The sequence below is a fragment of the Nicotiana tabacum genome, chromosome 4 (genome assembly GCF_000715075.1).
Source record: "Nicotiana tabacum cultivar K326 chromosome 4, ASM71507v2, whole genome shotgun sequence".
NCBI classification, from domain to species: Eukaryota; Viridiplantae; Streptophyta; class Magnoliopsida; order Solanales; family Solanaceae; genus Nicotiana; species Nicotiana tabacum.
In genome coordinates, this window is record NC_134083.1 from 129,878,478 (window position 1) to 129,950,566 (window position 72,089).

The window sequence follows — 72,089 nt, forward strand, 5'->3', positions numbered from 1 at the left end:
AAAGATGTCTTTAAATGATTTTACAGGAACTGGATTTAAAAGAGTTGATTTGATTCAAACTCTGGTTTTAAAAGCATGTTGAATTTTACTGAATTTTTGGGATATGAACTTTACTTAGCATTATTGCTCGTCACTACTTCTCATTCTTTATTTACTGTTGTTATTTACTGAGTTGGCGTACTCACGTTACTCCTTGCACCTTGTGTGCAGATCCAGGCGTATCTGGATACGGTAGCGGCTGTTGACTATTCCGATTGCGGATTTTCTCGGGGATAGCAAGGTAGCTTTCTGGAGATCGCAGCCTTGCTCTTCTCCCTCTTAGCTTCCTTTAGTTGTATTTAGATATTTTTCAGACTATGTTAGTCTCGATATTGTCAGATAAATTGTAGTAGATGCTCATGACTAGTGACACCCCGATGTCGGGCTTTTCTTTTCCACACTTTTGCTTTGATTTGAACTCTTTTACGAAGATTTTTACGCTAAATAGCCTTGAAATTATCTTTGAAATGAAAATATCGGTTTGTTTTAGAAATGAGTCGACTTGTCTAGTTCCACGATATGCGCCATCACAACAGGGGTAGTTTAGATCGTGACAAGTTGGTATCAAAGCCTAGGTTACATAGGTCTCACGAGTCATGAGAAGGTTTAGTAGAGTCTTGCGGATTGGTACAGAGACGTCTGTAGAACCTTTTGGAAATCTCACATTCTTGAATTCTTGTCATGCGAATCTGTTGATTCTAGTAACTAAACTTCTGTTGTTTCATTCTCTCACATATGGTGAGGACTCGTACTACCGGTCAGGATGGACAACCACCAGTACCACCATCCCAGCCGGTTACAGCTGCTCAAGACTATGTAGTTCCAGTTATTCCTGAGGATGAGCAACGTAGATTGGAGAGGTTTGGATGACTCCAGCCTCCATCTTTCAGTGGTGCAGAGGGTGAGGATGCACAGGGTTTCTTAGATAAGTGTCAGAGGATACTCCAGACAGCAGGTATTTTGGACACCAGTAGGGTCTCATTCACTACTTTCCAGTTCTCTGGGCTGCACTGAGATGGTGGGAGACTTACGAGAGGCGTAGGCCTGTTGGCGCAGCACCCCTTACTTGGCAGCACTTCTCTGTGGTCTTTTTTGGTGAAGTTCGTGCCTCACTCCCGCAGAGAGGAGCTACGCAGACAGTTTGAGCAGCTTCGTCAGGGTGATATGTCTGTGACACAGTATGAGATGTGGTTCTCCGAGTTGGCCTGTCATGCGATCTGGTTGGTTCCCACAGACCGAGAGAGGATCAGGAGGTTTATAGATGGCCTCGATTTTCAGCTTCGGTATCTTATGACCAGAGAGAGAGTGTCTGGTGCTACTTTTGATGAGGTTGTCGACATTGCTCGACAGATTGAGATAGTTCGCGGTTAGGAGAGGGTTGAGAGGGAGGCCAAGAGGCCTCGTGGTCAGGGTGGATTCAGTAGTGCTCCTCATGGAGGTCAGTTCCAGCACGGCAGAGGCCGTCCATTTAGGCATGCTCAGTCAGCTTGCCCAGTTCAATGTGGTGCATCATCGGGCCATGGTTCACACAGTTCTCATCAGGGCAACTCATCACTTAGTGCCCTCCCAGCCTAGAGTTCATCCCGTGCTCCTTCAGTTCAGGGCTCCTCCATACCATGTTCTTCTACCAGTTATCCCGGTGCTAGAGGCTTCCTTCAATTCCCGCCACCAGCACCAGGGAGTTGTTTTGAGTGTGGGGAGTTTGGGAATAGGTGGAGGCAGTTTCCTCGTCATCATGGAGGTCTATCTCAGCAGAGGAGTCAGCCTTCGACTTCAGCACCAGTTACTTCACCACCCGCCCAGTCAGCTCGGGGTGGAGGTCAGTCAGGTAGGGGTCGCCCTAGAGGGGGAGGCAGCTCAGGGGGTGGCCAGGACCATTTCTATGCCCTCCCTGCCAGAGCAGATGCTATTGCTTCAGATGCTGTGATTACAGGTATTGTCTCAGTTTTTCACAGAGATGTCTCTGTATTATTTGACCCTGGTTACACGTATTCATATGTTTCCTCGTATTTCGCTCATTTTCTGGATATGCCCCGTGAGTCTTTAGTTTCATCTGTTCATGTATCTACTCCTGTGGGTGATACTATTATTGTGGACCGCGTATATCGGTCATGTGTGGTGACTATTGGTGGTCTGGATACTCGAGTGGACCTTTTGCTACTCAGTATGGTTGACTTTGATGTGATATTGGGTATGGATTGGTTATCTCCACGTCATGTTATTCTAGATTGTCACTCAAAGATTGTGACGTTGGCGATGCCGGGATTTCCAAGGGTTGAGTGGAGCAGTTCTTTAGATTATGTACCTAGTAGGGTAATTTCATATTTGAAGGCTCAGCGTATGGTTGAGAACGGTTGCCTATCTTATTTGGCGTTTGTGAGGGATGTTAATGCATAGACTCCTGCCATTGATTCTGTTCCGGTGGTACGTGATTTTTCGGATGTGTTTCCTACAGACCTGTCGGGCATGCCGCCTTACAGGGATATTGACTTTGGTATTGATTTGGTGCCGGGCACTCAGCCCATTTCTATTCCACCATATCGTATGGCACCGACGGAGTTGAAGAAATTGAAAGAGCAGCTTGAGGAACTCCTTGATAAGAGGTTTATTCGGCCTAGCGTTTCACTTTGGGGTGCACCGGTTCTATTTTTAAAGAAGAAGGATGGTTCCATGAAGATGTGCATTGATTACAGGCAGTTGAACAAGGTCACAGTCAAGAACAAGTATCCTTTACCTCGTATTGATGATTTATTTGACCACTTTCAGGGAGCGAGGGTGTTCTCCAAGATTGATTTAAGGTCCGATTATCACCAACTAAAGATTCAGGATTCGGATATTCTTAAGACAGCTTTCAGGACCCGATATGGCCATTATGAGTTCTTGGTGATGTCCTTTGGGCTAACTAATGCCCCAGCAGCGTTCATGCATTTGATGAACAGTGTATTCCAGACCTATTTGGACTCATTCATTATTGTATTCATTGATGACATCCTGGTGTACTCTCGTAGCCAGGAGGAGTATGCTCAACATCTGAGGATTGTATTACAGAGATTGAGGGAGGAGAAGCTTTATGCAAAGTTCTCCAAGTGTGAGTTTTGGCTCGGTTCAGTAGCATTCTTGGGGCACGTGGTGTCCAGTGAGGGTATTCAGGTGGATTTGAAGAAGATAGAGGTGGTGCGGAGTTGGCCTAGACCGTCCTCAACTACGGAGATTAGAAGCTTCCTTGGTTTGGTGGGTTATTACCATCGCTTTGTGGAGGGATTTTTATTTATTGCATCGCCCTTGGCCAAAATAAACCAAAAGGGTGCTCCATTCAAGTGGTCGGATGAGTGTGAGGAGAGCTTTCAGAAGCTCAAGACTGCCTTGACCACAACTCCAGTGTTAGTTCTGCCATCAGCTTCATGTTCTTATATCGTGGTGTGATGCCTCGAGGATAGGCATTTGATGTGTTTTGATGCAGGAGGGTAGGGTGATTGCCTATGCCTCTCGCCAGTTGAAGACCCATGAGAATAACTATCATGTCCATGATCTTGAGTTAGCAGTTATTGTTCACGTCTTGAAGATTTGGCATCATTATTTGTATGGGGTTCATTGAGAGATCTATACTGATCACTGAAATCTGCAGCATCTGTTTAAACAGAAGGATCTTAATTTGCATCAGCGGAGATGGTTGGAGCTTCTTAAGGACTATGATATCACTATTATGTACCATCCGGGGAAGGCCAACGTGGTGGCCGATGCCTTGAGTCGTCGGCGAGAGAGTTAGGGGAGTTTAGCATATCTTCCAGCAGCAGAGAGACCCTTGGCATTGGATGTTCAGGCCTTAGCAGGTCAACTTGTGAGATTGGATATTTCGGAGCCGAGTCGGGAATTGGCTTGCGTGGTCTCCAGGTCTTCTCTTTATGACGTATCAGGGAGTGTCAGTATGATGACCCCCACTTGCTCGTCCTTGAGGACAGGTTCCAGTGAGGTGATACTAGGGATGTGACTATTGGTGATGACAGTGTGTTGAGGATGCAGGTACGGATATGTGTACATAATGTAGATGGGCTTCGGGAGTTGATTCTTGAGGAGGCCCACGACTCGCGGTATTCCATCCATCCGGGTGCCGCGAAGATGTACCAAGATTTGAGACAACACTATTGGTAAAGGCGGATGAAGGAGGATATAGTTGGGTTTGTAGCTCGGTGTCTCAACTGTCAGCAGGTTAAGTATGAACATCAGAGACCGGGTGGCTTACTTCAGAGGTTAGGGATCCCAAAGTGGAAGTGGGAGCGAATCACCATGGACTTCGTAGTTGGGCTCCCACGGACTTCGAGGAAGTTCGATGTTATTTGGGTAATTGTGGATCGGCTGACTAAGTCCGCGCACTTCATTCCTGCTGGTACTACTTACACTTCAAAGCGATTGGCCGAGATTTATATTCAAGAGAGTATTCGCATGTATGGTGTCCCAATTTCCATCATTTCAGATAGAGGTACTCAGTTTCATCGCAGTTTTGGAGGCCCGTGTAGCGAGAGTTGGGTATTCAGGTTGAATTGAGCATAGTTTTTCACCCTCAAACGGACGGGCAGTCCGAGCGCACTATTTAGATATTGGAGGACATGTTGCGCGTTTATGTCATTGACTTTGGGGGTTCACGGGATCAGTTTCTGCCGCTCGCGGTGTTTGCATATAACAACAGTTATCGGTCGAGCATTCATATGGCTCCGTACGAGGCTTTATATGGGAGGAGGTGTAGATCTCCAGTAGGATGGTTTGAGCCGGGTGAGGCTAGGCTCTTGGGTACAGACTTGGTCCAGGATGCATTAGATAAGGTGAAATTAATTCAGGAGCGGCTTCGCACAGTGCAGTCTAGGCAGAAGAGCTACACAGACAGGAAGGTCCGTGATGTGTCGTTTATGGTTGGGGAGAAGGTTTTGTTGAAGGTGTCACCCATGAAGGGTATTATGAGGTTTGGGAAGAGGTGCAAGTTGAGCCCCCGATTTATTAGGCCTTTTGAGGTGCTTCAGAGGATATGGGAGGTGGCTTATAAGCTTGCCTTGCCACCCATCTTGTCGAGTGTGCATCCAGTTTTTCATGTTTCCATGCTCTCGAAGTATGTTGGCGATCCGTCCCATGTTTTGGACTTCAGCACAGTTCAGTTGGAGGGTGATATGACTTATGATGTGAAGCCGGTGGCCATTTTGGATCGGCAGATTCAGAAGTTTAGGTCAAAGGATATAGCGTCAGTGAAAGTGCAGTGGAGAGGTCAGCCTGTGGAGGAGGCCACCTGGGAGACCGAGCAGGAGATACGGAGCATATATCCACACCTATTTGAGACTCCGGGTATGTTTCTAGACCCGTTCGAGGACGAACGGTTGTTTAAGAAGAGGAGGATGTAACGACCCGGCCGGTCGTTTCGAGAGTTATAGCCCTGTTTTCCTCATTTCTGCTTCCTTTTGTGCTTTTCAGCTATATTATGATATATCGGGTTAGTTGGTTCGGGTCCGGGGTGGTTTCGGAGTGGATTGAGACACTTAGTCTCTAAAGTAGAAGTTTAAGTTGGAAAAAATCAACCGGACATTGACTTATGTGTAAACGACCTCGAATTTGAATTTTGATGGTTTCGTTAGCTCTGTTAGGTGATTTTGGACTTAGGAGCGCATCCGGAATGTGATTTGGAGGTCCGTGGTAGAATTAGGCTCGAATTGGCAAAAGTTGGAAATTTGGCGATTTTGGTCGGCATTGGAAAATTTGATATCGGGGTCGGAATGGAATTCCAAAAGTTGGAATAGGTTCGTGGTGTTATTTTTAACTTGTGTGTAAAATTTGAGGTCATTCGGACGTGGTTTAGCGGGTTTCGGCATCGTTGGTGGAATTTAGAAGTTTAGAAGTTCTTAGGCTTTAATCCGATGGTAATTTGGTGTTTTGATGTCGTTTTGAGTGTTCTGACGGTTCGACTAAGTTCGTATGTTGATATATGACTTGTTAGTTTGATTGGTTGAGATCCATATGGCCTCGGGTGAGTTTCAGGTGGCTAACGGATTGAATTTTGGTGTTGAGAGTTGTTGATTCTGCTGGTGTTGAGGCTGCTGGTGTTTTCCGCACCTGCGGATAGGGAACCGCATGTGCGAGGTCGCTGGTGCGCATGTGAGGTCGCAAATGCGAGCAGTGTTGAATTGGACTGGAACTGCAGGTGCGAGAAGGTTATCGCATCTGCGAGCCCGCAGGTGCGAGACCTGGGGCATAGATGCGGAAGAGAGGAAAATTGACTGATTCGTTGATGCGGAGAGTTATATGCAGGTGCGCAAGCGCAGGTGCGAAAGGTTGGCCGCAGATGTGGAACCTGGTATCTTAAGTGAGTTCCTCACCTGCGATGAAAATTCCGCAGGTGCGGCATCGCAGAAGTAGAAAAAGGGACCTCAGGTGCAGTTTTGCTGGGCAGATTGCATAAATAGAGGACTTCGTGATTTTTGGTTCATTTCCACCATTTTCAAGTCGGGTTTTTTTTTAGCTTTTGGAGGGATTTTGAAGAGAGATTCAGGGGGTTTTCATTGAGGTAAGTTGCTTGAGATCTAATACTCCTATCTATGGTGATTTCCCGTTGTTTAATCATTTAATTAGTGGGAATTAGGGGGAAAAATAAGGGGTTAGGGCTTGGGATTTTGGAGAGTTTGATGGGAGGATTTGAGGGATTAAACGGTGTAGGATTTTGATAAATTTCATATGTATGGACTCGTGAGTGAATGGGCTTTCAAGTTTTGTAATTTTTGTCGGATTTCGAGACGTGGGCCCGGGGGCCGGGTATGAGCCAATTTCGGATTTTGGGTCTAAATTGGTAGTTTTTCTTGTGAAATTCATTCCTTTAGCATAAATTGATGGTATTGTACTGATTGTGAATAGATTCGGAGCATTTGGAGGCTGAATCAAGGGGCAAGAGCATCGCGGAGTAGGGATTTGATCGGTTTGAGGTAAGTAACGATTGTAAATCTGGTCGCCTGAGGGTATGAAACCCCAGAATTTTGTATCATTTTACTATTTGGAGGTGGCGCACATGCTAGGTAATGGGCGTGTGGGCATGCACCACTGGGGATTGTGACTTGGTCTGTCCCCTATCAACTGTAAAGTTGAATATTTTGTTGAAACTATATGATTCTTATGTGTTTTAGAAAGAATTTCTATAAATCAGGTTGCATGCCATGTTTAGGCCTTATGCCAGTGTTGTTTGGACCCTTAGAAGTCTTTTCTTGCTATCCTCTCATTGGTTTTGATTGAAAATCTATACTCAGTCATGTTTATACATATTTACAGCATAACTCAGTCTCTATTACTCTATTTTGATGCATCATATAAATGTTGTTTGTGCTGAATACTTTGTTTTCTGAGAGCCCTAGAGGCTGGAGAAGTTTATGATTGAGTGAGGCTGAGGGCCTGATTTGTGAGGATATTTATGGGATCGGGCTGCACGCCGCAGCATATTTGATATAGGCCGAGGGCCTCATTGATTTATGCCATGATTGGCTTGATATAGCGCTTGGGCTGAAGGAGCCTCTCCGGAGTCTGTACATTCCCCAATGAGCGTAGGTACCTACTAAGTACGAGGGCCAAGTGACTGGGAGGCATGAGTGATGGTGAGGTCTGCCCGAGGGGCTGTATACGAGTGATTGTGAGGTTTGCCCGAGGGGCTTTATATGAGTGATGTTGCCCGAGGGGCTGATTATGATTTTATTATTTTTGCTCACCTTTGCTTGAAAACTGTTGAAAGATGTCTTTAAATGATTTTACTAGAACTGGATTTAAAAGTGTTGATTTGATTCAAACTCTGGTTTTAAAATCATGTTGTATTTTACTGAATTTTTGTGATATGAACTTTACTTGCATTATTGCTCGTCACTACTTCTCATTCTTTATTTACTGTTGTTATTTACTGAGTTGGCTTACTCACGTTACTCCCTGCACCTTGTGTGCAGATTTAGGCATATTTGAACACGGTAGCGGCTGTTGACTATTCCGGTTGTAGAGTTTCTCGAGGATAGCAAGGTTGCTGCCTGGCGATCGCAGCCCTGCTCTTCTCCATCTTACCTTCCTTTAGTTGTATTTAGCTATTTTTCAGACTATATTAGTCTCAATATTATCAGGCAAATTGTAGTAGATTCTCATGACTAGTGACACCCCGATGTCGGGCTTTTCTTTTCCGCACTTTTGCTTTGATTTGAACTCCTTTACAAAGAATTTTATGTTAAATAGCCTTAAAATTATCTTTGAAATAAAAATATCGGTTTGTTTTGGAAATGAGTCGGCTTGCCTAGTTCCACGATAGGCGCCATCACGACAGGGTTAGTTTTGGTCGTGACACCCTCGTTGTAATTAGGTTCCAAAACAGCGATAAGTTCATCTACGGTGCCACCACCACTTCTCACACTCAAAGTCAAGAATCCTATGCTCTTCTCCACATAACCCACTTGAAACCCACTTCCCGAGCATAAAGACCCCATTTTCACATTGTTCTTCTTCTCATCGCCAGCTTCGTGTTGTTGAGAAATTTTATTGAACAATTGGTCTCCATTGTTTCCTTCCTCCTTATGTTGAATTTCCATCAATGGACAGTCATCATAGACAAGAGAATCTTCTTCTTCATCCTCCAGTATTGCTTCCTCTGCAATGTCATTCTGGAGAGATGATGTTCCTACCCTTTCTCGCTCAGACAAATTCATGTCTTTGTGAAGATACCGCGTACGCTCTTTTCCAAAATAATCGAGATGATATTTATCAAAGAGAACTCTTTGATGCTTCATTTCGTCGGCATCTCCTCTACTGCCATGATGTTTCTTGTGTTTTTTAGATACGACCACAACAGGCACCGAGGTATCCTCTCTTCTTCCTATTCTTCTTGAATCTTGTTGACATTGTTGGATAATCCTTACGTGTAGGAAAAGTTCCAGTAGCACTCACCAATACCACAGAATCATTATTCAACTAAACAAAATATTAACTCTGATAGTTACCATCAAAATGATAAGTATATGGAACCTGGTAATGACAAGTTTGCGAATAACCATGGTAACACTCAACACCACATGGATTGGAATTCATATATGGATTGTCATACTGATGAGAGTAAGTATATGCATATAGATTTTTATTGCAATTCTCAACTCCAGAGGATTTTTGATGAAAATGTATATTTGCACCGGAATACTGATGATTTGCGTACGGGTTACCGAAAACCCGCTTCTTACTCTCCAATCTTTGCACTCCACACTGATTTGGGGAACTGTTGGAGGTTCAGAAATAATTTTGATACCATTCTTTCATATGATGCAGTCTTCTGTTCGATCTGTCAATAAAAGCTTAAATCTGTTGCTCAAACTGATTCGAACTTCTATCAGGCTCCACCATTAACTCCGACGAACGGCCGAGAATCGTCGGCTCTGATATCAATTGTAGCAATTCCCCGGTGGGAAAAGCCATCAAAATTAAACTAAGAAAAAACTAATATAAAAGAAAGGAAAATACAGAGATAAAATTGTTTTTTTCATTCAACATATCTACAAAAGGGAACTACGCGATATTTAACTAGAAAATAACACAACGACCTAGACACATGTCGACTAACAGTAGTGACACCTTTAGGGACCGAAAAATAAATAACAGGGACTCAAATGATAATAACTAAACTTAGGACCCAAGAGCATAAAATACGGGAAGCTGCTTCTTGCCCCAAATGTTACAGAGTGGCAGATGAGCTAGGCAATGAAGAGAGGGAGAGGGAGAGGGAGAGAGAGAGTTAGGGATTTTAAAACAAAATCCCAATCAGTCACGTTTTTGGGGGAAAATATATTAACACGGAAAAACGACGTCATTTCATTTTGTTTAAAATTTTAAAAAATTTGATGTGAAACGGGTAAGATTGCATTTAACAAGAATTTAACCCACGACCTTCTATAAGATATGAACCCCCTTAACCACTTAGCTATGCTTTTGGACATTTTCCAACCGTGTTCAACATATATATATATATATATATATATATATATATATATATATATATATATATATATATATATATATATATATATATATATATATATATATATAAAATAAAAATTTACCCCTATATACACAGTGCAATTTTCCGACGAAGGGGAATGAACCCTCTTTCATCCCCTAAATCCGCCCCTGGTTCCAAGTGTGGGCAATTCATCCCGTCCAATAGAACCCTACAATTATCAACATATGTAAGAATGGTGCAGTTTTTGAGTTTGAGTAAATTTGATCTATCAATATCTTTGGATCAGTTTCTACGATGAGTGGAAACAGATATTTTGTATAGGCCAATTCAATACCTTTAAAAAGAGCATTCAGTTCTCCATTCGGTTTCATAAAAACATTGCAAAAGAAAATTATCAATGTTATAAATAAAGACTGTAAATTAAAGACAAGTATAGATAGAAACTGATATATTATTCAACTTTCAAACTTATGTTCATAATGAACTGAAAACTCTTCTATTTATAGAAGAAAGGAAGCAGTTGCGAGGCTTTTCAGGAAGCAGCTGCAAGGCTTTTCTTTAGTTGCTTGTAAGTTGTCTGCATGAGCTGCTTGGAACCTGCATGTTTAATAAGAAGCTGCTGCAAATCATTTCATTGAGTTGCTTGCAACCTGCCTGCATCAACTGCTTGTAAGCTGTCTGCATGAGCTGCTTGCAACCTACCTGTTTAATAAGAAGCTGCTGCAAATCATTTCATTGAGTTGCTTGCAACCTGCCTGCATCAGCTGCTTGTAGATAAACTTCAACAGAGTACTAAATGGATAATCTTCTTCAGGAAGATTATCTATAGCGGAGTAATGAATGGACATCCACAATATAATATTTTCATAACACTCCCCCTTGGATGTTCATTAAAAGATAATGTGCCTCATTAAAACCTTACTAGGAAAAACCCAGTGGGAAAAAATCTAGTGAAGAAAAAAGAGTACACATATTTAATAATACTCATTTCTAGCTGCCTCATTAAAAACCTTACAAAAAAAACCCCATGAAAAAAAACCTTAGTAAGAAAAAAAGAGTACATCGCGTATTTCACTCCCCCTGATGAAAACCTTCTTTTTAATATTTGAGTCTCCGCATTTCAATCTTGTATACCATCTTCTCAAAAGTTAAATTTGGCAAAGATTTAGTGAACAAATCTGTTGGATTGTCACTTGAACGGATTTGTTACACATCGATGTCACCATTTTTCTGAAGATCATGTGTGTAGAATAATTTTGGTGAAATGTGCTTCGCTCTATCTCCTTTTATAAATCCTCCATTTAATTGGGCTATGCATGCAGCATTGTCTTTGTATAAAATTGTGGATCTTTTATCACATTCCAAACTACATTTTTCTTGAATAAAATAAATCACTGATCTCAACCATACGCATTCCCTACTTGCTTCATGAATAACTATTATCTCAGCATGATTTGAATAAGTAGCAACAATTGATTGCTTTGTGGAGCGCCATGATATGACAATACCTCCACATGTAAATACGTACCCGGTTTGAGATCGAGCTTTATGGGGATCAGATAAATAACCTGCATCTGTATAACTAACAAGATCTGCACTACCTTTGTTAGCATAAAACAAACTCATGTCAAGAGTTCCCTTTAAATATTGCAAAATATGCTTAATCCCATTCCAATGTCTCCGTGTAGGAGAAGAGCTATATCTTGCTAGTAAATTAACAGAAAATGCTATGTCAGGCCTTGTAGCATTAGCAAGATACATAAGTGCACCAATTGTACTGAGGTAGGGTGTTTCAGGACCAAGGAGTTCCTCATCCTCTTTTGGAGGTCGGAACAGGTCCTTGTTCACTTCAAGTGATCAAACAACCATTGGTGTACTCAATGGGTGCGCTTTGTCCATGTAAAAGCATTTTAAGACCCTTTCTGTATAAGCAGATTGATGCATAAAGATCCCGTCTGCTAAATGTTCAATTTGTAGTCCAAGACAAAGCTTTGTCTTTCCATGATCTTTCATCTCAAATTCTTTTTTAAGATATTCAATTGCCTTTTGGAGCTCTTCTGGAGTTCCAACAAGATTTATATCATCAACATAAATAGCAAGTATAACAAATTCTGATGTCATTTTCTTTATAAAAATACATGGATAAATAACATCAATTTATGTAACCTTCTTTCAACAAATATTCACTAAGGCGATTATACCACATGCGCCCAGATTACTTTAAACCGTACAAAGATCTTTGTAATCTGATTGAATACATTTCCCGAGATTTTGAATTTGCTTCAGGCATTTTAAGTCCTTCATGGATTTTCATGTAAATCTCATTATCAAGTGACCCGTACAGATAAGTTGTAACCACATCCATCATATGTATTTCAAGCCTTTCACGTAAGGCTAAACTGGATAGATATCGGAATGTTATGGCATCCATGATGGGTAAATATGTCTTTTCATAATCGACTCCAGGTCGTTGTGAGATTCCTTGTGCGATAAGGCGAGCCTTGTATCTTTCAACTTCAGTTTTGTCATTCCTTTTTCGCACAAAAACCCATTTATGACCAACTGGTTTTATACCATCAGGTGTTTGGACTACTGGTCCAAAGACCTCTCTTTTAGCAAGTGCGTTCAATTCTGATTGAATTGCCCCTTGCCATTTTGGCCAATCAGATCTTTGTTGATATTCTTCGACAGATCGGGGTTCAAAATCCTCACTATCTTGCATAATGTTAAGTGCAACATTATATGCAAAAATATTATCCACCACTATTTCAGATCCATTTAAATTAATCCCATCACCAGTAGAACTTATTAAAAGTTCCTTGCTCACTTGAGTCTCGGGTTCAGTGATTTCTTCAGGAATCTCAGAACTAATCAGATCTTGGGTCTCTTAAGGAGATCCATTTATAGTATTGTTTTGATCATTTGTCGATTTTCTTTTTCGAGGATTTCGATCCTTAGAACCCAAAGGTCTACCACGCTTCAGGCGTGCTTTAGGTTCACTAGTTCTCATGCTAGTAGATGGTCCTGCTGGGACATCAATCCGTATAGGTACATTCTCTGCAGGGATATGTGACTGAGTTATCCTTTTCAAATCAGTAAACGCGTCTGGCATTTGATTTGCTATATTTTGTAAATGGATGATATTTTGGACCTCCTGATTACATATAGGGGTACGTGGATCAAAATGAGATAATGATAAAACTTTCCACACAATTTCTCTTTTGATTTACTTTATATCTCCCCTTAATTGTGAAAAATTTGTTTCATCAAACCGACAATCTGCAAATCGAGCAGTAAATAAATCCCATGTCAATGGTTCAAGATAACGAATAATAGAGGGTGATTAAAACTCAATATATATTCCTAACCTTCTATGTGGGCCCATCTTACTGCGTTGTGGTAGTGCTACTGGCACATATACAACACATCCAAAAATTCGTAAATGGGAAATATCTGGTTCATGACCAAAAACTAATTGTGACGGAGAATATTTATTATAATGTGTCGGTCTGAGACGGATAAGTGATGCTGCATGCAAGATAGCATGGCCCTAAATAGTAGTGGACAATTTTGTTTTCATAAGTAGTGGTCTTGCTATCAATTGCAGGCGTTTAATAAATGAATCTGCAAGGCCATTTTGAGTATGAACATAAGCTACAGGATGTTCAACTTTTATCCCAACTGATACACAGTAATTATCAAAAGCTTGACATGAGAATTCTCCAGCATTATCAAGGCGAATAGCCTTTATAGGATAATCTGAGAATTTCACCCTTAATCGAATTATTTGGGCTAATAGCTTTGCAAATGTCAGGTTATGAAATGATAGTAGGCACACATGAGACCATCTTGAAGATGCATCTATTAGGATCATAAAATAACTAAACAGCCCACTTGGTGGGTGAATAAGTCCACATATATCACCATGTATACGTTTTAAACAGGCAGGGGATTCAATGCCAACCTTCATTGGTGATGGCCTAGTGATCATTTTGCCTTGATATCAAGCATCACAATAAAATTTATTATTTGTAAGAATCTTCAGGTTCTTTAATGGATGCCCACTCGAATTTTCAGTAATTTGTCTCATCATTATTGATCCAGGATGGCCTAAACGGCCATGCCAAAGCACAAAAATATTTGAATCAGTAAACTTCTAGTTTACGATAGAGTGTGCTTCAACTGTACTAATCTTTGAATAGTATAACCCAGAAGATAAAGTTGGTAACTTTTCTACAATGCACTTCTGGCCAGAAACATTCTTTGTAATACAAAGATATTCCATATTCATTTCATTTGTCGTCTCAACATGATACCCATTTCGGCGGATATCTATAAAATTCAACAAGTTTCTTCGGGACTTGGAGGAGAATAATGCATTGTCTATTATAAGTTTTGTTCCCTTAGACAGAAATATAATGGCTCTTCCAGAACCTTCAATCAAACTTATATTACCAGAAATTATTGAAATATTTGCTTTTTCCTTATGCAAATAAGAAAAGTATTTATGATCCTTGAATATGACATGAGTTGTTCCACTATCAAATATACAAATATATTCATGATTGGTATTTGATCCAAACATAACTTGAGGATTATCCATATTATTCAAAATGACATAAATAAAATATGTTATAGTAAACATCATTATCAAAGCATAACTTTTATTTATGTACAACAATTACATAACCATACTATCTATTACGAACAACCAAAATTAAAATATTTACATTTCTACACATTCACCATCGATCATATGACTTGTTTCTCCTTCTGGGAGTGCAAAGTAATCAGCTACATCCAAATGCATGAAGTCTAAATTATCTTCAGAAATAAAATTTGCTTCAGCATTTTTCTCTGCCTTCTTCAGGGAGGCTTGATAAAGCTCAACCAGGTGCTTTGGCGTACGACGGTTGCGTGACCAGTGCCCTTTTCCTCCACATCTATAGCATGTATTTTCTGGCTTTGCTGCTTACACCGCTTCATACTTTTGTTCATTCCTTTTCCGCTGCTGGTGGTGAGGAGGGTTCTTTGGTGCATTATTATTACCATGATTAGAGTTTCTTTCCTGACCACGGCCATGACCATGACTGGGGCAACAACCTCTTCCACGCTTAGCTTGGTAGAAGTTCGTCTCATTCACTTTAGGGAATGGATAAGAACCAATTGGTCGGCTTTCATGGTTTTTCGTTAATAGCCCATTATGTTGCTCGACTACAAGAAGATGTAAGATAAGTTCAGAATACTTTTTGAATCCCATCTCTCGATATTGCTGCTGCGGGAGCATATTCGAGGCATGAAAAGTGGTAAAAGTTTTCTCCAACATAGCATGATCAATAATATTATCACCACATAATTTTAACTGGAAAATAATTCTGAACATAGCAGAGTTATACTCACTGATAGATTTAAAATCTTGTATCCTTAAATGAGTCCAATCATATCGTGCCTATGGAAGAACGACCAATTTCAGGTGGTCATATCTATCTTTCAAATTATTCCACAATATACTGGATCTTTAACAGTAAGATATTCCATTTTCAGGCCTTCATCAAGGTGATGGCGTAGGAATATCATTGCTTTGGCACGGTCTTGGTTTGATGCCTGATTTTTGTCCTTGATGGTGTCTGCCAGACCCATTGCATCAAGATGAATTTCGGCATCAAGCACCCAAGACATGTAGCTTTTGCCCGATATATCCAGGGCTACAAATTCAAGTTTAGAAAGATTTGACATTATTTAGAAAAAGAAAGTTCGTACCTCTGATACTTTCAAAGTATTTGCTCGAGATGACAGAGTCTCGTGCTGATAACGTATTATAAAATAAAGACTGTTAAGTAAAGACAAGTATAGAAAGAAACTGATATATTATTCAACTTTCAAACTTATGTTCATAATGAACTGAAAACTCCTCTATTTATAGAAGAAAGGAAGTAGGTGCGAGGCTTTTCAGGAAGCAACTGCAAGGCTTTTCAGGAAGCAGCTGCAAGGCATTTCAGGAAGCAGCTGCAAGGCTTTTCTTTAGCTGCTTGTAAGGTGTGTGCATGAGCTGCTTGCAACCTGCCTGCATCAGCTGCTTGTAAGTTGTCTGCATGAGTTGCTTGCAACCTGCATGTTTAATAAGAAGCTGCTGCAAATCATTTCATTGAGTTGCTTGCAACCTGCCTGCATCAGCTGCTTGTAAGTTATCTGCATGAGTTGCTTGCAACATGCTTGTTTAATAAGAAGCTGCTGCAAATCATTTCATTGAGTTGCTTGCAACCTGCCTGCATCAACTGCTTGTAGATAATTTCAACAGAGTACTAAATGGATAATCTTCTTCAGGAAAATTATTTATAGTGGAGTAATAAATGGACATCCACAATATAATATTTTCATAACAATCAAGAAATTGACAGACTTTAGTCCCTTTTTGGGTTAGAACAATGTATTTTTTAGTAGTAAAGTTATAAACGTCATTCGAGAACGAATAATCCTAAATAGGGGCAAATGTAGCTCTCCTAAAAATTTAGCTAAGCTTTACTACTTTAAAGTGCACTAGTAATGCTGAAAATATCAACTTGCGTGCCAACAACGACGATGAACAAGAAAAATATTTGTCACACAAGTTAATACATAACAACATGGTTCGAGATCATGAACGGTGTAAATATTTAATTATGTTGAATAAGGAAGATGGAATAAAAAAAAGAAAAGAGATGCTTAGTATTTAGTCTATCACCTTCATAGGTATTATGGCATATCTATTAAATTCAACGTATTTATTGGTCAATCATTATTGAAGGTAAATATAACAAAAGGCTAATCTTTGCCGGGGATCCTTAACAAAATTACTCCAATTTAAATGGACAAGGGACGCATTGTGTAGCCTCAAACCAATAGAGTGCAAACGGCGCACCATATAGCAGCTAATGGACCAAAATTTGGTCTTATACGCATACCTCTTTGGCTGACTGTACTCAACTGGGAGCTCTTCCAATTGGATTTTCAACCAAATCTCATTCCATGCCATCCAAGGTAAGTTTCCACCCTTACTTTGTATTAATTAAAGTTAGTAACACCTATATTTAACACCATTATATATTTGGATTAGTTAGATTTCAACAAGAATTACAAGAACACTAACAAGAACTCAAGTTAGAGCTTAGTTTAGAAGAGATAATTTCTTTATCCCATTCTTAAATATAATTATGGATTAAGTATTTGAGGATGTGTGGAGTAAAAAATACCATTTTATTAAAATTCTATGCAAAGTCTTGAAATGAGTTATATGTTCAAGCTAGGGCTAAATTGAGAAAGAAGATGAATATTGTCACGTTTGCATGAACAATGTCATTTGTGCTTCTTAATGAAGCGACTAGACTCCATAACACATATAATAAACGAATTGAAAAAATTGAGAATCGGCCTTCAATGGAAGAATATGAATTTTTTGAACCTTTGAAAATTATGCCCAAATGTTGGATACTTAGTTGATTAAATTGGTATTATTGTGATACATTGTTGATGAATATGAGTTTGTATATGTAGATTAAAGTTATTGGGTATCTTTAGACGACCAACGTGACTTCTAGCTAACCAGCGCAACCTCGAGGTATGTCGAGCTTTAAATTATCTTGTGTGTTTTTTTAAAACACTTCATGTCTTTGAAAGAATAATTAATTCAATGCGATTTCATTCACGTCGGGGACAACCTTGCATAGTTTACTCCATGGATCAAAGTAATGAATAACTTGGCATAAATTACTAAATGTTGAAAATGATTAGAAGCTTGACGTTCCTTACATGAACTAAACGACTCGACGCTAATACGTTATAATATTTAGATATTTCTTTCACACTGTTGGATATAAATACATGGCTTACTTTTGAATGATATAATTATTTCTCTTTCTTGATCTTTATTAAAGTAATGAATTGAACCACTTGATTGAAAAATAAAAATTTGGCTAGAGAACCATGAATTAAAATGAATCGGTTTATTGTCATGCCAATGAAACATAGACGTAAGGATTATGTATTTTTTTATCATACCATTGGAAATATAGACCGAAGGGTTATGTACTCTATTATCGTACCATTAAGAATAAACAGAAGGATTATATACTCTATAATCGTACCATTGAAAATATAAACATAAGGGGTATGTACTCTATTATCATACCACTAACAAGATAGACTGAAGAACTATGTACTATACTAATATTGTATAATTAAAAATATATATGGAAGAGCTATGTACTCTATTATTGTACCATTGAAACATAGATGCAAAGGCTATGTGCTTATTTGTCACACTTTGAAACACAAACGAAAGGTTGTGTACTTGATTATTAATATAACATTGAAACACGTGAAAAATTGCATACTATTTTATCGCTTGCTAAATCAAATGCATACATAACCATTGCGTGAAACTTATGAGATGAGAACATTAAAAATACAAACTAAAAAACATTTGATATGTCTTACTAATTGAAATGACGCTTGTCACACTTTAAAGATAAATGTGGTACACTTTAAATAAGTTAGCCTATTATAAAAATTATTCAGTAAAGTAACTTTTATATTGTTTGAGATAACAAAGTCATCTTAGTATACCCATATCTCTTGTAAAATAACCCAAGCAATGTACAGAAGCAAATTTGGCCCTCGAAATAATGCCCCTGTTATCTTTTAAACTAGACAATGAACCTCTTTGAGCTAACAATTTCATATGGTTTTAAAGTTTTGACTATTATAGAATCACAGATATAATCAATTTTAACTATTTTAACACTAGTATTATTCTCTTTTATTCAAAATGATTATCATCAAAATGTTTTTATAAGTTAGATCCAGAAATATATGAGAAACTGTTTTGCTTTTCTTTTTTATATGCATCATTTTATTGATACCTCCACTATCAAGTGAAGCACATTAGAAAGATATAAAAAACACAATATTGGACGAATTGGATAGTTAAAGTAAATTTTTAATTTGTTGTACACGAATACCACCTTAAGAGAAAGATCAAATAAAAGAAATGTAAAGACACTGAAAAATGCCTAAAATCGTCCAGAAATACCGACCGAAATTGGTCGAAAAACTGAAAAAATCGATCAATTTTCGACCGACTTTAATTCATCGAAATTAGATTGGTCGGTACTAAATAGCGACCGGTCAATATTTTTCGACCGAAGTAGGTCGGTATTTTAATTATGCAATTGAAAAATGCACCGTCTGGGAATCAAACCAGGGCATGTACTTTGGCAGGATAATATTCTACCGCTAGACTCTTGGTACATTTTGGTTTAAGATAATCTTTTATTTTATTTGTACTCTTTAATTGCATCTTCGCGCGAAAATAACCAACCGATTTCGGTTGGTTTTATTAAAAATATAAATTTACCGATGACCGGCTGAAATAACCGATAGATTTCGATCGATTTTTTGAATATTACTTTTAATTTATTTTATATGAAAAAACGACCAAAGTTGGTTGATTTCTTAAAAAATAAATTTTGCGGGACGCCAAAATAAATTCCCGCATTTGTGTGCCAAAAACAAAATCGAAGTTGGTCGATTTCGTAAAAAAAAATTGAAAAATAAAATATTTTAAAATACCGATCGACTTTGGTCGGTTTTTTGGTCGGTTTTTTGATAGTCGATCGGTTTGTCGCGGTTGATTTTGGCCGAGTAAATAGAAATATGAAATTCTAAATTCTTATGAATTTAGTTTCTTACTATTTCATTGTTGAGAAAAAGCATGTTTTAATCTAAATTACTGTAACTAAATTATATGTTTTCGAAAGTTTCGACCGCGATTAGTCTAATCTTTTTTTCTGGTTGATTTGAGGTCAAAGATGATTCTCTGTATAATTTATTACTAAGTGTTAAGGGTACTGTTTCAAACCTCAGAAAGTTGAGGGGCTAAACAGAAATCTCCCAATATAAATTCATTGAGAAAGAAAAACTAGAAAAGAAAAAACAAATCTCTTACTCGGAGCGCGCGTTTCTAATACTTCAACACTTACATTCAAAAATTGAAATTTTTCTAGGGTTCTTACATTGGCTCCAGAAAGTTTCATTTCTAGGGCTCAATTTTTTACGATTTTATTTCTAATTCTTCAAAAATTCAAAGTAAATTCATATCGTCAATTTCTTCCCAATACTTTTTCCTCTTCTTGGATGCTTAATTGAAAAAGCTATGGTTCGCATTGTGAAACGTGAACCTGTGAATACTCGAAGTAGCGGCGGAGTAGCGGCGAGCACTAGCAATGGCCATAACGACGGTTCTGTAGAGGTAGAAGCTGCTGGACGACTTCGTTTAAAGCTTCCCGAAGAAACTACGATCCTAAAACGCGAAAAAGTTAGTACTCGTATTCGTCAAAATAGAGGAGCAGAGAGTAATGGAGAAGTATCAACAGACGAAGGCACTGTTGGAATACGCAGAGTTCTTCGATCTCATTATCTCTCCGTTAAGTCTCGTATTTCTGGTAATTTCTCTTCCTTAGTCTCAAAGTTTTTTTTTTTTAATTTTTTATGTTTATAAAGTGTGACCTTATTTTCCTTGATTTTGTGAATATATGAATGTGTATATACAGGAACTGCGTAAGTTGGGACAAATGGAGTATTAATATAATTGTTGGAAAGTTAGTTCAATAGAGAAAACATCATGTCACAATTTAGAACTGGAATAATTTAATGAATTTAAATATTGAAAGATATGCTATTTTGTAGGAAAAATCAAATTATCTCAGCATTTTGAGATGTTGAAAGTGAAAAATGTCATGTAAATTGTAACGGAAGAAGTATTTTAAATTATATATGTTTACACACAAATTAAAATATCATAGTCAAAGAAAAGTTCAAATAGTAATGTCATGAAAAATTGGGACAAAGAGTAATTTATATGTGCAGTTTAATGGTTAAAGAGTAATTTATATGTGCAGTTTAATGGTTCCTATTTTTCGATGAAGTTCAGTTATGTACTTAGCAAAGGGTTGGTTTCCCCTATGTTTTTCTTAAGCTATTTTTACTAATTGTAGGAGATTAATGTTTATGTTTTTTGGAGGCTAATGTTGCTGATTAATTTCTCCTCTGTGCTAAAAGTACTCCGTATTTTTATTATACTTTGTGGTTACAGATATTCTATAACGGATTGCAATTGGTTTAATGTCGTTCTTGCAGATGAGAGAGATGATATATCAAAAGTTGATTCAGATAAATTCAAGTCAATAATTGAGGAAGTCGAAAGACTACATCAGCGTGGTACTGATTCAATGTCTTACTTTCTGGTGTACTGATACTATCTCTAGTTAAATTTTTTGCATGTGAAGAGATGCATGCTTATGTCGTATTGTCACTTGTGAATTGGGTGCTCCCTCCTCCCTAACGTAGCCCACTCTGTTTTTGGAGAGTTCAGCAAAGGTTTTGGTTATGTCTACCAAGGTGCCTAGAAGTCGTGGTCTTTTCGGATGAAGAATTATCTATGGAAAAATTTCTTGCATCCTCCTGGGATTGATATTATGATTCTCTAATTCTCGTTCGGTTTTTTTTCTTCTTATTTGTGTTGAAATGTTGGGGATTCAAGTCTGGTGGTGTCTCATCAAATAAAAGTCTTGTATTGTATCCATGGTTTTTTTGAGCACGTAAAAAAAATCTAATAATTTTGTATGAAAATAATTAAAATTTATTCTAAGTGATTAGAGAGCTCAACTTGTGCTTCCCTATCCCCCAAGATTCAGTTTCATGTATTTTGCATCTTTTCCTGTCTGAGTACGACAACAAATTAAATTACTCTGCTTCCTAAAATATCTGAGATAAAGATGACTGTTTGCAAAATATGTTCCTGTTTTTAGCAAGCAGATCCGACGGACCTTTTGACTATTTCCTTCGAACTCCGAGTCTGAATGGTTCTAGCTTGATAATAGTTTATTGTCCAACATTTTGGATGTTATTTATAACCTGTTTGGCCAAGCTTCTAAAATTAGCTTATTTTGAGAAATGCTTTTCTCAAAAGTACTTTTCAAAAAAGTGCTTTTGGTGAGAAGCAGTTTATGTTTGGATAATTAATTTGAAAAGCACTTTTGAACACTAATTAGTGTTTGGCCAAGCTTTTGAAAACTATTTCTAAGTGTATTTTTTTCAAAAATGCTTCTCAGAAAAGTGCTTTTGGAGAGAAACTACTTTTTTCTGCTTTTCAAAAATTGCTTCTACTTCTCCTCAAAAACACTTTTTTTTCATCTAAAAGCTTGGCCAAAAGAAAAAAAGCACTTTTGGCCCAAAAAAAGCTTGACCAAATAGGCTATTAGTTTGCCGAGGATCACAACAGTTAAGCTACGTTTTTGGGGCATACCAAGATGCTTTATTTAGAAAATTGATGATCGAATGTTCTGTCTTCACTTATTGGGTTGTATTTTCACTGGTTGACATACAGTACAAAAACCTAGGGAACAAGTTGCGGATGCAGAAGCCCTGTTGGACATCACGAACACGCTGGTGACTTCGGTGAAGGCCCATGGTAATGAAGGAGTGACTCCTTCAGATTTTGTTAGTTGCCTACTAAGGGACTTTGGTCAAGAAGGTGGATCTAGCAGTATAACAGGAGAGGATAGGGACTCTATCCGCTGGAAGTACATTGGCTGTGTAGTCTCTCATGTTTTCAGGAGTGCTCCTTGTTGCTGTACAATGTAGGTGCTGAATCCTCTCTCTTCTCCCTTGTTTCCCACCATTTTGTATAACAAAACAGATGTGAATATTGAACGTTTTACAGGATAGGGCCTATGAATACTGAAGTGAAGCAACGCAAGACTGTCGTTCACAGAAAGCGTATGAGGCCAACAGAACGTGAACGCCCTGAGGAGGTATGACTTACATGCCCCTCTGTGCGCTTCCATATATAGAATGGAAAACTTTAGCTTTGGGGAATTCACCTTAGGTGCCTTTATCAAAAGATGGTATATACTTCAAGCTAGAATATACAACGTAATTTTGTCTCCAACAAGGTTCTTTTTGAATATTTGAGACCTTTAAGTCCATGAATATTTGGTGAATGCCCATAATATTTTTAGCATTTTACTAGAACGGTACATCTGGTAGCTAGATCGTTTCTGCATTTGCAGTCTTGTTTCCTCTCTCTTTTTTTTCTCATGCAAGTTGCAGTCATTTTTCTTTCAGCTTCTCTAAACCCACTAACAACTAACCAAAAAATTTTATTGCTAATTTTAATTTTGATGTCAATCGCATTTTGATTTGTTGTGATATGTTTCAGCTTGAAGAAACTGTTGATGAGGAGAAGACAGACACTGACAAGAACATGGCTACAATGTTTCAAATTCTGAGGAAGCACAAGACTGTCAGGCTTGAAAACTTAATACTGAACAGAAAGTGCTTTGCACAGACAGTTGAAAATTTATTTGCCCTATCATTTCTAATTAAAGATGGGCGAGCTGATATTACCATTGATGAAAAAGGCTGTCATCTAGTTTGTAAGTTTACCATGTCCATTTATTTCTCAAAATCATTTTACCTCTGCTTATTTCCTCTGACTAGAGTATTAAGTTTTACTGCAGCACCAAGGAATGGTCCCGCTGCTAATGCAGTCCTTTCTGGGGAGGTTTCTTACAGCCACTTCGTCTTTAGATTTGACTTTCAGGATTGGAAGGTATCTATACATAATCTCTTAAATCCTAAAGACTATATGCATGACGTAGTATTGGTTTCTAATGCCTTCTCAATGATTTGACTTGTTATTACCACTCAAGCGGTTCACTATCTTCGACTAGAAAATGTGTATCCTGCACAACTCACTGAGGACCAAAGTTGTAACGGCTTTATGGTTTATTGCCAAAGATTAAAACGGCTTGGTTATCTAACAAAAATAGTCTTCAAGAAGTTTACTAATGACATTGTTGCATTTGCATAATATTACAAAATAGGTGTATGAGTGATAGGGTCAAAAAGTAATGCTCAGTATAAACAATATTGTCATATAATTTTCTTCGTCATATCAATGTGGAATGAATAACAATTTTGCTTTTTTCCGAAGCAGCTGTTTTGTATACAAGGATAAGAATAGTACAGTCTTGATACTCATTCTTGAACTTTTCAATCGCATGATATGTGATCTGCCACTCTAAATTTGTTACGTCATATGCAGCTTATGTTGGGGTCAGTTAATGCTGGAGAAGAATTAATGCCACTCAGAACTGAAGCTGCGATACCAACAGCATCAACCTCTGAAGCAACTGAACGACCTGTGCCAACTACACCAATAAGGAAATTGACTAGGAATCGGGGTCTGGTTTTTCAGGAGCAGACTGTTGTTGAAGAATCCCCAGAAAGTGACAATTGCCAAGGAGCTGCTGCTGACCGGAAAGGAAAGCGAAAACTGACATAAGATTGACTGGCTGCAGCTTGTCAACTCTGAAGTGATGCGGGAAGAGCATTCTGCTATTTTGGGGGGAATTCAAAATTATTTGAATTTGGTAGAGTTTTCTTTTTGGTTTCCCTTTGGACCTAGAGGTACTTATTTTTAAAAAATGTATCTAATGTAGAGGTACCAAATGCACATTCTCTTTGTCTATCTAATGGATAATATTGTACAGATTTTGCCGTTGTAGTCATGGTGTCGCAGTGGTTACTAGGTACAGTTATTTTGCAAACAACTAAGCTTGAACTCAATTCTACTACTTTACACCTTGTTAGTTGGCTATATGAACTTTCTACCGTGTTGGTGGGAGTTCTATTCCCTACCTTATAATTCCCTTCCAAATTTCCACTTTCCCCTTGCTCCTACGAAAAAAAAAGAACTTTTTCTTTATTTGCCTTTCTTCTATTTTTAGTTATCTTACCGGCGTTCATAAAAAGTTGCAATTTTGAAACCCGTGGTGATAAAGATAATCTGACTCCATTAGGCCTTACAGTCTAGTTTAGCATCAACCTAGACTAGGGATGGGACAGGATAATTTTAGTGGGATGAGACGAAAAGTTACTGAGACTAGGGAGATCGGGCCTTAATCGGATTGGGATAATCGGGACGTCCCTCTAGGCTCATCCCATACCACTAACGGGACGGAGACCCTTAGTGGAATTTTTTTGATTTTTCTTAATTTAAATATTTAAGTACTAAAAATTATTTTAAAAAATTAAAATTGGCTACAGCTAGTTTTAAAAAAAACTTCAAACTTAATAAATTATAAAGAAGATAAATATGAAATTATAATTTATACGGAAAAGGGCCAAATATACCCATGTACTATCAGAAAAGATTTAAATGTTCTCATCGTTATACTTTGAGTCCATATATCCCCTGTCGTTATACTATTGGTTTAAATATATTTTTTTCCCGTTAAGTTTGTCCAAAGTGGACATCCAATCCTATATGACACTGATATTTGATGAGGTGGTGCCCCTAACTCATTTTACCCCTCCCTTCTATTTTTTTCACCACTAAAATTTTCTTCCCCTCTGCCACTATTGACACCATTACCTCTACCATAAAAATTATTGTATTTCAAATTTTAGTCTTTTATATATGGATTAGAGGCGTAGAGGTGGCATGCCATGTGGCATCCACCTCATCAAATATCAGTGTCACATAAGATTGGATGTCCACCTTGGACAAACTTAACGTAAGAAGTGTATATTTGAACAAATAGTATTACGGTATGGATATATTTGGACCCAAAGTATAATGAATGATTTGTTTAAACCTTTTCTCATAGTACACGGGTATATTTGGCCCTTTGCCATAAATTATAAAAAGAAAAGACTTGTAGCAAAATATTTTAGTAAATATGATTTTTCTAAGTACTTATAAAAAGAAAAGACTTGTAATTTATTTAATATAATCCCAAGTAAGAAGTAACTAAGTAAGATAATTCTTAAAAAATAAATAAGGGTAAATCCTTTTAGTTTATTTAATAGAAATTTCAAACTTCAAACACAAATACAAGTCTTTTGAAGAGCACACGAAGAAAAGAACCTAATATACACAACTACTTTCTAGGAAGGGTTCTGCTTGAATTAGATCCGTAAGTAGCTAATGATAAATTATCATACTACTATCTATACTATCCTATATAGCTTTTTCCTAACTTTCGTATAATATCAACATGAAGCTCAATGTAGCTAAATGTTCCTGAGCTCCATGCCGTCATCGCTTCCAGTGCAAGGTATCTCATTGCATTATCTTTTTCCTTAGTGGTTAATTTTTTAAATCCAAATTTTCTTTTTTCTGCATTGATTCAATCTCTGAATAAGAGAAAACCTCTAGGTTGTCCTCTACTAATAAATATATATGGTCTCCGATTTGAAATTGTGAGGTGCTAAAAAATACTCTTTGAAGCTACTGATGATGCTTCAATAGCCAGTACATCTCGAATTATTCTTGAAAGTGTTGGAAATGCCTTGTCACGCCCCCTCTACCATGCTAAAAGTCGCTCCTTGCTTTCTTCGTCTTTAATAGATTCCAATCCTTGATTAAGATAAGCATTAAGTTCATTTTCAATACCACTTGAATCAAGACCTATTAACTCTTCCATACCTTCCCCACTTCATCTTCTAGTCTAGCCTTAGAAGTTATAGGAGGATGTACATTGTCTCGAGTTACCATACTTTTATACGTATCAAACATTAGTTTAACATGAATATATATATATATATATATATATATATATATATATATATATATATATATGTTAGCTTGACATTCTTCGAGAATTGGCATTTCAGTTATGAACAAGTCCTTTTGCACCTCGTAATTTTAAGATGGGTTAAATATAGTAGAAACCAAATAAATGGCGGGAATAGGAAAAAAAAATACTATTTAAGTTTTAAAATTATTTCTTCAACAACTGTTCATATGCATCTATCTTTTTATACTTAGCAAATACAACTTGAATTCTACAAATATACCATAATATTTGTATAATAGTAGGATAATGTATACTAGAAAATTATTTTGTAGCATAATAAATTTTTTTTAAAAATTTAATAAGCTCATGAATTTCTTCTCAATCAGAATCGACAATTTGATCATCAAGGTTAGCATTATATGCATTAAATACCATTTGTATAGACACCGATAGACATAAGCAACTTTTGACATTTCTTAAGTAGAATTTCACCTAGTATAAATATCTTTTAAAATTTTTCTATATGGAAGATCAACATAGATACACTGCTCTTTAAATTCACGAATCCTACTCGCTTTATTAGCACGGAAAATATAGGCGCAATCATATTGTATTTTAGCACAAGAAGTAGTAAATAAATCAATACCATTTTTTACAACCAAATTAAAAATATGGCACGCGCAACTAACATGAAAAATTGAGTCATAAAGTGGACAAATTCTAATTTTTAATTTTTTTGCTGCAGTGGTATTAGCATAAGCATTATTTAATATGATAGTTACAACTTTATCAGTAAAACCACAAAATTGAACAATGTCTAGAACAATAGCAACAATATATGCTCTAGTGTATTCTGAATCAATGAATTTTATAACCAATCATACGTTTTTGCATATTTCAGTTATGATCAATTCAATGACATGTAACAGTTAAATAGTCATTGCCATTAGGACTATGACATATATCAGAAGTGATAGACATTTTACAATCTAAGTGATAACACAACGTATATACTAAAGATAGTCATTCTGAAATTTAAAAATATCATTTCTAAATGCGGTTTTAGAAAAATCTTGAAAAGCAGGATTATGTGACTCTTGTATATAATGCACAAAAGCGAGGTGAGAAGGAAAAGTAAAAGGTAAGCCATAGATAGCGATCATTTTGCTACGTTTTCGCTATCTCTATCTATGTTATAGGGACGTTGTAAACGACCACTAGTAGGGTTAAATTATTGTTGAACATAATTAAAATCCCTGCCAGCTCCAGTAGGAGCGCCAAAAGTGCCGCTAGGATCCGGTATCTCTCCAACTTCTATTTCAGCTTGTATCCATAAAAAATTGTGTTTAGTTTTCAAGTGTCCTCCCCCCCCCCCCCCCTGCGCTTTTTCATCCGTTCCATATGCAAATGGTAATTTACATTTAGAACAAGTGCAAGACATGCATATTTATCAAAATTTAAAAACTTCCATACATATGATGTTCTCTGACGCGTTGCCGTTACCTTACCTCTAGTAGGAGGTAAAGCTCCAGACCGAGATTGAGTCTCAGTTAGAGCTTCTAAAACTGGATTAGTGGGTATTTTATCTAATATATCTTCTTCATTTTCTTCATCCTCATTAATACCAAAACATAGCCAAATTATTTTTTTAAAGTTTCATTATCTAGTGGCTCCTCTGAAATAATATAATAAAAGTCAGGTGATATGCTTAAGGAAGTTTCTTCAACATGGGTACAATCCTCTATGCGTTTTCTAGTTTTAGCAAAAGGATTAGGATTACTATTAGAACTAGCACATTTATTACTTTAAAAAAAAATATATTTTGGGTATGCCTAATACCTTTGTAGGAGCCATAATTTAAATATAAGAATTAGACATGAAAATTAAACACAAAAATTAAATACAAAAATTAAGAAATGGAACGAGCGCACCGTAAATAAATATTAAAACTTAAAAAATTTGTCTAAATATTTGCTCTAAATACTTGAAGAATTAGTTTAGCAGTTTGAAACTTGCTCCAAATATTTTGCCCAAGTACTTGAAACTTAGATGATTGTGGAAAAATAGAGAGAATGATGAAGATAGAATGATAAAGAGAGAAAATGTTAGAACTAGAGAATTGTAAGAAATAATAAAGGAGGGAGGGTATTTACAGTTAAAAGTAGGGATAAGGTGTAATTTAATAAACTTGAAGGTTAATATAAAAGTTTGAGGGGGTAAGGGTTATTTTGGGGGGTTGGGGGGCTAAAGTTTGTCGTTTTATTACCGTTGCCAACGACTATTTTCCAAAGATTAGCCGTCGGCCAACAACTATTGTAGGCAATTAAAATTTTATTGAATTTAAATTCATAAGAAAATTGGATTTAATCTCAATTAAATATATTTCGGTCCAAACAAATATCATGGTTTTATATAATTTGATTAATTATTCAAATCCAATAAATAGGTCCAAATGCATTGGGCTAACCCATTTAATTGGCCTACAAGCTGACGAACCCACTTCATTAGACTCAAGATGTTATCTTCCTAGAGGCCCAGTTTGGTGCCACGTGGCACCAAAAGTCAAATGGAGGAGCTAATGGGATCATGCCACGTGTCAAAACGACAAGGCACGTCAAGTCAAATTAAAAGGCCAATAAAATCGTGCCACATATGCAAGTGACATGTTCTGACCAATCAAATGCGGACTTGTCACACTTCAATCTGATTGGTCGGAAAGATTTGTTCTCATCACAACTCTTCTCTTCCACAACTATAAATAGGGGTAGTCATAACTCAGAAAAGACACCAGAAGTCATAACAAGAAGCAAGAGAGAGCTCGTGGATCAAACGCCGTAAAATTCTCTACGAGCTTCAAGCTTTAAGCAATCAGGTTCAAGCTCAAGACCGAAGAACAAATTAAGGTTCAAGGAGTATGAGTTCAAATCAAAATTCGTGCTAGTTGAATTCAAGATCATCGTTTGTGAAAACAAGCATAAATTCAAGATCAAGCTTGAAGCTCAAATTGTTTGAAATCAAATACTACAATTATTGTAATATTTTCAGTCTCGATTATTTTTCTTGACGTAATTTTATTGTCTACGCTATAATTTTAAATAAAATATATGGCACCACACCCAGTACCGGGCCGGGACACCGGGACTAAACGGCTGTCCTGTCACATCACACGACCCACTACCCCCATCCCCTAACACCTACCGGGCCGTCCCGTTAGACACCATACTTTCCAACTATTACAATTATTGGAACTCTAATTTCAGTGTTGTTGAGTTAAAATAAGACTAGTGGAATCATGACCAAAAATGCTTCAAAACAGCATACCAATAATGTGATCGCAACTCTACACTACTATTGGTGTTTGAGTCAAACTGAGACAGTTTGAATTATTCTTACTATTACTATTTCCGCAAAGGGCTAAATATACTCATCTATTTTCGAAAATGGTCTAAGAATACCCCTCGTTATACTATTGGGTTATCTATACCCCTGCAGTTATACTTTGAGTTCAAATATACCCCTCATTTAAACGGAGGGACACGTGTCATCGTCCTGTTGGTCAATTCTAAATATCTCCTAATAAATTAAAAAGACTCATTACCCATACATGAAAAATAATTTTTTTTTGTAAAAACTGGAAAAAACTGAAATTATTTTTACTAAAAACTGAAAAAAACGAAAATATTTTTTTATATTTTGTTTTTGTAAAAACTGAAAAAAAGAAGAAGCTGAAAATCAATTTTCTAAAGCAATTTTTTTTGTAAAAACTGAAAAAAACTGAAATATTTTTTACTAAAAACTGAAAAAACGATTTTTTTCCCAGTTTTTACAAAAAAACTGCTTTAAAAAAAGCTGAAAAATATTTTCTAAAATAATATTTTTTGTAAAAACTGAAAACAAAACTAAAAAGCAATTTTCTAAAGCAAAGTTTTTGTAAAAACCGAAAAAAACAAATATTTTTTTTTCCCAGTTTTTAGTTAAAAATATTTCAGTTTTTTTCAATTTTTAATTGCTTTAGAAAATTGCTTCAGTTTTGTTTTTTCAGTTTTTACAAAAATATTGTTTTAGAAAATATTTTTTAGTTTTTTTTAAAGCAGTTTTTTTGTAAAAACTAAATAAAAAATATTTTCGTTTTTTTTCAGTTTTTAGTAAAATTTTGTTTTTAATTTTTTTTAATTTTTACAAAAAAAATAAATAAATTTCGGGTATGAGTAATGGGGTCTTTTTTAATTAATTAGGAAATATTTAGAATTGACAAACATGACGATGGCACGTGTCCCTCCTTTTAAATGAGAGGTATATTTGAACCCAAAGTATGACTGCAGGGGTATAGATAACCCAATAGTATAACAATGGATATTCTTGAACCATTTTCAAAAGTAGAGGGGTATATTTGGCCTTTTGCCGTTACTATTTCTTATTTGCTACTATCTCTCACCGAACACATGTATTAAATAATTCTTGTCCACCAAAACTTGGTAGATAAAAAAAAATCACCCGAAGATTTTTGTCTATTGTTGGATCTACGAAAGGCATTTCATAATCAACAAGTCAATTCTAGTCTGGCAATGAGAGGCTCATTTTAAATGTGCCGAGAATGAAGTTCCATTTGTTACAACATGCGATGTAACCATCAAATACTAATAGTCACTACAAATGCAAAGCAAATTATCCACTCATCAATATGAAATGGCCTATCTATGGTACCAAGAAAAATGACAACAAAAGGAGAGGCTAAACAATTATTCCAATATTCAAAATTTTCTACTAGATCACCAAAACATATTGAGCGTTGCCTCCACCGGTCTAGCTCTTATTGTCTTTTGGAATGTCAAGACCTTCAAAAGCTGGACTATCAACTCCAACCCCCATTGTGTTGAGACCATTGTCAACATAAATGGTTGCACCAGTGATCGCTGAAGCTAAAGGAGATACCAAAAAAGCAGCAGCATTTCCGACCTCCTCTGTTACATCCATTTTCAGTTTTAGTACTCAAGCAAACAGCAATGCCAACAGTAAGATAAAATATCTATATTTTTTACTCCCTCCATCCCAATCTATGCGGCGGTGTTTAACTCGGCACAGAGTTTAAGGAAAAAAAAAAGAAGACTTTTGAAATTTTGTGGTCTAAAACAAGCGATAGATATTTGTATGGCTATAAATCATCTCATTAAGTATAAATTATTTCTAAATTAAAAAAATATGATATTCTTTCTGGGACAGACTAAAAAATGAAAGTACGACACATAAACTGGGACGGAGAGAGTAATAGTGGTGTCCTCTCCAGCTTGCGTACACCTTGATTATTCCACCAGATACATGCTACCTCCCAGCAGCGCAAGTACTGTTGTAACTTTGCCACAAATGCTTAGACAAATGGGAAGAAATCACCTAGCGTGTTTCTAGTGGGATTTAAACCTTGATCTCCAAAGTTTTCAACCAGATAAAACATCTTATATTAACACCCTGTTTCAACTCCTCCCAACCCCATACATATGTCATCAAGATGAATAAAAAGTGTTCCAGTCCCCAACTCAACACACATTCTGTAAAGAAAAACAGATATTCACCCCAGTGGAGGCATGGCGGAATAGTTTTGGGAGATCTTAATGGAAAAGAAATACTACCAAGATTGAGATAGTTTAAGGATTCTTAAATAAAAATAATAAATGAAGAATAGAATATGAATCACCTGCATATAATTCTTTTTGCAATGGGGCATTCTCCAATGAGTAATTTATCATCATATCGATGAATCCAATAGCTTTTGCGGCACGACTTCCCAATGGACCTGGAAAGGATAGATTTGATTTTGAGTTCAAAGCACTTGAAAAAGAAGCCACAATATATGAAAGATTGATGTGAGTGATCGAATATGTCATCGACCAATTCAACTTTAACAGAACTATAAGTTGCAAAATAATCCCTTTTTTCCTCTTAGAATCCTTTACCTTTTCAGTTTTATCTACATTTAAGCTGTTTGAGCAAGTTCTTGTTGTCAAGGTACAGTTCTAAGCAGAAAATTTGAAGTAAGGCTGGTTATATAACCACACAATGCATAGCAACGGCATAAGTTTAATGTTAAAGTCTTAAAGAAGGAACTAAAACTTAAACCATGCTGATACAAGTTCTAATATCAAAATATGGACGCCTGAGCATACACGGTTATAAACTTCTAACTTTGCATCTTGCCTGTTAATTGGTTATGGTTATCCAGTGAAATTCCAGAGTACCATTTTGATCAGTACAAGCACAATACATGTAATACTACACCTTGTGGGCCATACCTGCAGATATTGTGTTGACTCTGACTTTATTTTTCCTTCCAGCTTCAAAGGCCAGGACCTTCAGCAAGAGAACACTACTCTTAAGCGATGCTCTCATTTGAAGCTAAAGGGAATAAAGTTCAAATAATTAGGAAAAAAAAGTAGCAGAGAACTTACTTTTGTGTCACTCTCCAAAGCAGCTTTTGCCGAACTCATACCACCTCCATATCTATTAAATTCAGTGACGACAAGTCATTTTAAAATAAGTAAATAAGGAAGATTGTGTTTCAGGAGGTAAGGGGAATCGTACCCAGGAATAATTCTTTCAGAAGCAATGTATGTCAGAGAGATTGAGGCGCCGCCTACAAGGTAAGAAATATCTCAAAGTTCTATAAGGAAAAGGTCTATTTGGTGGAATAGCACATGATGAACTAATTTTGCCATATAGAGTTAGCTGAAACAAGCTCGTGGAGCTTTACCTGGATTTATTATTGGAAGAAAATGCCTCAGGAGAGAAACAAAAGAATAACTTGAGGCAGATACTGCTGCAAGGTAGCCTTTTCTTGATGTCTCCAGCAGAGGTTTGCTAACCTACATTTACACTTTCAGATACCATAAAGGTTCCAATAAGAACTTTAGCAGAGAATGGCGAGTAGTGTACCTCTGGACCATTTGCAAGTGAATGCACAAGGATATCAATTGTGCCAAAATCTTGTTTCACGGATTCAACAGCTTCCTACAATATAGAACCAATTGCACAGTTACTTGATCATGTTATCTTCCTGCTTTGATATAATTCTGCAGCATATAAAATAATACCATCTAGCTGCATACAGTATATAGTATTTTTAACTCCAAAAATGGAGGTGAGCTTTGATCTATTCAAGATACAACTAGAGATAGCACATGCCAAAGGAAGAACAGAATGATCTAATATTGATAGGTAGCTCATAACAAGAATCACTAATAATGCACAAAGTATAAACTAAAAGTACTTGGTAAACAAAAAAGTCTTTCAACATATACAAGTTGGATTAATGGAAATCTAGCTTCTCGGAACCATGTCAAATCTCTTATAAGTATCAAACCAATATTATGAGAAGTTCAATTTTAAACCATGTATAAAGTCATAAACCCTATCAAAGTGAAAAAGAAAACCATGTACAACGTCATAGTTTGGAGTGCTGAAGCAACTAGTGCACTTGATTTATGTTAGATGCTCTTAATCAATAATGACTTTGGTTAAAGAAAGCTTTCTTCAAGATGAGCATGTAGGGGGGCCATATCCAGCTGACAAATATGAGAAAACAACTTGAAAAATGCCAAACTTGATACCTTGACTGTCCAATTTGAGGATCCTGCGTAGCGTTTGTTTGCTTTCACCTGGATGATACCAATTGCATCTAGATAATTAGACTTGCACAGTTGTTCCGTAACTGGTTGAGAAGGATAAAGAGAAAAGCTAATCTTACATCCTCAGGAACATCTTCAGGACTGTCATAAACTGCATCCAATGGGTAGACTTTAGCAATTTCCATCAACGAACCATCTGGCAACCTATTACAAAATATTGCAGCATCTATCAGTAGATGAAAGGGATGAGGAGTACAGTAGAAAAAATAGAATAGCTCCCATCCTTACACTCGCGATTCATCAAATTTTCCACGTCGTAGACTTGTCTCGAAGATATTCAGTGCCTAAATAAATTTTGTACGGAAGATTATATCCTGGGCATGCTGTAGGTAACTGTTGAATATATAAAAAAAGTTGTAAATATACTTACAGGCACCCATGTACCAACAAGAATTTCAGCGCCTGCAGCTGCAAGTGCCTTTGCAATTGCCCATCCATACCCGTTATCATCTGCTATACCAGCAATAAATGCCCTCTTACCTGTGATTATGAGAAAACACTATAAACAATCTGTCATCTGGACTCCAAAATACAGTAAAAAAATTCAAGTAGACTTTTGTGCGACCTCTTAAATCGATAGGCAACCCTGACGCAGGCGCTTTATCACTTGCTCCAGACATTGCTTTTGGAACCATCCTCTCATATTTTACAGAAACAGACTTAAAGCTTTGACTCAGCTTTGTTGGTGAGACGTAAGATGAACTTCTAAGCTCAGTACAAGATCTGCTTTTACTTTCAAAACCAAAACTGACATTGGTCAACTTTGAAAAACAGGGAGAAGCAGAAGCGCATTGTTTGACTGCAGCAATTTGCAGGCCAGGAGTTGCATTTGTAGCCATTTCCAGATATTCACTTGACCAGAAGAATGAAGAGTCTAACACCTGATAGATATTTGCACCAATAATTCATTAGTACAACCAGAGGCGGATCCAGGATTTAGAGGCTTCGGGTGCCAAAAATTTTGAACATAGTCATATTACAATTTACATTGTCTAATAGGGTATAAATTTAATCGGTTTGGTCTATTTGGGTTTCAGTTCGGGTTATTCGTCTTTGGAGTTAATATAAGCAAATCGATCGAGCAAAAAAATTACGTAATAATTATGATAACTTAGAAAAAAAAGCATAAAAATTCAACTGGATTATGCATTTTGTACAAGAAAAAAGACTCTTTATCACTTTATATTTAGATACTTATGGCAAAAACTTACACTAATAAGCACTCTAAATATTAAGTAAGTTTACGGACATTTTTCAATTTATATTTTTCATAAAAATTAACTCACTCGATATTATATACAATTGTCCTACTTTAGAGCAATCTGACAAAAGAATAAACTTTCATCATTGATTAAAACAATAACTTATTCAAGGATTCTTTTTTTAATTTTTTTTTTTTTGGTTTCTGCAAATAGATTTTCACAGTTGTGGGCCCGGAGAAAACAGTTAATTTTTCTTTATCTATTGATAAATCACGGAGGAGTTAGGAAAGTGCAACAATGGAGATTTCTTTGAATAAAAATAAACTAATAAGATTAAAAAAAAAAGTCAATAGGACCTATTAATAAACAAAAAGAGCAATTAAGTAAAGAGAAAGAAGAAACAAAGGATCCTCCTGTAATTGTCTTAAATGCACCAAACAAAAGCTTTTAAAAAAGTAAGCTAGGCTAGATTCGAACCCCCACCATTTGGGTGAAAGTGGCATTGCCTTGCCAGTGGCACCTTCATCCTTTTTGCTACTGAGGGTGCCACTTAAAGTATTTGTATACATTCCTTCTATATATACATGCATGTATACATACTATTGCATAGTTTCAGCCAAAGCTTGCGGGTGGCGTACCACCCCGTCCCTTACATGTAGATCCGCCCCTGAGTACAACTAAACAGCCGTATATCAATCAATTTCAATCAATGAACTACTCCTCAATTTCAAAATAGTTGAAGCTGGCTAAAATGTTAGTTAGGTACAATTATGCTAGCAGTCAATCAACCCACTGCAACCCTCCTCATTTATCCAATTTTGGAGTTTATATACCAAATCCTTACAAGACAATATCGATGCAGACTAGAACCGAGCTAGAGCTAACACCAGTTTGTCCCAAACGAGCACTACTCTCTTTTAAAGAATTATTAACAAAAGAAAACTGAACTAAACCTTTTCAAAGGAATCAAACCATGAGCTAGTGTCTCCTTTATGCTATGTAATGTAGCACCAAGTAATTCATTGAATATTATTCCTCGACTTGAACTTCCATACATCAATTAATAAGTAAGAAAAGAGACTATTGCAATCTTTCTAAGGCTAAAAAAGTGGCCTTATATGACATCTAGCAAATATTTTCTTGTCAAACTCTCTGTCATTATTTCTAAGGCTATAAAAGTTTTTTTTTTTTTTTTGACAAGTGATTTTAGCAACATTTTTCAAGATCCCGGAGGACAATAGTGCACAGAGCCAAACAAGACAGTAGTTTTACGCAGTAAATTCAATCAAATGCAAAATGGGTATGGAATTTCAAGCTCAAAAAAGTGAAATCACCAAAAGGGTGATCCAACATTTGATCAATGCACAACATTTGAACAACAGCATTTGAATCACAGTATAAGCTTTTCAAGAAAACTCACCTGTGAGATGAAGCACTGGTGAAAAGATCGAAGCTTGACAAGAGAATGAAAGGAAAATTTTAGGGCTATATATGTAAGCGTGTGTATGTCTTAGTTGGGTTTCGATGAAAACTAAGGTATGGCCGTTGGGCAGCTTTGAAAATGCCGAAGTGGAGAGTGTGTCACAGGTGGGACTTTTGGCTGCTTTTGGTGAAATCGTTATTTACCCTTCAAAACTTTGGGCTTTCATGAGAGAGGAAGAGGGGGGGAATATTTGTGCCCTATGGCCTTTTTAGGCGACTCTTTAAATTATGTCCATGTTAATCTAATTTTTCCATAAATTTAATCCAGTGAACTAACAAAGAATATGGAGAATTTTAGTAGTCCAGTTAGTTGATTGCTTAAATTTTTACCTTGTTCGTGAGTGTTTAAAAAACTAACAAAAACAAATTTTAAATAGTAGCTTCAAAAGGTTATTTGTACAAATGCCTCGTATGTGGGTTACACTGTCAGTCTGTCACGCTTAAAGTTTTCAGATTTATACGATCAACACACGATGTTCTACAGTCTTACTCAAACCGAGCGAGCCAACATATATATATATATATATATATATATATATATATATATATATATATATATATATATAAAATCCAAAAAGTTTTTCTTTATTTCCAAAATATGTACGGATGTACTACAGCTATCCCAAACACAATGTCAATCAGTGACGGACTCAAGATTTTACACAAGCGGATTCGAAAAAAAAACAACGACAAACTTTAGTATAATCGGTGTTGGGTATGACAAGCTTATAAGGTTTGATCACTTTTTTTTTTCTCAACAAAAATCTCAAAATAAAGTCATTTTAAAGTCGCGCTCTATAGTTTTAACAAAGTTAAAAATATTTTTAAAAAGATACAACAAGTTATATGTTTCTATTTTTAGCAATTTATCTATTTAATTTAACAAATTTTACTTCAAGAAATTCAGTTTTAAAAAGTATCACATCATTCATGATTTCTCACACATGTTGACAGATGAGCATAGTGATGCATTTGTTTTACACAGGTTATCCGGAAAGAAAATGAAACATCTCATTTATTATTGAAAGGACTTTTGAAAAAATTATTGCTTTCAAACTTATTCATATTTTTTGGAAATTTCGGTAAACGATTTGGGTTTTTCACTGATGTACTTGAAAGGGAAGAACTATTTTTAGAAATCATGATTTAGCTGAGTATTTTATTTCCGAGTTACTTCTTATATTATTGGTTTTACGTTGTTATGGACTATGGTGAACTATTGGTTTTGGACCCGACCTTGGTAAAAGCTCGTCACTGCTTTCAACCTAAGGTTAGGTTTGTTATTTACTCAGTACATGGGGTCGGTTGTACTGATACTATACTTCTACACATTGCGTGCAGATGTTGGTTGTTGTTGTTACTGTGCTCGATGGTTGTCGGATTTGAAGATGTACCTGTGTTCCTGTTGTAGCTGTCTCTTGTTCATAGTAGCCTTAGATTTATAAAAGCTCTGTTTATGTATTATTCAAATAGAGAATGTATTTATTTCATCTCCGCTTTGTAAACTCTATTCTTAGAAGCTCATGATTTGTACTACCAGTTCTTGGAAAATGTATAAGGTTAAGATAATTATTTACTTAAATTGTTTTAATAATTGTTATTGGAATTAGATAGTTGAAAGTTGGCTTACCTAGCGGGTTGGGTTAGGTACCATCACGACTAGTTGGATTTTGAGTCGTGACAAGGTGGTATCAGAGCTCTAGGTTCATAGGTTCTACGAGTCATGAGCAAGTGTCTAGTAGAGTCTTGCGGATCGGTATGATGACGCCCATACTTATCTTCGAGAGGCTACAGGGCATTTAGGATATATACTTCCCATTTTTCTTTCCTTATCGTGCGGGATTGATTCAGCTTGAGACATAACACTTTGAATTTCTTCCACGTATTCGTATGCGCACATGAGCGCTCGGTATCAGTTGTGTATCGCCGGCTTATGATTCTATGAACGAGGTTCAAGATGTGTATTTTGTGTTTTGGCGATGGGCCAGTCTGGAGGACTTGAGGCCACGGTTAGACCACAACTTAAGCTCAGTAGCTTTAGTTGTAATTTGTACATTTGGACTCATATGTCCGGTGATGTCCCTACAAGTAAAATTTATGGCTCGATGTGCGGTGGAATAGCTTTGTGATGAGTATGATGTAACTGCGGGATGTGTTAAGACGATGTGAATATGACGAGAAGTGTTTCCTTGAAGTGTAAAGGAATTCCATTGGGTGCTTGATTTTCATTTTGATGTGACGTACAGTCTCGAGTGTGAATATTTTGAAGGATCTTTCACGTTGTTAAATTTTGGAAAAAATTAAATTCTCGTGTCTGGTTAATGAGTTTGGACTCAGAAAGATTAAGTGATTTCATAGTAATTGTGGCTGCGAAAGGGTATAACAAGATGCCAATTTGAGGCTAAGCAGGTAGGTTATCTCCTGCATAGTAATCTACGTAGGTGTGTTTTTTATAATGTTGATTGGAGAGTTTCTTTTCTACCAACGGATTATATGTGTTGAAATTTGAATTTGAATCTGGTTGAGAAAGTTGACTTGACTGTCAAGAGAATAAATGCGAGCTTAGAGGATGATCGAGGTATTTTATGGTTGGTGTTACATGAGCCTGAGAAGAATTTTCATTGAGCTGACTGCAGCATCATGGCAGTAATAGAGTATGGGTATTGTGAGTTATCAAATGTTTTGATTTATGGCTTTGAGCCAAGTGGGGGGTCTTCTATTGACAATTTAATTCATGGTTATGTGTCAAATTTTTGTTTTGGTCTGAGATTTATTTGGGAATCAGTGATGACTTGTAGAGGTGGAGTTCGAGAATGACTCGAGTAAGGAAATTTCTTTATACGGGTTATATTGCGCTTTATGAGTATATGAAAATCGTGGGATGAGTGAGTTGTTAATTGTGAGTGATGTAGTGCCCATGGAGTATGAAGTTGATCGGTGGTATTAAAGTAGAGTTAATTCTTTGAGTGTTGTTGTGCTAATGGGGCACGTGTCTCTTGGCCCATTTGGGCGGTGTAATTTGGATTTGAACAAAGGGGGAGGCTCTCGAGAAAGTTTCAATAGGTTCGAGGTTTATATATAGCAATTAAAAATTTCTCCGGACTTGTGTATGGATAAAAATCTGAGATTTGCATTTAATGGCGACTGGACTTGCGGAAATTCTGTATGACTAGGGAGTTTATATTTCAGTATAAGAAAGGAAAGGGGGACAATTTTAAATTTACATAAGGTCTTTTAGAGTTGATGTCTCGTTTGTGGTGCTTTTGGGGTTTTAAAGAAGAATACATTGACTTATGGGCCTTAGGGTGGTGTAGTTTTATGTTAGGGTGTCTTATAGTGAGTTGTGGTTAAAGATCGTGGTGTTTTAGCAAGGAGAAGTATCAATCTGAAGACAAATTCGGAAGGGACTCGGAGAAATAGGACAACTGGGTAGTAGACTGGACCAGTATGGTAATGGTAGGATCGGTCTTTTGGGTAATTACGATGTGGTAAGTCTTTACAAATATTTTGGTGGCAATATTCTTAGGTTTGGTGACCTGCGTGGCTTAGTTGAGTTAGAGAGATTCAGTTCTGATGGCTTGATTATGTGCAAATGGATTCCAAAGTATTCTTGATGGTTTCTACCATGGTTTGAGCCGTTCTACCGGTGTAGGGAACGTGTTGTGTATTGTATTTCCTCCTGGAAGGAAGAAAGAGGAAGGTTTCTAACTAACCGGGTATGTAATTTGTCGGTGGATCAGAGTTGATAATGGGATTCTTGTGCTTGTCACATGATGGCATAATAGATGTGGTGTGTTGTGCGGGCATTAGAGCAAGTATTCATATTCGGAAGAATGCTTAGGCTATAATATGCCTAGAGTTAACTGTTAAGTATAAAGTTATAACGTTTCCCGTATTCGTACTTTTGTTGAGAACTATCTGGGCTATACTTGAGGTTACAAAGAAGATGATTCCCTAAATAAACGGGGTGGTTACTAATTCTGCGTTAAAAATTGCCCGATTTGAAGTGTGATAGCAGACTTTGCACGTGCTTACACTATGACGTGCTATTTCTACGAGTCCAGGAGCATGAGAATCTTATTCCATTATCATATACAAGTGTACTTATTTAATTGCTCTTGTATGATATGCTGGGACTGGAGGCCTGTGACCATGCCGGGCGATTCATATTAGTGGCACGTGAGTTGTCCGTGCCGTGTGTGAAAATTCTATTTCTATAATAATTTATCTGATCTATTAATTTCCTTCCTCTACAATTGTACACATGCACCTATGGCTATCCTCTTCACGAAATTTGAGGAGTGGGTTGTAACATTGTGGTTATGGTGGTGCTTGTTGAACTTGCAATATGGTTCTCTTCCTTGAGACATCTCCCATATTTGGGTACACGGATTGTGCAGTGGTGGCTGGAGTTATATTGATGTGGCATGTCTGTGGGATTGTTGTGTTTAATAATATGAGGTCATTGGACCTAGAATGGGTACTATCAGGCTTGATTGTGTTATATTCGAGAGGATTATGGTTCTGGTTGGGGCGAGAGAGCTCCATGGCTAGTTGATATGATGAGTGGTTATGAGTTTTTGATTGTTTCTTTCATCATTGGCAATGTACAAAGGTTTCGGAATGAGGTTCTGTTGAATGCAGGATTTTATACTAGTACTTGGTTGGATTTGAGTAGTTACTGTGATCAGAAATAGTGCTACGAGTATGTGAGTTGTGTAGTATGTTATGTGATTATATTTGGGATTATGGTTATGACTGGATACAGCTTGTTCAGGATTATACAGTGTGTAGATGTGAGATTCGGGTCTTGAAAAGAATTCTAAATGTTAGAAATTTGGCTCCAAGATTTTTGGGCTAAGGTTAAATTAATTATTTTCAGTTATGTTATGTGGTCAGGCCTATATAGAATAGGGTGACGTGAGATCACCCCCGAGTATGTGCGTTGTAAGGTGGAATAGAGATTTGAAGGTTAAGAACAACTCTTGGCATGTTCGAGGACGAACATGTGTTTAAGTGGGGGAGAATGTAACGACCCGACCGATCGTTTTGAGTATTACAGCCTCGTTCCCCTATTTACTGCTCAATTTATGCCTTATAATTGATTTATCACTTATCGGGTTAGTTGGTTCGGGTCCGAAAGGATTTCGGAGTGAAATGAGATACTTAGTCTCATAATTAAAAATTTAAGTTGGAAAAGTTGATCGGATATTCACTTATGTATAAACGACCTCGGAATTGAATTCTGATGATTCCAATAGCTCCGTATGGTGATTTTGGACTTAGGAGCGTGTCCAGAAATTATTTTGGAGGTCCGTAATAAAATTAGACTTGAAATGGCGAAAGTCAAATTTTTGAAAAGTTTGACCGGGGGGTTGACTTTTTGATATCGGGGTCGGAATCCAGTTCTGAAAATTTTCATAGCTCCGTTATATTATTTATGACTTATGTGCAAAATTTGAGGTCAATCGGACGTGATTTGATAGGTTCCGGCATCGTTTGTAGAAATTGGAAGTTTCAAAGTTCATTAGGCTTGAATTGAGGTGTGATTCATGGTTTTAGCGTTGTTTGATGTGATTCGAGGCTTCGACTAAGTTCGTATGATGTTTTAGGACTTGTTGGTATATTTAGTTGAGGTCCCGAGGGGGCTCGGGTGAGTTTCGGGGTGGTTTTGGACCATTTCTAGGCTATTTTTAATTGCTGGTTTCCGCCTACAGAGGTGTACATCGCGATCACGAACATTTGGTCGTGTTCGCGAAGAGCAAACAACAGTTTGGAACCTTGTGAATCGCGATCGCGAAAGCTCTTTCGCGATCGCGTAGAACAAAATCTCTGCTGCACTGACCCGACTTTGGAAGCTTATATCTCGTAATCTATAAGGCATTTGGAGATGATCCAAAAATGAAAGTTGTAGCCCTTGATGTCTAGTTTTCAGAAAAGTAAACCATTTGTCATTTGGAGTTGTGTACAAAACGTTATGGTGGATACACTATAGGCTATCTGGGAAGAGTTTGGAAATCTCTGTTGCATAGGGTTGAATTTAGAAGCTTATATCTAGCAATATATAAGGAATTAGGAAATAAAAAACAAATAAAAGTTATAGCCCTTGGTGTCTAGTTTTTATAAAGGTAAACCATTTGCAATTTGGGATTTTGTACAAAAAGTTATGACCATTATACTAGAGGCTGTCTGGAAGAGTTGGGGAGTTTGTTTTTCGCAATCGCGAAGAGCAATTTTGGGGCTGAAAAATTTTGTGCTTCACGATCGCGAAGCATTTTCCGCGATCGCGAAGAGTAAATGCCTGGACAAAAGATATATTTTGAGGTTTCGGCAATTTTAACACATTTGTAGCTATGAAGCTCGGATTGAAGCGATTTTTGAGGCAATTTTTACCATATGGATTGGGGTAAGTGATTGTAACTCGGTTTTGGTTAAATTACACGAATCTATTATTATTTTTATCAACAAATTAGTGTTTTGGGTTGAAAATAGTAGAAAGATTCATAGACTTTAATTGAGGATTTGAAGGCCGAGTTGTGGTCGGATTTGAGTAATTTTGGTATGGTTGGACTCGTGGTTTAATGGGAGTTCGGATTTTGTGAGTTTTATCGGATTCTGAGACGTGGGTCCCACAGGTAATTTTTGGGGCATAATTTCGGATATTTGAAAAATATTAGTATTTTGATATGGAATTAATTCCTATAATTTTATTGGGTTGAATCAAATTAATTGTGACTAGATTCGAGCCGTTTGGAAGTTGATACGCGTAGAATAGAATTTCTAGAGCATTGCTTAGCTTGCTCGACATTGGATTTGGCTTGTTCGAGGTAAGTAACTCTTCTAATCTTGGAGTTGAGGGTATGAACTCCTGAATATATGTATTATGTGAATTGTTTGGAGGTGACGCACATTCTAGGTGACGCGCGTATGGGCGTGCACTATAGAAATTGTGACGTAGTTGGTTCCGTGGAATTTTGTAGTCAAATAATCTTGGCAATTTTTATTTAGTTTTATGTATTAAAGAAATTGAGCTGAGAATCATGTTGAGGCTATGTGCTAGTATTATTGGGACCCATAGAGGTCATATTGCTTTGAATTATTTGTTCTAAATTGAAAATTATACTCCGTCATATTCGTGTCATTACATATCATATCTCGGTCTCTGTTATTATTTATTGATACATCATATCATTATTTTTGGGCTATTTTTATGAAATTGTGAGCCCATGAAAGAGAGACTGGAGAGATTGATGACTGAGTGAGGCCGAGGGCCTGATTGTGAGGATTATTATTTAGATTGGGGCTGCCCGCCTGCAGCAGGCCTTATAGGCTTTATTATAGCACGTGAGTTGGTCGTGCAGATTCAGATATTATTATAGCACGTGAGTTGTCCGTGCAGCACGTGAGTTGGCCGTGCGGATCCAGTTATTATTATAGCACGTGAGTTGTCCGTGCAGTACGTGAGTTGGCCGTGCAGATCTAGATATTATTATAGCACGTGAGTTGGCCGTGAGGATCCAGATATTATTATAGCACGTGAGTTGTTCGTGCAGCACGTGAGTTGTCCGTGCAGATTATAGCGCTTGGGCTGAAGGAGCCCCTCCAGAGTCTGTACATACCCCCAGTGAGCGCAGGTACCTACTGAGTGCGAGTGCCGAGTGCGAGTGCTGAGTGGCTGGGAGGACTGAGTGAAATGATACTCTGGGAGTATGCATATGATTTTATCACTGAGTTGCATCGCATTGACTTGCACACATGACATACAGGCATAAAGATGTATTTTTCTCATGTTGTACAGTATCACATCATTCATGATTTCTCACACATGTTGACAGATGGGCATAGTGATGCATTTATTTTACACGGATTATCCGGAAAGAAAATGAAACATCTCATTTATTATTGAAAGGACTTTTGAAAAAATTATTGCTTTCAAACTTATTCATATTTTTTGGAAATTTCGGTAAACGATTTGGGTTTTTTACTAATGTACTTGAAAGGGAAGAACTATAGAAATCATGATTTAGCTGAGTATTTTATTTCTGAGTTACTTCTTATATTATTGGCTTTACGTTGTTATGGACTGTGGTGAACTATTGATTTTTGTAATGACCCAACCGGTCATTTTAACTTTTAGAACCCCATTTCCTAAAATAAAACTTTTCGTAGGTGCTTGTAATGATTTATGACTTGCGGGGATGGTTGGTTCGGGATTTGGAAGTGTTTGGGGTGAAACCGGAACACTTGGTTCCTTAAGTTGGCCTTAAAGTGCTAAGTTTGACTTCGATCAACATTTTGAGAAAATGACTTCGGAATATAATTTTGATGATTCCAACAGCTCCGTATGTCTATTTTGAACTTAGGAGCGTGTTCGGAATTTTATTTGGAAGTCTGTAGTTAAATTAGGCTTGAAATGGCTAAAAACAAGAATTTAAGTTTGGAAGTTTGACCGATGAGTTGACTTTTTGATACCGGAGTCGGAATCCAGTTCCGAAAATTTTTATAGCTCCGTTATATAATTTATGACTTGTGTGTAAAATTTGAGGTCAATCGGAGTTGATTTGATAGGTTCCGACATTGAATGTAGAAGTTGAAAACTCTTAGTTTTATTAAGCTTGAATTGGGGTATGATTCATGGTTTTAGCATTGTTTGATGTGATTTAGAGGTTCGACTAAGTTCGTATGATATTTTAGGACTTATTGGTATATTTGGTTGAGGTCCCAAGGGCCTCGGGTGAGTTTCGGATGGTTAACGGATCAAAAATTTGAGTTAAAAAGCTGCTGCAATTTTTCCTCTTCTGTTGGACATTCTGGGCTGTGATCGAGCCCAGATATCGAGCCAGATATCGAGCCCATGGTTGATGAGGTACAAGCTCGAGCTAGTGTATCGAAGCCATGATCGAAGGTCCAACTCGAGGGCCATGATCGAAGGTCCAGCTCGAGGGCCATGATCGAAGGCAAGGCTCGAGGGCCAGGATCGAGACCCAAGATCGAGGGTCACAATCGAAGGCTCAAGCTCGATGCCATGATTGAGGCTATGATCGAAGGCCCAACCTCGATGCCCTGATCGAGGCCATGACCGAGGTCCAGGCTCGAGCCTGTGATCGAAGCCGCGATCGAGGCCCAGTTCGAGGACCAGTTCCGAAGGCTGCTGGGCAGTTTTATAAAAAGAGGGCATTCGTCCCATTTGCCATTTTTGACGAACTTGAGTTTGAGCAGAGACAACTTTTGGCAGATTTTCAAGGGAAAAACATTGGGGTAAGTGATTCTAACTCGGATTTGGTCTACATATACAAGTATATCATTATTTTCACAATTTAATTAGTGTTTTGAGATTGAAATTTGAAAAAGTTTAGAAATCTCATAGAAACGAAATTTTGAGATTTCGGTATCGATTCGGAGTCGGATTTGAGTGAAACTGGTATGGTTGGACTCGTAATTAAATGTGTTGTCAGATTTCATAACTTTCGCCGGATTCCGAGATATGGGCCCCGCGGGCGAATTTTTAAATAATTTCGGGATCTTTTCTTAAAAATACAGTATTTTCTTATAGAATTGATTTCTACAATATTTAGTGATTTTATCGAATTATTTTGGCTAGATTCAAGCCAGACGGAGTTGGATAATCGTGGAAAAGGCCCTATAGTGGATTAAATTGGAGCAAGACGAGGTAAGTCTCTTGTCTAATCTTGTGAGGGGGAAATTACCTCATCGGTGATTAAAATTAAATAATTATTGCTAATTGTGGGGGGCTACGTACGCACGAGGTGACGAGAGTCCGTGCGTAGCTACTATTAATGCTAAAGTCCGGGTAGTTTAGGACTCAAAGCATGCCTTACTTGTGTAAATTGTATTCTTTGATTTATTTATATTAATTGATATCTATATGAATATATTGTGAATTGTTAGATAAAGATATTAAAGGATGGAAATCTCATAGGCTTGATTGTCTGTTTAAATCAATTAATTGTTAAAAGAAATTGTTCTCCTCCCAAATTCATCTTATAATGAATATACTCTCCTTCCGGAGGCACATAAGAAAATGTCCTCCTTTCTTGTGGAGCGGGCCAAACGCCTCGGCAGGATAGATGCATCTATGGATCGCGCCGCACGTCCCTCGGCAGTGTACACGACACTATGGATCGGGTCGTACGTCCTCGGCAGAAATCGTGCTTAATAATAATAATTACACGATACTTTAATAATTTATTTCAGCTTGTGAAGCTAATTAATAAATTGGAAAATCCTTAGAATTTAATGAATTATTATTCTTGCTTGTTAAGGAATTAATTATTACTCCTGTAAATGCGGTTTAATTGATAAATTAGAAATTATTTGAATTGAAAGAATTTAATTAGTGTATTGAGAGTTGTTACATTTGAAGGAATTTGATTATTTCTGCTGATTAAATAAATTATTGTAAATTCTGTAAATCATGCTGATTTAAATATCCTAGTTTTATTTCAGCTATTATTATTGACCCATAGTGAGTGTCAAAGTCGGCCATCTCGTCTCTACCACTTCGAGATTAGGCTTGATACTTACTGGGTACACGTTGTTTACGTACTCATACTACACTTGCTGCACTTTTTGTGCAGGATCTGAGACAGGTACTAGTGGAGAACTTATCATCACATATCTACGTCATCCCGAGGCATAGTGGTGAGCTGCCTTTCTGAGCCGTTCTGCAGCTACCAGTGTCTCTTCTTATATTTATATTCTGTCTATTTCATTTCAGACAGTATTTGAAATTTTGTATAATCTACTAGATGCTCATGCACTTGTGACACCGGGTCTTGGCACACACACATTGGTAGAAGTTGGTATTTTATTATTTTCTTGGAATAAAAGTTTAACCAATGTACGTTTGACTTATTAGTTGGCTTGCCTAGCTGTAGTGTTGGGCGCCATCACGACCTATAGGTGAAATTGGGTCGTGACAACATGGTATTAGAGCACTTGGTTCACATAGGTCTCACAAGTTTTGAGCAGACCTAATAGAGTCTTGCGGATCGGTACAGAGACGTCTGTACTTATCTTCGAGAGGCTATATGGTGTTAGGAAACTACCTTTCTTCATATTCCATCATGCAATTGATGTAGTACTAAATATCCTTCTCTTATTCTCTCACAGATGGTGAGAACACGCTCTAATGAGATTCCAGACCAGGGAAGAGCTACTCCCCCAGTTGCTAGAGGCCGAGGCAGAGGCCGAGGGAGGGCTCCAGGCCGTGGTCCGGGGGCGAGGACGTCCCAGGACTGTTCCAGTTATGCCGCCAGTAAATCCAGCAGAGAATCCCATTATTGAGGAGCAGGGTGAGGTGCCTATGGCAGAGCCAGCTCCGGTGGACTTCACATCTGCACCGAGATTTCAGGATGTCATGGGTCGTATGCTGCGATTCATGGACAATATGACTCAGGCCGGTTTATTTCCTACAGACCTAGCCACTTCTCAGGCAGGCGGGGGAGCACAGACCCCTACCGCACAGGCTCATGGACAGGAAGCTATTGTATATCAGACCTAGGGTGCACTACTCGTGGGTGTAGTCCAGCCAGTGGCAGCAGCTACACCTGAGCCCAGGCTAGCTGTAGCTGCCGATCCTCAGAAAATATTGGACAGATGGACTAGACTACATCCTCCTGTCTTCGGGGGTGAGCGACATGAGGATCCACATGATTTTATTGATCGTTGCAAGGATAGACTGTACAACATGAGGATATTGGAATCCCATGGGGTTGATTTCGCTACTTTTCAGCTAGAGGGTAGAGCCCGTAGATGGTGGCAGTCTTATGCTCTTGGCAGACCAGCAGATTCTCCTCCCATGACTTGGGACAGGTTCACCCGTATCTTCTTGGACATGTATATTCCACCCTCCCAGAGGGAAGAGTTGCGGTTTAATTTGAGCAGCTCCAGCAGGGTCAGATGTCAGTGACTGATTATGAGGCGAGGTTTTCTAAATTATCTCGCCATGCACTAATGATACTCCCTACTGAGGCGGAGAGAGTGCGAAGGTTTGTAGCCGGTTTACATACTGGTATTTAGGCCACTATGGCTCGAGAGGTTGAGATGAGTACTTCTTATGAGCGAGTTGTGGAGATAGCCCGGAGGATTGAGGGTGTACGTCAGCAGAGCCGAGAGCAGATTATGAGAAATAAGCGGTTCAGGTACTCTGGAGAGTTCAGAGGTGCTCCGTCCGGGGGTAGAGGTCAGTTCGTGAGGGGACAGTCCAGCAGACCCCCATATCCAGCACCACCATCTCCTCGAGATGCTCCAGTGCGACCTTATCTCAGTGCTATCCCAGAGAGTTCTTATCGCCAACCAGCTATTCAAGGTCCTCCCAGTGGGTATTCAGGTCCCCAGGGCCAGACACTTAGTCAGCAGCCCATCGCACCGAAGAGTTGTTACGAGTGCGGGGATCCTAGTCATATGCGGAGGTTTTGCCCCAGGCTTCGGGGTAGACCAGTACAGCAGGGTCAGCAGCCTATGCTTACCAGACCAGTTGCTCCACCAGTAGTCCGACCACCCAGAGGTGGAGGACAGGTAGGTAGGGGCCGTCCTAGAGGTGGAGGTCAGCCAGGCGGAGGCCAGACAGTTGGCGCTCCAGCTCGGTTCTATGCTTTTCTGGCTAGACCAAATGCAGAGGCCTCAGATGCCGTGATTACATGTATTATTTCTGTTTGTGGCAAATATGCCTCAGTATTATTTGATCCAGGATCTACATATTCATATGTGTCATCTCTATTTGCTCCATTCCTAGGTGTTTCTCGTGAGTCCTTGAGTACTCCTGTTTATGTGTCCACTCCTGTGGGTGATTCTGTTGTTGTGAACCGGATCTACCGGTCCTGTATTATTACATTCTATGGTTATGAAACTAGAGCAGATCTCATATTGCTTGAGATGATCGATTTTGAAATTATTCTGGCTATGGACTGGTTATCTCCATATCATGCTATTCTAGATTGTCATGCCAAGACTGTTACCTTGGCTATTCCAGCATTGCCTAAGCTGGAGTGGAAGGGTTCGCATGTTAGCTCATTTAATCAAGTTATTTCTTTTATAAAGGCTCAACACATGGTTGAGAAGTGGTGTTTGGCTTATCTAGCCTATGTTCGGGATACTACTGCAGAGACTCCGGCTATTGATTCAGTGCCTGTAGTTCGGGAGTTCGCCGATGTATTCCCGTCAGATCTTCTAGGTATGCCACCTGATCGTGATATTGATTTCTGTATTGACTTGGTTTCAGAAACCCAGCCTATATCTATCCCACTGTATCGCATGGCTCCGAAAGAATTGAAAGAACAACTTGAAGAGTTACTAGCCAAAGGGTTTGTCAGACCGAGTGTATCGCCTTGGGGTGCACCAGTATTATTTGTGAAAAAGAAGGATGGAACAATGCAGATGTGTATTGATTATCGCCAATTGAACAAAGTCACTATTAAGAACAAGTACCCGTTGCCGCGTATTGATGATCTATTTGACCAGTTGCAGGGTGCTAGGGTATTCTCTAAGATCGACTTGAGGTCGGGGTACCATCAGTTGAAGATTCGGGATTCGGATGTTCCGAAGACTGCTTTCCATACTAGATATGGTCATTATGAGTTTCTGGTAATGTCTTTTGGTTTAACTAATGCCCCGGCAACGTTTATGGATCTGATGAATAGGGTATTCAGGCCATATATTAACTCATTTGTCATTGTCTTCATTGATGACATTTTGATCTACTCACGTAGTAAGGAAGAGCATGAGCAGCATATGAGAGTAGTGCTTTAGATATTGCGGGAACAAAAGCTATATGCTAAGTTCTCTAAATGTGAGTTTTGGCTAGAGTTTGTAGCATTTTTGGGACATATTGTATCGGGCGAAGGTATTAAAGTTGATCCCAAAAAGATTGAGGCAGTTCAGAATTGGCATCGTCCCACTTCGGTGACGGAGATCAGGAGTTTTCTGGGTTTGGCAGGTTATTATCGTCGATTCGTGGAAGTTTTTTCATCTATTGCAGCACCTTTGACCAAATTAACCCAGAAGGGTGCTCCATTCCGATGGTCTGATGATTGTGAGGTGAGCTTTCAGAAGCTTAAGACATCATTGACTACAACACTAGTGTTAGTGTTGCCTTCCGGTTCGGGGATGTATACAGTGTATTGCGATGCTTCGCACGTTGGCTTGGGTTGTGTATTGATGTAGGAAGGGCAAGTTATTGCATATGCTTCACGTCAGCTGAAGCCCCACTAAAAGAATTATCCGGTACATGATTTGGAGTTAGCTGCGATTGTTCACGCTCTTAAGATTTGGAGGCATTATCTTTATGGGGTGTCTTGTGAAGTTTACACTGATCATCGCAGTTTGCAGCATTTGTTCAAGCAGAGGGACCTAAATTTGAGACAGCGCAAATGGCTGGAGTTACTAAAAGATTATGATATTACTATCCTGTATCATCCGGGCAAAGCAAATGTGGTTGCAGATGCCTTGAGCAGAAAAGCGGAGAGTATGGGTAGTTTGGCTTTCATTTCAGCAGAGGAAAGGCCATTAGCCTCGGATATTCAGTCCTTGGCTAACAGACTTGTGAGGCTGGATATTTCAGAGCCCAGCCGAGTTCTTGCATGTGTTGTGGCCCAATCTTCACTATTTGAGCAGATCAAGGCTCACCAGTATAATGACCCACACCTGGTGGTTCTTCGTGAAACGGTACTACGAGGTGGTGCCAAGGAAGTTATTATTAGAGCGAATGGTGTTCTGTGACTCCAGGATCGTCTATGTGTTCCTAATGTGGATGGACTGAGGAAACAAATCCTGGAAGAGGCACACAGTTCTCGATATTCTTTTCATCTAGGTGCTACTAAGATGTATCGTGACTTGAGGCAACATTATTGGTGGCGACAAATGAAAAAGGACATAGTTAAGTATGTAGCTCGGTGTCTAAATTGCCAGCAAGTTAAATATAAGCACCGGAGGCCAGGTGGCGTACTCCAGCAGATGACCATACCAGAGTGGAAATGGGAATGAATTACTATGGATTTTATAGTTGGGTTACCGCGGACCTTGAGGAAGTTTGATGCAGTTTGGGTGATTGTTGACAGGTTGACCAAGTCGGCACATTTTATTCCTGTTGTGACTATGTATACTTCAGATAGGTTGGCCCATATTTATATTCAGGAGATAGTTCGGTTGCACGGTGTGCCAATTTCCATCATATCAGATAGAGGCCCTCAGTTTACTTCACATTTCTGGAGAGCAGTACAGAGTGAGTTGGGGACCCATGTAGAGCTCAGCACAACCTTTCATCCGCAGACCGATGGACAGTCAGAGAGGACAATTCAGATTTTGGAGGATATGCTCAGGGCATGTGTGATTGACTTTGGAGGTCAGTGGGATCGTTTTCTGCCTTTGGCCGAGTTTGCTTATAATAACAGTTACCAATCCAGCATCGAGATGGCTCCATTTGAGGCTTTATATGGTCGGCGATGTCGTTCACCTATCGGATGGTTTGAGCCAGGTGAGGCTAAGTTATATGGTACTGATTTGGTAAGGGATGCCTTGGAAAAGGTAAAGTTGATTCAGGAGCGACTTCGTACAGCACAGTCCAGACAAAAGAGTTACGCGGATCAGAAAGTGCGTGATATATCATTTATGGTAGGTGAAAAAGTTCTCTTGAAGGTTTCGCTGATGAAGGGAATTTTGAGATTCGGGAAGAAGGGCAAGTTGAGCCCAAGGTTTATAGGCCTATTTGAGATGTTGAAACGAGTTGGGGAGGTTGCTTATGAGCTTGCATTGCCTCCCAGCCTATCGGGAGTTCATCCGATTTTTCACGTATCTATGCTCCGGAAGTATCATGCCGACCTATTACATGTGTTAAACTTCAGCACAGTTCAACTAGATAATAGCTTGGGTTATGAAGAGGAGCCAATTACCATTGTTGATAAACAGGTTTGCCAGTTGAGATCCAAGAGGATTTCTGCAGTAAAAGTCCAGTGGAGGGGCCAACTAGTCGAGGAAGCGACTTGGGAGGCCGAGGAAAACATACGGAGCAGATATCCAGACTTATTCAGCACTTCAGGTACAATTCTAAACCCGTTCGAGGACGAACGTTTGTCTAAGAGGTGAAGAATGTAATGACCCAACCGGTTATTTTAACTTTTAGAACCCTCTTCCCTAAAATAAAACTTTCCGTAGGTGCATGTAATGATTTATGACTTGCGGGGATGGTTGGTTCGGGATTTGGAAGTGTTTGGGGTAAAACCGGAACACTTGGTTTCTTAAGTTGGCCTTAAAGTGCTAAGTTTGACTTCGGTCAACATTTTGAGAAAACGACCTCGGAATAGAATTTTGATGATTCTAACAGTTCCGTATGGTGATTTTGGACTTAGGAGCGTGTTCGGAATTTTATTTGGAAGTCCGTAGTTAAATTAGGCTTGAAATGGCTAAAAACAAGAATTTAAGTTTGGATGTTTGACCGATGAGTTGACTTTTTGATACCGGAGTCGGAATCCAGTTCCGAAAATTTTTATAGCTCCGTTATATAATTTATGACTTGTGTGTAAAATTTGAGGTCAATCGGAGTTGATTTGATAGGTTCCGACATTGAATGTAGAAGTTGAAAACTCTTAGTTTTATTAAGCTTGAATTGGGGTATGATTCATGGTTTTAGCATTGTTTGATGTGATTTAGAGGTTCGACTAAGTTCGTATGATATTTTAGGACTTATTGGTATATTTGGTTGAGGTCCCAAGGGCCTCGGGTGAGTTTCGGATGGTTAACGGATCAAATATTTGAGTTAAAAAGCTGCTGCAATCTTTCCTCTTCTGTTGGACATTCTAGGCTGTGATCGAGCCTAGATATCGAGCCCAGGGTTGATGAGGTACAGGCTTGAGCTAGTGTATCGAAACCATGATCTAAGGTCCAACTCGAGGGCCATGATCGAAGGTCCAGCTCGAGGGCCATGATCGAAGGCAAGGCTCGAGGGCCAGGATCGAGACCGAAGATCGAGGGTCACAATCGAAGGCTCAAGCTCGATGCCATGATTGAGGCTATGATCGAAGGCCCAACCTCGATGCCATGATCGAGGCCATGACTGAGGTCCAGGCTCGAGCCTATGATCGAAGCCGCGATCGAGGCCTAGTTCGAGGACCAGTTCTGAAGGCTACTGGGCAGTTTTATAAAAAGAGGGCGTTCGTCCCATTTACCATTTTTGACGAACTTGAGCTTGAGCAGAGACGACTTTTGATAGATTTTCAATGGAAAAACATTGGGGTAAGTGATTTTAACTCGGATTTGGTCTACATATACAAGTATATCATTGTTTTCACAATTTAATTAGTGTTTTGAGATTGAAATTTGGAAAAGTTTAGAAATCTCATAGAAATGAAATTTTGAGATTTCGGTATCAATTCGGAGTCGTATTTGAGTGAAACTGGTATGGTTGGACTCGTAATTGAATGGTCATAACTTTCGCCTGATTCCGAGATGTGGGCCCCGCGGGCGAATTTTTAATTAATTTCGGGATCTTTTCTTAAAAATATAGTATTTTCTTATAGAATTGATTTCTACAATATTTAGTGATTTTATCGAATTATTTTGGCTAGATTCGAGCCAGACGGAGTTGGATAATCGTGGAAAAGGCCCTATAGTGGATTAAATTGGAGCAAGACGAGGTAAGTCTCTTGTCTAATCTTGTGAGGGGAAAATTACCTCATAGGTGATTAAAATTAAATAATTGTTGCTAATTGTGGGGGGCTACGTATGCACGAGGTGACGAGAGTCCGTGCGTAGCTACTATTAATGCTAAAGTCCGGGCAGTTTAGGACTCAAAGCATGCCTTACTTGTGTAAATTATATTCTTTGATTTATTTATATTAATTGATATCTATATGAATATATTGTGAAATGTTAGATAAAGATATTAAAGGATGGAAATCTCATAGGCTTGATTGTCTGTTTAAATCAATTAATTGTTAAAAGAAATTGTTCTCCTCCCAAATTCATCTTATAATGAATATACTCTCCTTCCGGAGGCACATAAGAAAATGTCCTCCTTTCTTGTGGAGCGGGCCGAACGCCTTGGCAGGATAGATGCATCTATGGATTGCGCCGCACATCCCTCGGCAGTGTACACGATACTATGGATCGGGTCGTACGTCCTCGGCAGAAATCGTGCTTAATAATAATAATTACACGATACTTTAATAATTTATTTCAGCTTGTGAAGCTAATTAATAAATTAGAAAATCCTTGGAATTTAATGAATTATTATTCTTGCTTGTTAAGGAATTAATTGTTACTCTTGTAAATGAGGTTTAATTGATAAATTGGAAATTATTTGAATTGAAAAAATTTAATTAGTATATTGACAATTGTTACATTTGAAGGAATTTGATTATTTCTGCTGATTAAACAAATTATTGTAAATTCTGTAAATCATGCTGATTTAAATATCCTAGTTTTATTTCAGTTATTATTATTGACCCATAGTGAGTGTCAAAGTCGGCAATCTCGTCTCTACCAATTCGAGATTAGGCTTGATACTTACTGGGTATACGTAGTTTACGTACTCATACTACACTTGCTGCACTTTTTGTGCAGGATCTGAGATAGGTACTAGTGGAGGACCTATCATCACATACCCACGTCATCTCGAGGCATAGTGGTGAGCTGCCTTTCTGAGCCATTCTGCAGCTACCAGTGTCTCTTCTTATATTTATATTCTGTCTATTTCATTTGAGACAGTATTTGGAATTTTGTATAATCTACTAGATGTTCATGCACTTGTGACACCGGGTCTTGGCATACACACATTGGTAGAAATTGGTATTTTATTATTTTCTTGGAATAAAAGTTTAACCAATGTACGTTTGACTTATTAGTTGACTTGCCTAGCTGTAGTGTTGGGCGCCATCACGACCTATAGGTGAAATTGGGTCGTGACAGTTTTGGACCCGATCTTGGTAAAATCTTGTCACTACTTTCAACCTAAGGTTAGGTTTGTTACTTACTCAGTATATGGGGTCGGTTGTACTGATACTACACTTCTGCATATTGCGTGCAGATGTTGGCTGTTATTGTTGTTGTGCTCGATGGTTGCCGGATTTGAAGATGTACCTGTGTTCCTGTTGTAGCTGTCTCTTGTTCAAGGTAGCCTTAGATTTATAAAAGCTTTGTTTATGTATTATTCAAATAGAGTATGTATTTATTTCATCTCTGCTTTGTAAACTCTATTCTTAGAAGCTCATGATTTGTACTACCAGTTCTTGGGAATGCATAAGGTTGAGATAATTATTTAATTAAATTGCTTTAATAATTGTTATTGGAATTGGATAGTTGAAAGTTGGCTTACCTAGCGGGTTGTGTTAGGTGCCATCACGACTAGTTGAATTTTGGGTTGTGACATAAGCAGCTCAAGAACACTTCGAATAGTAATAAGAGAATAAAAATTGACTTCATTGCTTTGGTATGCTTGCCAATAGTGAGTGAAAAATGAATAGGTTCTGCCATTTATATAGTAGGGTAGTTTCAATCCTAGTACAAGTCTAAATAAGGTAAAAATCTTTCTCCTCTAGTAAATCATGATATGCAGTCTACATCGGACGAGATTTGTGTCGTAATATCCAGTTGAGGGTGGATATTTTGGCTCCTCGTTTGTCCTTTTTTACCGTCTTTCATTTAGCCTCGATTCTTCGTTTTGCTCGAGCTCGATTCCTTTCATGTCCGAATCTTGGTGCGTCATTCGTCCCCGGGCTCTGGTCTGGGTAACACAAGCCCAATTTTTCTTCTGTAAGATGTCGTGATCGCACATAGTCTCTAAGACTAGGTAAGCCTAACAAACATGCGGAATAGAACTGATATGGCAAATATACTCTCGACTACTCAACAATTTCATTAAAGAAAACTTCATAACTCAGCATATACAATTTTCCCAAAATCTGGTGATATCGAGTTACATGCTCTACAACGGTGTCATAATCATCCCTATACAACTGTATCTAATAAAAGAAATAAGATATAGAAATAGATAGAGGGTGACTCCGGGGCCTGCAGACGCCGACATGTGTACCTTGAAGTCTCCAAGTATGAACTCAACTCACTAGTGCCTGGACTGGTAGGAGGTACCTGGATCTGCACAAAAGATGTGCAAAAGCGTAGCATGAGTACACCACAACAGTGCCCGGTAAGTTCCAAGCCTAACCTCGGTAGAGTAGTAACGAGGTCAGGTCAAGGCCCTATTAGAATAAATAAGAGACAGAACGAGTAATTTAACAGTGTAATAATAATAACAATGGAAATGAAATAAGTAAGAAATATACCAAAATTTACTACACAGACTAAGGTAAATAATGCATCACAGAAGAAAACAAGGAATGTTATGCCAAGGAAATAAAACAGCCAAACACAAGTGAAGTATGCCAATACCAATAAGAGTCACTACCGAGGTACCTCCTCGTAGTCTCAAATTACAAGAATAATTCACAATCTTTTCTTATATCACCGCGAGAGCCTTGTATTTAGTTTTGAAAATTATTTTCCCGAAATAACATCCCCCGTTTTAGCCATCTTATCACACCGCGTGGCTTCAAGTAGTTTTCCTACTAACAACACGCGTATCAAGTCCACCTTATCTCACTGCATGCGTTTCAACCAAAAAATCTTATATCACCGCATGCGTATCAATATCACAACATATCACAAATCACACCTCAAGTGCCCAAAATCACTACTTTCCAAGAAACCAACAACAATAGTACTTTCGTAACAAGTAGCCCATGGCTCAACCACAATGTGCACAAGAGTATCAACAATAATAACCGTAAGTGAATAACTCAACAAGAATAGTATTTCACAACTTAACACTTTGCCTCAATATAAATCGAGGCCCTTATAACTCAATATCAATTTCAACAACAAGATATTCCAAGAATAACAACTTCAAGTAAAGAATTCAATGGTTAAATGATGAATGTGGAGTAAAGGAAGAAAGAACTTCGACTAAACATGTAGAGCAATTAACAAGAAAGAGATAAGACAAGTAGAGCATGTGAAAATAGACTAATGATGATGAATATAACATGATCAGGTAACTCAATTAAGTCATGAAAGAAATCTACATAGCTAAAATCGGTAGATTTTTACATTTAGCCCGTGTACACACTCGTCACCTTGCGTGCACGGCTTTCACATATCACAATTATCACAAACCAACACAAATCCTAAAGGGTAATCCCTCCCCCCCAAGGTTAGGCAAGACACTTACCTCAAAATACACTAACTCAATCCACTAGTAAGCCTTTCCCTCGATTATCCAACTCCGAACGGCCAGAAACTAGCCAAAATAACTTTGTACCATAAATATAACTATAGAAAACTATTTCGAATAATAAAATTACGATATTTGCAAAGAAATAAAAAGTCAACTAAAAAAATCAACCCGGGCCCATGTCTTGGAACCCGACCAAAATTATAAAATCCGAACACTCATCCGATAACGAGTCCAACCATACAAGAATTACTCAAATCCGACCTCAAATTGGCTTTCAAATTCCCAAAATTTAGCCTAAGGAGTTTCACAAAATTTTCTTCAAGTTTCCACCTCAAAGCACTAATTAAATGATGAAAACAACAATAGATTCATGTAATATATCCAAAACCGAGTTAGAATTTCTTACCCAAATGACTCATATGAAAATCTCTCAAACAATTTCCACAAATCGAGATCTCTAGGTCCAAAAATGAAAATGAGATCAAACCCTCGAAATTAGGCCTTTTCTACCCAGTGATTCGGCATCTGCGGTCACTGATTCGCTTTTACGACGCCGCACCTACGGAAAATCCATTGCAGGTGTGGTTCCAACTTAATCCCTGAGGTTCCACTTCTACGGAAAATTTCTCGCACCTACGAGCCCGCTTTTGCGGAGGAATGACCGCATCTGCGGTCCTGCCCAAGGCTGCTCCCCAAATTCCGCTTCTGTGAAGGCAAGTCCGTTCATGTGGAGGTGCACCTGCGCCCAGGTGTCCGCACCTGCGAGCCCAGACCTGGGCTGCCTCATTTCTCTTTTGCGGCTCAAGAGCCGCTCCTGCGGCACCACACCTGCGACCCAAAATGTGCTAGTGCGATTGCACCAGACACAACAACCTTCAACAATCACACAAGGTCTAAACATATTCTGGATTCGATCCGAATCACACCCGGGGCCCGTTCGAATATACCTACAAGTTCCAAAACACATAATGGACCTACTCGAGGTCAAAAATCACATCAAACAACATCAATTCTATGAATCACAACCCAATTCAAGCCTATGAAACTGTGAACTTTCGAATTCCAAGACTAATGTCGATTCATATAAAAACAACTCTGTTTGACAAAATTTTGCACACAAGTCATAAGTGACATGACGGACCTATTCCAACTTCCGAAATCGGAATCCGACCCCGATTTTAATAAAGTCAACTCTTAGTCAAACTTTCAAACCTTCCAAACCTTCAACTTTCTAACTTTTGCCAATTCAAGCAGAAACGATCTACACACTTCCAAATCAGCATCCGAACACGCCCCTAAGACAAAAATCACCATACAGAGCTATTGAAACCGTCGAAACTCCATTCCGGAGTCGTCTACATAAAAGTCAAACTACGGTTAACTCTTTCAACTTAAAGCTCTAACTTAGGGACTATATGTCATATTTCACTGCGAAACTCACCCGAAACCAAAACCAAATACCCCGGCAAGTCACGTAATCACAATATAACATAGATGAGGAAATAAATAGGGGATCGAGTTAAAATACTCAAAATGGACGGTCGGGTCGTTACACTAGGGAACCCTCGGTTGTACCCGAGCCTGCAATAAATCATGTCATCTCCTATTTCTTCATCGGGAAATGAGGGATAACTTTATTCCCGATTTTAACCGTACATAGATAGTCCCCTCACTTCGGAGAGTAGATTTATAGAAATGACTAGAAGTGATTAATTGACCCCAATTTCTTCCTCCGTACGCCACAAGTGAGTTGATAAGTAACTGAAATATCCCATCAGTCATAGGAACCAAATGTGTAACGTCACGCATTTATTACTTCTTTCGTATAAAAGCTCCGATTTTCTTTTTTCACTTTTTTACTTTCTGATTTCGAATCTTATTGAGCTACCCTCAAAATTTTTACTTGTTCATCACTGCTTCAAATCTTCACAAATTGTTCTCCAAATCTTCATTTCTTCATCTTTAATCTTCAAATCTTCATATTTTACCTCCAAATCTTCGTCTCAGATCTTCAAATCTTCGTATCACCCTTCAAAACTTCATACCAACCTTCAAACCTTCATATTCTCAGGTCGAAATGGAAAAAACCTCAAAATTGGTGCCTCAAAACAATGCTCCATCAACTTCTACTCCGACTGCACACACCGAGGCGACTCTTCCGGTAGCGGCCCCAGAACCTCCTCTCAAAGAGTTTATCCCCAGAGGCTGCTACGTAAATAACGACTTTAAGGTCAAAAAAGCCTCCAAACAAGGAGATCGAGGCGAGGAGGCGTAGAGGTATATAAGCTCCATTACTGAGGAATCGCTGCAAGCGGTCCGGTAGGATTTCAAATGGGAGGGAAAGGACGTGGTCATTCTCGGTCCTGACGATGAAATCACGATGCATGTGGAGGGATAATTAAGTATTTATACTTATCCCTTAACACTCGGTCCGATGGACACAGTGGTCCTTGACTTTTGTAAGAGGTACGAGGTCTGCCTCGGGCAGATCCATCTATTGTTTGGAGGATCACGACCCTCCTCAGTCACTTTGCCAACAACACATTGGAGCCCTGATTCACGATCAACCATTTGCTTCATGTCTACAGCTCCTGAATCTTCCGATGAGGGTTAATCTAGTATGCCCGACGAGCAAAGACGGATCCTTTCTCGAGCATCGACGAGGACAGGGATCGAGGTTGGCAGGGGAGGTTTGTTTGGGTAAAGACCGAAGACCTTATTCCCTCCGAGTATCTGCCATTCCCCGAGAAGTGGAACTCAAAACATAAGTATGTTTCCTTTTAATTTATTCCTTTGAATCTATCCCTCTTTTCTTAATGCTCACTTTTTCTGATATGCAGTTGTCACCTGAGTCCCCAACACAGTTCCTTGCTTTAAGGAGTGGGTCGAGTTCATATGCAAGAAACTCACATATTCCGAGCGCAATTGGCGCAAACTTTCCAGGGGAAAATGGGAAGCTCGTTCCCATGGTGAGTGTCCTTCTTCTCCTGGTTGAATTTTCCTCTAAGTCATTTTTATTTTATCGTCATTTTGACTAAGTGCTCTTTTTTTAAGGTTTTTCCAAGACGACTGAGCTTCGGGCAATTATCGAGGCTGTGGCCTCGTCCCCATCTGAAAAACCCTTTGCTTCGGTACAACCTACACCGAGGCTGCTGCGAAGGAGCAGAAAATAAGAAATAAGAAAAGGTCCCCTGACTCCTCGGATGCTCCCGCCGAGGCCAAAAAGAAGAGGATTGCGGTCAGGACCAGAAAGAGTACCAAGAAAAGTTCTCGTGCTAGGGTGTAGGATCCTGATTCTCTCAACCGGCTCAGGTACTACCCCGAGGATGATGACATGAAGTTCGTCGCCCATGAGCTGGCCGACACTGCACAAGATTTGGCAGTACCAGAGGGGATTACCGTAAAGCTGAAACCTCCTCAACTCGGGAGCCCAGGGAAAAACTTGTGGCCACTGCCCTTCGAAAAGCTACTCCGATTCCGAGAGAGGCTGTCGACGTCATTGACGTCTCGGAGTCACCGTCTCACACAGAGCCTTTTTTTATGAGGCTCAGGCCATTACAGAAAAGCCTACCGAGGCATCACGGGCTGCAGATTAAACCCTTAATTTATTTTTTGAAGGCGTATACGTCGGCGTGCTGGAAGACTAGTCCGGTTTTTGGCTACCTGGAGATCTTGAAAAGGGATATACCGTCGGGGTCAAGCGGGCTGAGTTCGAGCCCGAAGCTTTTTTATGAAGCAGTTCCATGTCCCAAGTGTGGACCCTGGCTAGAAGAAGACGGTCATGTTTACAGTACCGGCATATACCATAATGCTATCTGAGTCGGTCGGTATGGCCAACTATCTTTGCCCCTTGGTAACCGAAGAGGACAAGTGAAGATGAACGAGGTGGACGCACCGAGCCTCTTCAACGAGTCACAACATGCACTGAATAGAGTATACATTCTTCCCCTCATAGCTTTAAAGGGTTCATTTTGCCTTAGCGGATTTTACCGATTTTGCCCTTTTTTATGCTTCAAGCCTCGGTGATTCATCATGAGAGCTTCCACCAGTCTCGAATGGAGGTGAGTCACCTTGAGTTTGAGCTCAAGAAGCAGATTCCAACAAAAGGACATGTACAAATATCTTTGTGAGCAAAAAGATGAAGTCCTCAGGGACCACTCTGTCCTCCAAGCCAAGCTGGAAAAAGCTCAAAAGGAGGCCTTGAAGGTGAAATGGGATCACGCCCTATTAGTTGAAAAGGTATGAGTGTTTGAGATTGATAATGAGAGGTTAAGTGCAAATACTAACACCGCAACCTCGCAGGTCCAAGAGAAGATAGACCTGATCAACCAACTTAGGGCCGAGATGAACGAGGTCAAAGGCTCATCCGAGGAGTTGAGGAGCAAAATGGATCTCCTGGCCTCAGAGCGAGATGCCACCAAAGAGGATTTGGCATCGACCAAAGTACAGCTCCGGGTGATGAGGGAAAAATCCGACAAGTGGTCTCGGCTAAATGAGGAGTTTCGGGAATAACTCGACTTGGCCGTTACAGAACGGGATGCTCTCAGCCAAGAATACACCGCGCTGAAGTCCAAATTGGAGGAGGCTTCAAATGGGGCCTCCAAAGTTTAGGATATGTTGGCCTAGTACAAGAACGATATGGAGGTAGCTGAGGCCCATGTAATAACGAAGGTCAAGTATGTGAAGTGGATGTCTCAGAGAGAGACCCTTGAGGAGATCCATGCCCGGGGTATTGAGCTAGCGTCCGAGATCGAACAGTCAAAGAGGCTTGAAGCCTAGGCCAAATTGACATACCAGCCCGATGGCTCGGGCAGCGAATCAGACTCCGATGAAGACTAGGCGGTAAATGCCTTAGTTTATTTATTTTTATTTTTGTAGCTATTTTGTATTTTGGGGCCATTTCACAGTGACTTTGTAAAAACAAATTTTCGGCTATGCATTGTGTCATTTACTTTTCTATATTTTCTTATGTCTAAGACTTATAATATGTCGTCGATGCCTTAACGTAGAATTTGACATCACTTAAATTGTCCGTTCCCTCAAAGCCCGGATGAGGTATGGATAAAGTAATAACTCTAAGTCGCTTTGACTTCGGAGGACCCGATAAAAACGAAGTCTTTGTTAAAAAAAATTGAACGTTTTTACCGGACACAATTATTCTTTGCCGAAGATGGCTCTTTTCATGGCCGTAATTTGAGACCGAGTAACTTGATCGGGTTTGAAGTAGTCTTATTTGTGTATTAACAATATGTAAGGACCTTAATTTTCAAGTACGGACACAGACATCTCCGAGCCGTTTAAGTTAGACGTGGCCTTTTGTGTTTTGGCCCTGCCTAGTAGGCTCGGTGACTCAGAGATTTAGTAGCTCAAATTTCCCGGTTTTATCGTCGGGTAGTAGTCCCCGGTTTGGGGAGATTCGTTGGCTTAAGGGTTTTGAACCCAATATTCATTCTAGGTAGCTTTAATGATAATATTGCTTGTGCAAATTTGAACCAATGAAACATAGAAGGCAAATTTCTTTTGTTACTTTGAATGTCATACAAATAATCAACGGTACAAAAGCTATTTGTCGTGGCGAGAATGAGACATGTGGGCACGATTTGTTTGACCCTTACAATTAATTAATTCCTAATATTCAAGCCTTGGCTTTAAATATTGAATAAGAATGCCTTCTAAATATACGAACATAGGACTTCGGTTCTTGACTTAGGGTGTGACGGCCCCCTAGTATTCGAGACTGAATTTTGAGGGCTCAAAAACTATTGATCTGATATGGGCGATCCGCAGTCCCCGGTCTTAGACCGGTCTTCAAAACTAGGGTAGCACGCTTACTGTTTCCTCGTTAAAAACCTTGCCGTAAAACCCACTTCAGAAAAATACTGGTCCAAGGGAAAAAGAGTCCAACATGTGCTTTCAGACCTAATCCTTAGATTTGACTCCGACTGAGTACCTGCACGTGTTAATTCAAAGCGTAATAAACCATAAAGAAGATTGTATTCATACCTTATCAGTAGTACCGCTTTAAGTGTTCCACATTCCAATTGTTGGGTAGTTGTACACCATTTCTGGACTCGAGCTGGTACAAGCCTTTCCCGATTATACCAGTGACTTTGTACGGTCCTTCCTAGTTCGGATCTAAATTCCTGTCATTCGGGTTCTTGGTATGCAGTGTAACTTTCCTTAGTACTAAGTCCCCGACTTAGAAGTGCCAAAGGTTTGCCCTTCGATTGTAGTATCTCCCCATTCGTTAATTTTGGGCCGCTAACTAGACTAGGGTGGCTTCTCGCATTTCGTCTACTAAATTTATGCTCGTGACCATGCCCTCATCGTTTGATGCCTCCGTAGCATATTGGAACCTTAGGATCGGTTCTCCAACCTCTATCGACATCAAATCTTTTGTGTTGTATACTAGAGAGAACGATGTTTCATCGGTACTCATCTTCGAAGTTGTTCGATACGCCTATAGGACCTCGGGCAAAATTTCTTTCCATTTTCGTTTTGAGTCAGTCAATCTCTTCTTTAGGTTCTACAGTATAGTTTTATTTGTTCACTCTGCTTGACCGTTTCCACTTGGGTGGTAGGGTATTGATAAATTTTTTTGATTTTGTGATATTCAAAAAACTTATTAATCTTGCCACCGATGAATTGTCTCCCGTTATCACACGTGATCTCGGCCGATACCCTGAATCGGCATATTATATTATCCCAGATGAAGTCGATGACATCCTTTTCCCTAACTTTCTCAAACGCATGTGCTTCGACCCACTTGGAGAAGTAATCGGTCATAAGTAAGATATATTGGGCTTTGTCGGGAGCCCACGGTAAGGGACCGACGATGTCCATTCCCCATTCATGAACGGCCAAAGGGGAAAGGATCGGATGAAGCATCTCCCCCGATTAGTAGATCATTGGGACGTGCCTCTGACATTCGTTACACCTTTGAACAAAGTTGTTCGCATCCTTTTCCATCTTGTTTCAGTAATAACCTGCTCTGATCAATTTTCTAACCAATGATTCTGCTCCCGAATGGTTTTCACAAGTACCCTCGTGTACTTCTCTTATCACATAGTCAGTCTCCCTAGGACCCAATCACCTTGCTAACGGTCCAAAAAACAATCTTTGGTACAATTTTCCTCCAACCAAGCCAAACCTGGCAACCTTAGTTCGCAGAGCCCTCGATTCTTTTGGATGTGGTGGCAATTTCCCCTTTTGAAGTTAGTCTATGTATTTTTTTCTCCAATCCCAAGTCAAGTTTGTTAAGTTTACCTCGGTGTGACCTTCTTCTAACACCGAGTTCATTAATTGCACCAACCCTGCAGAATTTAATTCATCGGAGTCGACCGACGACCCTAGATTAGCCAACGCATCGGGCTCGTTATTTTGATCTCGGGATACATGTTGTAGTGTCCATTCCTTGAACTGATGTAATGTCACTTGCAACTTATCCAAGTATCTCTGCATCCAGTCCTCTTATACTTTAAATGTCTCATTGACTTGGTTAACAATGAGGAGGGAGTCGCACTTGGCTCTGATCACCTCAGCCACTAAGCTCCTAGCCAGTTCTAGACCTGCGATCATACCCTCATATTTGGCTTTGTTGTTAGTCGATTTCACAGTTCTAATAGATTGCCTTATTACATTGCACGTAGGTGGTTTTAATATGATTTTCAACCCGGACCCTTTCACGTTAGAGGTATTGTCTATGAATAGGGTCCAAACCCCCGAGCTAGCCCCCGAGGCGAGCAATAATTCTTTCTCGACCTCAGGGATCAAGGCTGGCGTAAAGTCGGCCACGAAGTCTGCCAAAATCTGAGACTTTATAGCAGTTTAGGGTTTGTACTAAATATCGTACCCGCTAACCTCTACGGTCCATTTGGTCATTCAACCCGAGAGCTCGGGTTTATGCATAACATTCCTTAGTGGATACGAGGTCACGAACATATGGGGTAACATTAAAAGCACAGTTTTAGTTTCCTAGATGCGTTTAATAAGGCGAGCGCTAATCTCTCTAAGTGTGGATACCTTGTTTCAGCATCGCCTAGGGTTCTACTAATATAATAGATAGAAAATTGCATATCATTTTCTTTCCAGACTAGGACACCACTTACCGCTACCTCAGAGACTGCCAAGTGGAGGCATAACTGCTCGTTCGCCTTCGGGTGTGCAGAAAAGGAGGGCTTAATAGGTATTGTTTGAGTTCTTCTTTAGTAATGAGAAAAATCGATGGCTTTTGTTCGATGACCTTGAAATAAACCGGCCCAATGCGGCTATCCGCCCGGTCAGTCTTTGTACCGCCTTGAAGTTGTCAACTACGGTAATATCTTCTATGGCTTCTATCTTGTCCGGGTTGATCTCTATTCCTCGGTTAGACACAATGAAACTGAGGAACTTGCCCGAGACGACTCCAAAGGCACACTTCTCTGGGTTTAGCTTCATATTGTATTTTCTCAATATGTCGAAGGTCTCCTGCAAATGTTTCAAATGGTCCTCTGCTCGAATGGACTTAACTAGCATAATTTCAATATAAACCTCCATTGATTTTCCTATTTGTTCCTCAAATATTTGGTTAACTAGGCGTTGATACATGGCACCGACATTTGTTAATCCAAACGGCATTACGTTATAACAATAGGTGTTGAATTTCGTTACAAAAGAAGTCTTCTCTTGGTCACTCGGGTCCATCCTTATTTGGTTGTACCCGAAATAGGCATCAAGAAACCTCAACGTCTCGTGCTCGGCCATTGCATCGATCATTCGGTCGATGTTAGGTAAAGAAAATGAATCCTTCGGGCATGCCTTGTTCAAGTCCTTATAAACTATACACATTCTAAGTTTTATTCTTTTTTTAGGTACGACCACTACGTTAGCTAGCCAATCCGGATATTTAACTTCACGAATGAAACCTATTTTCAAGAGTTTAGATACCCAGTCTTTGATGAATGCGTGTTTGATTTCAGACTGCAGCCTCCTCTTCTATTTGTTTGGGTGGAATTTTGGATCCAAGCTTAATTTGTGAGTTGTCACCTCCAGTGGGATCCCTATCATATCTAAGTGGGACCAGGCAAAACAATCAGCATTAGCTTTAAGGAAATGAATAAGTTTTTTCCTGAGCTCGGTAGTTAACCCCGTGCCTAGGTATATCTTTATGTCTGGTAGATACTCGATCAGTATGACCTGTTCCAATTCCTCGATTGTTGATTTGGTGGCATCGGTATCATCGGGTGCTATGAAGGATCTCGGGACCCCGAAATCATCTTCCTCATTCGTTGAGTGTTCCTCCTATTTACCCGACCCGATCAGGGTCGGGGCTGGTGATTTCTATTTGGTGCCTTTCTCTTCGAACAGTCCCTCACTTTTTAATGTTATGATTGCAGGCACCGGGATCACCACCTCGACAGTGAACATCTCCTTTGTGGTCGGTTATTCCTCGTAGACCATTTTGATTCCCCCCGGGTAGGAAACTTCAACGCCTAATGTAAGGTCGAAGTCACCACTCTTATGTTGTAGACCCATGGCCTCTCGAACAAGGCATTGTATCTCATGTTCCCCTTAATTACATAAAACTTTATTTCCTGGGTGGTCACGGCAGTGTTTATTGGTAGGGTTATTTCACCCTTTGTTGTCTCGCATGCCATGTTGAACACGTTCAATGCTCGTACTGCCGGTATGATTGGTCCAATAATCCCAGTTGTTCAACGACTCTCCATCGGTTGGTCGAGCTAAGTGGATCAATTAACACATGCTTAACTCGAGATTTATTAATAGTACAGATATTAGCAATGCATCGTTGTGAGGTTGAATGATGCCCTAGGCGTCCTCATCGCTGAACGAGATGGACCCCTCTGGAATGAAGTCCCGAGTGCATTTTTCCCTTGTGATAGAAACTTTGGTGCTCTTTATCATTGGCCCTTGTGGGAAATCTTCTCCCCCAATGATCATGTTGATCACGTGTTGAGGCTCTTCCTTCTCAATTTGTTTGTTGGCATCCCTGATTTTGAAATTATTTTTGGCTCGCTCACTTAGGAATTCCCAAAGATGCTCACTATTGAATAGACGGGCCACTTCTTCCCTTAGCTATCAACAATCTTTGGCCATGTGACTGTGAGTACCGTGGTATTTACATATCAAGTTGTGATCTCTATGTGCAGGATAGGACAGAAGTGGCTTTGGACATTTGGTCCCCTTAATGCGGCTAATGGCCAACACTATACTTGCTGCATCCACGTTGAAGTTATATTCCGATAGCCTTGGGGATTCTATGCTCCCAAGTGATCTCTCGAAACCATTCTTACTCATCAAACCTCGGTTGTTAGGACCTTGGTCGCTTCTCATATTGTTCCTGGTCGGTGGCGACCAGGTATATTTCCCTTTATATCCGAGCTGTATGGCTGATACCGATCTTGGGTCGGCCTTGGCTCGTGATCCATAATTCATTTTGATATATCGTTCACTCTATCAGGGTAAATAGACCCCGAGGGGCCCCCAGCTAGTCATCCTCGACTTTGATCTTTGACTGGTACCTGTTATGAACATCAGCCCAAGTAACAGCCGGGTACTCTACTAAGTTTTGCTTCAATTGTTGAGAAGAAATGGAACTTCGAGGGTTGAGCCGTTGAGTAAACGCATAAACATACCAATCATCTGCAACCGGGGGCAGGTCCATCCGTTCCATCTGGAACCTCGACACGAACTCCCTAAGCATCTCGTTGTCCATTTGCTTGACATTGAAGAGGTCGGATTTCCTCATCTCAACCTTGATAGCGCCGGGATGGGCTTTAACGAAGGCGTCTGCAAGCATAGCAAATGAATCAATAGAATTTGGAGGTAAGTTATGGTACCACATAATTTCCCCTTTAGATAAGGTTTCCCCAAATTTCTTCAATAATACCGACTCGATCTCATCGTCTTCTAGGTCATTACCTTTTATTGCGCACGTGTAGGAGGTTACATGCTCCTTTGGATCTACGGTCCCGTTATATTTGGGAATATCACGTATTTGCAACCTCCTCTGAATTGGTTTCTGAATGAACTTTTTGGAATCCGGTCCTTTCAGTATTGGGGGCACTCCCGGGTCTGATCGACCATTGAATTGTAAGTTTCTACCTTCTTGTCATTTGCCTCTATATTCTTTTCACCAGACTCCACCCTATATGTTAGTGCTTCGAGCATTTTCATCTCCTCAAAAGTTTCTTCGGGTCCAGACTCATCCGGTTCTGAGACAATCTGTTCGTCTCTCCGAGCGTCTTCTCTAACCCGCTCGGGTTCGGCCGTGTTCTGTGGGTGATTTTGACTCTGCAGTTGTGCTATTGCCACTTGCTGAGCTTGTAGCATTTCAAAAATCAATCGTAAGCTAACTCCGTCACCTTCTCCTTTGAGCGCTTCTTGAGCTGATGGGCGGGGTGCCCTGTGAATGTTATTTTTGGAATCCTTTGGCAGATTGATATTGATAGCAACTTGTGAGTTGGCGTCGACCGGGTCAGTGATTGGGACACAATTAGGATCAATAGGGGGTATGTCATTGCTTGGTACCACGTTATTGTTTTCACCGTGGAGGCCTGACTCGGCATCAACGTTCTAGTGAGCAGACTGAGAATTTGACATTTTTGTAGATCTGAAATTAAACTTCAAAGAGCAAGTGTTAAATAGGGTTTGTTATGGAGATTCGTATTAAATTGCCACTATTATCCTTAGCTCCATGGTGGGAGCCAAACTATATACCCTTAAAATGAGTAACAATTGAATTTATACCCGGTTTAAAGGATATATAATTTAATTTAATACGAATGATCTAAGAACAACAAATAATTGAATTAAAGGAAAACAAAACAACCAAACCAAACGCGATAAATGATTAAGCCTGGTTTTATGATGAACACTCAAAGTTGGTTCCGATCAAGCCCTCGAAACGGGTTCGGTTGCAACTAAATAAATAAGCACCTGAAAAACACGTTGAATAGTAATTAGAGAATAAAAATTGAATTTATTGCTTTGGTATGCGTGCCAACAGTGAGTGAAAAATGAACAGGTTCTCCCTTTATATAGTAGGGGAGTTTTCATCCTAATACAAGTCTTAATAAGGTAAAAATCTTTCTCCTTTAGTAAATCACGATACGCAGCCGAGCCGACATCGGGCGAGATTTGTGCCGTAATATCCGTTTGAGGGTGGGTTTTTTGGCCCCTCGTTTGTCCTTTCTAACTATCTTTCCTTTAGCCTCGATTCTTCATGTTTCTCGAGCTCGATTCCTTTCATGTCCGAATCTCGGTGTGTCATTAGTCCCCGGGCTCTGGTTTAGGAAACCCTCGATTGTACTCGAGCCTGCAATGAACCATGTCATCTCCTATTTCTTCATCGGGAAATCGGGAATAATTTTATCCCCGATTTTACCTGTACACAGGTACAAAACTTAGATATTGTATGTATATAATATAATTTACTTAGTACAAAGCTTCAACAATTCTCACGATTAGCCAAAAAGATTAAAACAGAAAATAATTTTTTTCTTTATTTGGTTAGAGAAAAGAGTTAAATTCAAATGCTAAAACTCTGATGATGATGATGATGATGATGATAGCACCCGATACTAATCCGGAACCAAAAATGCTCTCTTCTCTCTCATGGAAAACCCTACGCTGAACGTCTAAACCCTAGCTTCCATGGCTGTGTAGGCCACTGGCCATCCTCCTTCTGAGGTTGGTCAGTCGTCTCTCAATTCTATACAACCCTCTCAAACATCTATAAACCCTAGTTCAATCCAACAGTACGCAAATCTACTAAAACCACAAGCATTAAATGCCTCCATGTAGAACCCTAACGTGCAACTCAAACCTGTGGAGTATTTACATGGCGAGCCTCTTGTTCGATGAAAGAAGAGTGAAGTAAAACTATCTATCATGCAACAAGGATTACAACTGGTAGTGTTGGGAAAATTTTCTTAAGGAAAACTTATAATTCATGAACCAAGGAAAGTTATTCCTATTCAGTGTGAGATTAAAGGTCCATGTTCGATTGGGTTGATTAAAGATACATATGTTCTTATCAAACTATCTCTTATGGAAGATTACATTCATCTATTGTCCAAGCCAGTATTTTATTTGAAAGCACAAGGAGATTTCTGCCAGATGAGATGCACCAAGTGGAGTCCATGGTGGAAGCCATATGAGGAAACACCTATTGTTATTGCGTGGATATCTTTTCTGGATCTCTCTCCAAATATTTTTGATAAGGACTTTGTATTCTCGTTAGCTAATGTTGTAGGCAGGCCTCTTCATGTTGATTTGGCCACTCAAAATGGCACAAGACCTAGTTGTGTTAAGGTCAAAGTTGAAGTAAGCTTATTAGCTACATTGCCTTAAAGGATTAAAATTATAGAAGAAGAAGATGAAACTGGCCCTGAAGAATCGAAATGGATTAAAATCAAATATGATTACATGCCTAAGTACTGTAAGACATGTAAGAAGCAAGGGAATAATGAAAAGGAATGTTGGATTATTCATCCAGAGTTACATAAGAAGTTCAACGAAGAGGGTGAGGATCACAAATAAGGAGAAGGCTGTTGTGATGCAAGGTGAGGTGATTGGAACTGCGGCAACTTCAACAAAGGTATTGGCAAGTGGAAAAGTGCTGGGCAAACCTGTACCAAGTGTTACCAAGAATGAATGGATGCAAATGAGGAAGAACAAATATCAACAAGACAGTAGAGGATACATAATCGATAATGAGGAGGTTGTGTCTATTGAGCCAACATATGATCAAAAGGAGTCAAAAGGAAAGGGGACAACTAGTAATGTTATTGGTACTGAGAAATAAGAGAAGAATGATCCAGTAAAACT

General features: G+C 38.9%; 2 protein-coding genes across 3 annotated transcripts; one reads left to right on the top strand and one right to left on the bottom strand.

Moving 5' to 3' along the window:
* The first annotated feature begins 19,942 nt into the window (after positions 1–19,942).
* On the top strand, positions 19,943–24,625 carry LOC107781380 (non-structural maintenance of chromosomes element 4 homolog A). Of its 2 annotated transcripts, none has more exons than XM_016602073.2 (7): positions 19,943–20,511; positions 21,206–21,286; positions 22,455–22,707; positions 22,791–22,881; positions 23,289–23,505; positions 23,579–23,681; positions 24,177–24,347. In XM_016602073.2, the coding sequence occupies exons 1-7, from the start codon at positions 20,223–20,225 to the stop codon at positions 24,211–24,213; spliced, it is 1,071 nt and encodes a 356-aa protein (XP_016457559.2). In that variant the 5' UTR covers positions 19,943–20,222; the 3' UTR covers positions 24,214–24,347. The 2 variants fall into 2 exon arrangements, with proteins under 2 accessions (XP_016457559.2, XP_016457558.2); XM_016602072.2 differs by having other exon boundaries at positions 19,944–20,511; positions 23,590–23,681; positions 24,177–24,625.
* Positions 24,626–31,156: 6,531 nt separating this feature from the next.
* Positions 31,157–37,172, bottom strand: LOC107781379 (enoyl-[acyl-carrier-protein] reductase [NADH] 2, chloroplastic-like). Its single transcript, XM_016602071.2, has 13 exons — positions 36,954–37,172; positions 34,897–35,212; positions 34,702–34,811; positions 34,560–34,615; positions 34,391–34,475; positions 34,254–34,301; positions 33,580–33,654; positions 33,398–33,509; positions 33,229–33,280; positions 33,096–33,147; positions 32,940–32,997; positions 32,345–32,443; positions 31,157–31,616 (listed from the first exon to the last, which is right to left on the bottom strand). Exons 2-13 carry the CDS (start codon positions 35,168–35,170, stop codon positions 31,459–31,461), a joined length of 1,179 nt encoding a protein of 392 aa, XP_016457557.1. The 5' UTR covers positions 35,171–35,212; positions 36,954–37,172; the 3' UTR covers positions 31,157–31,458.
* Positions 37,173–72,089: the final 34,917 nt, after the last annotated feature.

What these genes read in the sequence shown, in the direction of transcription:
- LOC107781379 (XM_016602071.2), bottom strand. Translation starts at nt 35,170, where the DNA reads ATGGCTACAAATGCAACTCCTGGCCTGCAAATTGCTGCAGTCAAACAA. An exon ending in GTTGCCTATCGATTTAAGAG is followed by an intron (nt 34,812 to 34,896) that starts GTCGCACAAAAG and finishes TCATAATCACAG; the next exon opens with GTAAGAGGGCATTTATTGCT. An exon ending in TCTGAAAGAATTATTCCTGG is followed by an intron (nt 33,148 to 33,228) that starts GTACGATTCCCC and finishes TGAATTTAATAG; the next exon opens with ATATGGAGGTGGTATGAGTT.
- LOC107781380 (XM_016602072.2), top strand. Translation starts at nt 20,223, where the DNA reads ATGGTTCGCATTGTGAAACGTGAACCTGTGAATACTCGAAGTAGCGGC. An exon ending in CGAAAGACTACATCAGCGTG is followed by an intron (nt 21,287 to 22,454) that starts GTACTGATTCAA and finishes GTTGACATACAG; the next exon opens with TACAAAAACCTAGGGAACAA. An exon ending in AAAAGGCTGTCATCTAGTTT is followed by an intron (nt 23,506 to 23,589) that starts GTAAGTTTACCA and finishes GTTTTACTGCAG; the next exon opens with CACCAAGGAATGGTCCCGCT.